Source organism: Mytilus edulis, chromosome 8, assembly GCF_963676685.1.
Source record: "Mytilus edulis chromosome 8, xbMytEdul2.2, whole genome shotgun sequence".
Classification (NCBI taxonomy): Eukaryota; Metazoa; Mollusca; class Bivalvia; order Mytilida; family Mytilidae; genus Mytilus; species Mytilus edulis.
In genome coordinates, this window is record NC_092351.1 from 13,058,452 (window position 1) to 13,119,399 (window position 60,948).

The 60,948-nt window shown below is 31.8% G+C and overlaps 2 protein-coding genes and 1 pseudogene across 3 annotated transcripts in view; 2 read left to right on the forward strand and 1 right to left on the reverse strand.

The window, feature by feature from the left end:
* LOC139484836 (uncharacterized) overlaps window positions 1–5,382 on the forward strand; it is a 9,291-nt gene extending 3,909 nt beyond the window's left edge. The window contains exons 4-6 of the mRNA XM_071268827.1: window positions 3,173–3,225; window positions 4,663–4,707; window positions 4,964–5,382. Of these exons, the coding sequence (XP_071124928.1) occupies window positions 3,173–3,225; window positions 4,663–4,707; window positions 4,964–5,235 (370 nt within the window). The 3' untranslated portion in view covers window positions 5,236–5,382. The remainder of the gene's footprint in view (window positions 1–3,172; window positions 3,226–4,662; window positions 4,708–4,963) is intronic.
* A 5,036-nt stretch (window positions 5,383–10,418) lies between these two features.
* On the reverse strand, window positions 10,419–46,259 carry LOC139484837 (uncharacterized). Of its 2 annotated transcripts, XM_071268828.1 has the most exons (15): window positions 46,160–46,259; window positions 39,525–39,574; window positions 34,695–34,714; window positions 32,838–32,900; window positions 31,054–31,170; window positions 28,722–28,808; window positions 27,872–27,925; window positions 26,553–26,639; window positions 25,473–25,535; window positions 23,535–23,657; window positions 21,711–21,920; window positions 20,059–20,269; window positions 13,784–13,876; window positions 11,684–11,779; window positions 10,419–10,820 (listed from the first exon to the last, which is right to left on the reverse strand). In XM_071268828.1, exons 2-15 carry the CDS (start codon window positions 39,546–39,548, stop codon window positions 10,503–10,505), a joined length of 1,566 nt encoding a protein of 521 aa, XP_071124929.1. In that variant the 5' UTR covers window positions 39,549–39,574; window positions 46,160–46,259; the 3' UTR covers window positions 10,419–10,502. The 2 variants fall into 2 exon arrangements, with proteins under 2 accessions (XP_071124929.1, XP_071124930.1); XM_071268829.1 differs by lacking the exon at window positions 21,711–21,920.
* On the forward strand, window positions 14,355–17,416 carry LOC139486629 (uncharacterized; annotated as a pseudogene).
* Window positions 46,260–60,948: the final 14,689 nt, after the last annotated feature.

A 60,948-nucleotide genomic window follows, 5' to 3' on the forward strand; every position in this document is an offset into this window, starting at 1 on the left:
GGACGCTGTGATTGGATGTAAGGGCACAATATATTTTTTCATTAAAAAGGGAAAAAACTGCAGTTTGTATATATTTTCAATATTATTTTTGGTTGACAAAACATTGAAATATTTTCCTAAATGTTCGAAAAAGACTTCCACATTTTCATTAGTTTGATTTAAAATGACATGTGGCATCGATACCATAAACAAGTTCCGTTCGAAATTATCATGATACCATTTGACTTCATTTTCTAAAACGGAATAATAAAGTACTTAGATCACACATAACTGTTTTGTACAGATTTTTATAATAAAAAAAGGGATACATTTAAAAAGAAATGTCAGAATTGTCGCCAATGGAAGAATATAAACAACTGATTTCCTTTATGGAGTAAGATAGAAAAAGACTGGTTGGCTCGAATAGTGTGTCGAGGTAGTGTTACAATGTACATGTTTTCGTCATTACTGTTATGTTTTAACTAGTGAATTAAAAATCCGACTCAGCGTATAGGTCAAGTACAGGACAGAGTTTAAGCTCATATCACATTGACATCTTCTTGCCCTGAACATGTGTTTGATTAACCACAGGACGTTAAACATCCATCCATCAATTAATGAACAATCAATCAATCAAATTTCTATTGTCTGCAAATTATCGGTTAAACATGTTATAAAACAAAGGCGTGTCGAAAATGTATAGTTACTGTCCGGTAAACCACAGGGAATCGGTTAGCAGATAAAATTTTTGTAAATCAATGTCTTTGATTTATTTTTTATTATTTCCTGTTTATTTGCATTACTTTATTAACGTATTTAACGTTGCCGTCACTATTTCTTTGTTTGCTGGCAATGTGCAGTTTACTATCCATATCCGTATACTAAAAAAACCTAAAGGGATCTAAGTCGCCATCTTGAATTGCCTTCCCTACTTTAAATAAAAAATAATTAAAAATATTAATAAATTACTATATACCTTACAACAGCCCTCTTTTTCTTCCGAAATTATTCTTCTATCACATGCATATTTTGATTTGTGGATTAACAGAACCCTTACGCAGCTTCAGTTGCATTCGTGTCAGAATATACAAATTTCCCGGCGAAAGCAACGTAACTGGCAAACATGTCGTTTTCAATATGATAGACGAAATGGGGGATAACTCTTGTCATTCGGAAACTTCCGGGTTGATGCGTTTACCACAACGATAACTCCTCATAAACAGACGAGTGTTGTCCCCTTACTTGATACCTACGCCACACCAAGATATCCTTCATATAAATTAAATATCAAACAAAATTGTCTTTGAACAGTCAGTGTTTCAATATCAGATTATCCTCCTATGATTGTCCCCAAACTTTCGGGTTTTATTTCCATAAAGGAATATGACTTTCTGACATCGTCCTGATATTTTTCAAATCATGGATTTATACAGTACAACACTTATATAATCAGAGACGTATTTATGGGGAAAAGGGGCCTTCTGATTGAACTTCATACATGCATGTATGATAAATTAATAGACTTTTTCAAAGTATCAATCTAAGTTGACCTACCAACCGGCCCTCCCCCTTTTTTTTAAATCCTGGTACTGTTAGTAAACCTTATCAATCCCATTGAACGTGTCAATATTTTAAGTAACTTCTTCATTTTATTGATGTGTCTACGATAAAGTCAATGATTTATGTTACCCCGTTTGAAGAAAGGTTCTATTCGTTAACATGGTTAATAATTTTGCGCTCGATATGTAATAATAAATTAGGGGACAGCACTCGTCTGTTTATGAGGAGTTATCGTTGTGGTAAAATCATCAACCCGGAAGTTTCCGAATGACAAGAGTTATCTCCCATTTCGTCTATCATGTTGAAAACGACATGTTTGCCAGTTACGTTGCTTTAGCCGGGAAATTTGAATATTCTGACACGAATGCAACTGAAGCTGCGTAAGGGTTCCGTTAATCCACAAATCAAAATATGCATGTGATAGAAGAATAATTTCGGAAGAAAATGAGGGCTGTTGTAAGGTATATAGTAATTTATTAATATTTTTAATTATTTTTTATCTGAAGAAGGGAAGGCAATTCAAGATGGCGACTTAGATCCCTTTAGGTTTTTTCAGTATACGGATATGGATAGTAAACTGCACATTGCCAGAAAACACAGAAATAGTGACGGCAACGTTAAACACGTTAATAAAGTAATGCAAATAGACAGGAAATAATAATAAAAAAAATCAAAAACATTGATTTACAAAATTTTTATCTGCTAACCGAGTCCCTGTGCGGTAAACTACCAGAAATGGAAACACAGAATACTCCCTTCTTTGCACAATTTCACATACTAACGTGAATTTGCATATATCAGATGAATGTAAACGGGGTTTGTTAAACCTTAATATTGGTTTTATAATTACATATGGATATACCACTTTTTATGATAACCTGACGATTTTTCCTTTCCGATTGTTAAAATTCCTTGCCTTTGCTTTGATGATAAAATTATGTTGGCTTCTTCATATGGCATGGGTTTTTTTTATTTGGTTGTGTCTTAATTACTAAACAACAATGGCAGTAGAAATATAAATATCATAATTTGATTATTCTTTGTTTAAAAGTTATCACAACTATGAAGTTTTATTAGGAAAGTATGATTCCTATTTCAAAATTTAATAACAAATGTTTTTTTGTTATTTTTCATCAAACTTTAAACGTTTATTTGCCTAACACATTTGGTAGTTGATTTTCATATCTGTCTCTTTGGTTAGGTAGGTAGACTCATTGATAAACGTTCTAAGTGTAGTATTGTTGTTTTATCGCGTTATCACAATTTTGATTAGATTAGCTAATTTATAGTTGGGGGGAATATATCAATGTTTCTTTTGGTTATTATTTGTTGTTGCATAATTTGTTTTAAGCATAGCAAAAGCCGTGCTTTTTTTATCTTGCCGTTCTCTTATGACATTGTTAAGAGCACGACTTCTAATAGACAGGAACAATGCTTTGAACATAATTGGAATATTTAGATTTGATTGAAGATGTAAATAAGTTCGTATGAGAATGACTCCAGAACATTTGATAAACTCATGAGCTGTCTATTATTAATGACTTTTGACTTGTATAATTTTGAATGATTTGAATTGCCTACGCTTAGCTTTCAACATTAAAAAAGTTTAAATTTTATATCTTTTCTTTAATAGCTGTGACCATGTACTTGGCTGTATTAATTCCACCACAAGTACTGAACAGTCGTGTAAGTACTTCTTGTTAGACAGCGCATTTAAAAAAAAGAACTACTTAAGATAAACAAACAAAATAGTTTGACAAAGATATGAAATAAACTAGAGCCCTGGTGATTTTTAAGAATTGCATTTCTGCGCTTCACAAAAGTGTGTGAACGTTAAACGTTTTAAGACTCTTTCATTAACAAAGTCAAAAGTTAAATCACAAAAATACAGAACTCCGAGGAAAATTCAAAAAGGAAAGTCCCTAATCAAATGACAAAATCAAAAACTCAAACGAATAAATAACAACTGTCATATGCCTGACTGGTTACAGGCAAACAAAATTCGTAAAATAATATTTTTATGCTACAACCATACAATCACAAATGAAATCATGCCTTTTTGCTGATTTTTCTTCTTCTATACATCGCTTTAATGCTGTTATGGATATATAGCACATGCATGCGGTCATATGTCGATTGTATACGTACATGAATAGATATTTCATATCCTTTCTTTTATATTAATAACCTTATCATCTGGAGGCCAAGACTGTTAAATGAATACTAGTAGTTGAATACGAAAAGAGTTTATTAAATACTTCAAGGAAAATAACGAACATAGCAAAATCCACCTAAGGCCAAACTGAAAAAACGAGTTTGAACCTATATATCATCATAGCTTCTAATTTTCACCAACTAAAGAGACCCCCCCCCCTAAAAAAAACCAATTTAAGACCAAAGACAGATCGAATCGACAAAAACGTCCATTAGTTAAACAAAAGCACACGCAGAAAACTGTCGTTCCCGTTTCAAAATATTTGTTAAACCGATTCATTAATCTGGAATGCTATGCAGTCCCTATTCCGTTAGTGCACTTGTCTTATTCTACACATACGAATATTAATTCAGTCCATTGACACATTGAGACAGATAGGATCTATATTTAAATTGTACATTAAAATGTCTAAAAACCCTATTGTTGGTTCCGGTATATCATAATAACGAGACATATATAAACATATATTTCCGCAAAATCCTCTTCAAAGTACTTTGTAAACAAGTGTCTGTCGAGGACTAGGAAGGGATCAAAAGTTCGTAGCCTTGTTCTCTACTTGGTCGGGGTTTAAGGTTACATGATAGTGTTATTAACGTTTCCGTTTTATTATTTTGTATGGTTTTTTTTTTTGTGTTTCTTACTTTTTTCAATTCCTGTGAATTTTTTTTTTAAATTTTGAGAATCTATAGCTGATAATTTGAGCACAATTTCTCTAAATGTATCGGGGAAAATCAATATGATTCCAGAAAATATATCATAAGAAATCAATCGTTCAAATAGCTTGTTTGTTGACTTTTTTCTTTTCTTAAAAATCATTGAATTTGCATTAATTTCTATGGTTTAAACAGACATGCCAAGCACGTATATATTGGTAGATATGCTTACTTTTATAAGTTCATATTTTACAGCACAGTTAACCATTGCACCAATGAAAGAGAGAGATCCCACAAACAGTAAGTTCGATATTTGTCAGTCGAATTACACATTTCATGAAAAGTTCAACTATTTTTTAATTTGAATCTGGAAAAAAAATAAGTTCAAGATTCTAATAATGTTGTTACTTGCAAGGTATAATTGTACACAACGTAAACCATAAAGCAAAATTTCAGTGCAATATATACACTAAATGCGGGCAATTTTTTTTGTAGTCTGAATGGACATAGTTTAATGCTATTATATTCACACAACTCTTTCTTTTTTCTCCTTTAGGCACGCCGCAAAGTAATTACGTAGTGATATACATGTCCTCTATTGCCACGGTTGGTGCAACTGTAATCATTGCAATAGCACTGTGGAGACAGAAGGATTGGATAAAGAAAAGACTAAACAGTCGGAACCTGAGGTTTCCAAGGTTACAAGGAAAGTCTAATGCTGATAAAGAATTCAAAGAAGTGGTTTTTTTCAGGAAAAGCGAAAACGTATATGAAGACATCAATGAAAGATACATGCTCAAGGATTTTGAAAAAATGGATTTTATCTAGAATGAAATCCAAAGAAGAATAGTACTTAACCATATTTATTTCCTTTTCACATTAAACATGAACTGCTGTTATTCAAAGAAAATATTTAAGAGAGACAGGTTCAACAGCATATTTCTAAATCTAAATTGATGCAAGCCCAAGCAAGATAAATTTATCTTACATGAAATTTCCTATGTGTTAACAACATTCAATTGATGGGGAAATACTTTACTATTCCTTTTCACATTAAACCTGAGTTTCAGAAATTTAAAGAAGACATTTAAAAGAAACAGGTTCAACAGCATATTTTAAAATCTAAAGTGACGAAAACCATAGCAAGATAAGAAATTGTCATTTTGTAAAAATGCGTGAAATTGTGAAAATTTGCATTTGTTTCTTTTCAGTCGTGTTTGGTATCAAAAGTCTATATTTATTATGAGTAATTAAGTTTTAATATTTTTTAATACAATAGTAGTGCATTTTGTTCGGGAAACAAAAGGAGTAGGTCCGGTAAGGGCCGATTTTGGTCTCACAATTCAGGTTCATCTGACGAAAGATTTTGGACAATTTTTAAATAATTAAGTGTCTATTTCAATTGATTCAATTAAGTTATGTGGAAGATTTTAACTGATTTAGTCATTAAAAATGCTCCGATTTAAGCTTAAATCTGACAAATCTATCAAATATGTCAAAAATGCCATTTTTCAGATGGTTTTTGTCAAAAATGAAAGTGGCCGCATCCGTGTTCATCCTCAACCTTTATATGTGTTATCATAAAATACAACTTACATTTAAATATTAAGAAATTAAGAATGAACACGAATGCGGCCACTTTCATTTAAGACGGAAACCGTCTAAACTTTAACTAAAATGATAAAATTGTGAAGATTTCAGTAATTTAGCATGACTTAATGATGCTAGTACCCGATATATGTGCATTGAATTGTCAAAAACAGAATAGTATTTGGTATATTTTATCAGTTCTTAATAGGCCAGAATATTATCCAAAATCCTCCTGCACCGTACATTTATTTAAAATAAAACGTTTAAAACTGAAACCATTTCGATGTAATAAGGGACAGATATAATAATGTTTATATTCTGTAAATGTTTAGAATGTTTCCTACATATAAGGGGAAAAAAATGGTTGTACCTAGTTAGGAATATGACAGTTTCTATCCATTCGTTTTATATTTTTGAGCAATGGTTTATCCATTTGGTGAGGGACTTTTCGTATTGAATTTTCCTCGGGAAACGGAATGTTCAATATTTTAGTTTTTATAACATAAAACGCAAAGATAATGTGTGTGTGTGTGGGGGGGGGGGGGGGGGGAGGGGGTATTAAAATGGGAAATGCCTGGCGATATTAGTGTTAAATACCATAAGATGCAATTTATTTACCACAGACAGAATATATTTACTAATATATAAAACAAATTGTAATGTTCCTATGTTCAGAGAACTTATGAATACATCTTATTATATAAACAATCTAAGGTTTAAACTTTGTGTAATAAAAAAAATAGCTATCCATACATATCACAAATTCAATACACACTCAAAACCCAAATTGACTGCGCTTTTATTGCTGTTCATCTGTTATTCACCTCAAAGTTACAGTGAGGTCCTCAGTTGGGTGTCATTGTAGTTCACTTTTTTTTTTATCAATTAACCTTCTCTCTGTAAAATTTTTACATCTCCATTGTATTTGTTGTTAATGACTCAACGTATGTACATAGAATTGAGAATGGAAATTGGGAATTTGTCTAAAAACAACAACCCGACCAAAGAGCAGACAACAGCCGCCAATAGGTCTACATTACACCTTATCGCTAATCCCGGATGACCCGGCCGCTTGAACTTTTGACGCAAACAACAATCACTTTTCCATTGTGGCGTCAGATATTTTGTTTTATGACGTCAAAATTGTACGGGAACCTGTGTGATAGCCAGCAATGGCGGACAAATACACTACAAACCATTAAAGTCTGAAATGGCCTATATCTGTACTCGACTGTACTGATTTTTACTCGACCAATCTGAATTGGTCTGACTTTTACTTGACATTACTCGACCCCAGTCTGAACCATACTTGACTGTACTGAATCGTACTTGACCCTTATCTTTGCCATTGAAAATAGTCTGAACTATTACTCGACCAGTCTGAAACAGTCTTAACCCAATCCCGACATGTACTCGACCTATTTTTCTAGTCTAAACCATACTTAACCAAAGGTCTAAACAATCCTCGACCAGTCTGAACCATACTAGACCAAAAAAACTCTACTTTTGTAACTGTTAAAATAAATTTCTTTTTAACTGATATATATAACAACGGTACAACAAAATTTATAAAAAAATTTAACCTTATAAAAGAAATATATCTCTGATTATATTTAGGATAAAAAAAAAAAATATTATATATAACTTATATAAAAAAGGGATAAAATTATAAAATAAATAAAATTTTGTTTTTCTGATTAGTGGTGAAATATAAAGTATAACCTCTGCTTGGGGGCAAACTCATAAATAAGATCACACTTGGCCAGAGGTATTAAATTCTAAATAACATTGATTCAAAATTGCAACATCCTGTTTGAATTAAATAACAAGGCCTTTCGAATATACATGTACAAAATGTATGTACTAGATAAGTAATACACAAATTTAAGAAAATAGGGCTTTCTTTTTACCTGTAAAACACACATGTACTGAGGTTATTAGAACATATTAAAGTGCTTTATGTATGCCATGTTAATTTGACAAAAAAATACTAAAATTAATTGATTTTTTTTTTATTGTTACTTTGGGATATATTTCCTTTTTTAAAAAGGTTATCAAGAATTGCTATAAAAATTCTATTATCATGATTATATTAAATTCTTGGTTTAATAAAACAAAACAGTTAAGCTCTCATTTTTTTTAAAATTTATTAAGTTTTTTTTATATACTATTTTATATATATCTTAATAAAAAACACTCACTGCATTATTCACTAAAGTCAACTGACAAGTTGAACATAAATCGATACTAGGCTTAAGTTAATGGTGAAAATAGTCCTGTTACCATAAAATACTTCCGAAATATTCATAAAATTTTGAATAATATTGAAAATAAAAACTCAATTTTTTAGATTATTTGATCAGCTTGTTTTATTTATATTTTAAAAGTTGATATACATTATTATGTAAGTGTTAAATAAATTGAGTTGAAGTTATATTATGGTTGATTATTGTGATATTTTAATTTCAATACTGTATTGAATACATTTTTAATTTCAAGTTGTTGTTCAAATTTCATTTTTATAAAAAAGAATTCCTAAATTGATAAAATTCAGTTGATAGATACAAAGAAAGGTCTAGGTTGGTTAAGACTTGATCGAGTATGGTTCAGACTGGGTCGAGTATGGTTCAGACTAGGTCGAGTACGGTTCAGACTAGGTTGAGTACGGTTAAGACTCGTATAAAATGGTTATGTACTGGTCAAGTACACATTCAGACTGTTAAGTATGATTCAGACTACAGTCGAGTATTATCAAGTAAATCTCAGACGAATTCAGACTGGTCGAGTAAAAATCAGTACAGTCGAGTACAGATATAGGCCATTTCAGACTTTTAATGGTTTGTAGTGATAGCGATAAGGTGTATACAGCGAGAAACTCCCGCACCCGAAGGCGTGTTCAGCTTGCCCCTAAACACAAATGTATACTAATTCAGTGATAATTGACGTAATACTAAACTCCGAAATATATACAAGGGAAAACGGTACTATTTATTCTGCCATAGGCGACAATACTAACATTTTCTAAATTTACCAGTTTTTATAATAAAAACCTGGATAAAACAGTTATGTGTGATGTTTGTACTTTATTAATCTATTTTAAAAATTGAAGCCAAATAGTATCATGACCAATTTCCAATGGAGCTTGTTTATGTTATCCATGCCCACCGTCATTTTGCACCAAATTTATGACATTTTGGAAGCCTTTTCGAATAATTCTCTAGAAAATATTTCAATAGGTTTTAAAATTTATATTGTAAATTTACACACTGTAGTTATTCATAGTTAATTAAAATATACATTGTACCCTTACATCCAATCACAGCCCTCCTACAATTATACGTTGATTGTTTCACATTTTTGCCAATCTACAACTAAAGCTAGTATCTATTTGTTGGTTTCCCCTCTAATTTCATAGTGATCAAGTTTGTGTATAAACAATTTGTGGATTACTTTATCGGAGGGTTTTGAAAAGTCAATAATAAAGCAGTCTTGTTTTTCCGTGCATCCATGTTTTTGGTTACACCAATCGGTTGTGTTTAGAAAAATAGGCTTCTCCTGGGTTCATGTTGTTGACATGGATAACGTTAACTAAGATTATCAGCATGGGTCCTCTATCGAATGGTAAACAACTCTCATATTCCTGAATTGAAAAAGACACTACCTTTGTGATCAACCAAACAACTTCAAAGGGAGGCTTTTTTTTATGAAAATCTGGATTCAGGAAGATCTGCGCCTTCAAACTAGTTTAACCCCGTAATATTATGTATGTTCCTATTCCAAATCAGGAGCTTTGTGTTAACTTGTTGTCGTTTCTTGCTGTATATCATGTATACAAATTATAAACTTCAATATTTTGTATATTAATCAGTTTGATTTTAAACATTGAACGTTTTTCATTTTGGGCCTTTTATAGAAGAGGGCCGAATAATACCAGTGGGACATTCATAAATCGAAAATAAAATGACAACGCCATGGCTTAAACAAAAGAATAACAGACAAACAATAGTACACAATACAAACACAGAAAACAAAAGAAATCAACACGACATTTAGGGTGATCTCTAATATAATGTGAAATTCAATGTTCTAGCTTAATTGATGTTTTTTTCCAGTGTCTTAAGGCGCTCCGAAAATAAAAAGAGAGCCATACAGTTAATATATAAATGCAAATCACTGTTAAAAATCTACCTCTAAATTTAGAAAATATGTTGTCAGTCAGAAAGTTCAGCATCTTGACATTTGTTTCCTCTATGCAGCATGCTTTTCGTTTTGTTCATTATTACGTACGTTGTAGGGAAAAAAAACTATCATATAATTTACATTTGGACATAGATACAAAACATTCATTCAAATGTAGGAATTATTATGAAAAAATAAATTAAAAAAAATAATGCATGATAAATTACAACAAAAACTACAAGTGAGATAATTCGTATTTATTGTCAGATTACAAAGCCAGATTCATGATGATATTTGACATTATCCATAATTTGTTTTCAAAATATTCAATTAACTTGCACAACACCTTTAGCCATCAAAGGACCTTTTTCATCATTGCAAAACAAGTATAATGCGGGCCATACGACGTATTTTATTTTGGTTCCAGATTTTGTATATTCTTTGTAATGTTCTTTATCTAGTAGTTTGCCTTCTAGTTTGGCCGTCTCAAGATACATTGGAGGATCCTGTATGACAAGATTCCAACAAATATCTATGCATTTTTTAAAATATGAGGTTGACAATAGAACATCAAACATATCAAGGTCAAGTTTAGGATAGCAATCGTTCATTTGCTGCAGAAAGACTTGATCATCTTTTAAAGTCTGAAAATAAAATTCAACTCAATGTAGATTTTTGCTCTGATGCAATACTGGTGTTTTTATACAAAAAGGTAAAATCACAATAAGACGCATGAAGGAAACCTGCTCTTTAAATAATCATCTGTATTTTTTATTTAGAATTTTAGTTGTTTTACATATGGTTTAATGTCGTTATGTTTTTGGAAAACATTATCATTGTTTATTCTATTTATAATAAGTCACGGAATTTCAAAGACTAAACAAACCTTATAATCATTAAAATGTAATATAAGTAATCAGCTTATTGAATGCGAATTTATGCAATGCATACCTAATGGAATAAAAAATCAATAACAATATTAAAATTTCACGAATAATACAGCGGTTATAGGACTAGTTTCTTTTTTCAATGGTCATATATTCAGTACACACACTATCCTTTAAGTTTATGATTATAATGATGAGCGTTACTGATGTAGTTGCAATTGTAAAAAGTGAATCAATTTATTTTTAAATAATTACATTAGATGTATGTTTCATTACAATACGTTATTCTGATTGGCTAACTGCACATCACGTGTTATTCCTTAAGCAATTGTATCACTCAATAAAACTCATCCATGATAACACGAGATCCCACAATAAAGTGCACAGTAGAATTAAAAAGAATAATTAAAAATTTCGTGTTTTCATTATCCTAGCTAAAAAAATGTAATTATAAGTATTAAATGCTTCTTTTTGTAACTTCATAGGGTTGTAAAAGCGTTGACCGTGTGCACATTTTTAGAATGAAGCGCTTGCGCGCTTCATAAAAAATGTACTTCGGTCAACGCTTTTACAACCCAATGAAGTTACAAAAAAGAAGCGTTCAATTCTTAAATAAATACCTCTTCAAGTTGCTTTATAACACCCATTGCGGTAATTTTTCTGCCGTCAATAATTTTTTTTCTCTCGGACGGATAATTCAGCCACCAACCTTTGATCTGCAGAATGACATAGCATAAACTATCATATATGAATATTACAATCTTAAGTTGAATTATACAAAACAATGTATGCAGTAATATGCATGACAATATAAGGAATTATACTATTTTGTTGCATATCTAAACTCTTTGGTTTCCTTTTTGGTAATGGTGTTGTCTGTATTTTATTTGCATATTGAGTTTTATTGTTTTCTGGCTTTTGAAATGAGTATTTCTGATTAAACTCCTTAAAAATAAAGTTGCGTGCATCTCATGTATATATTGAGCAGATGGACATTCACGCGTGAGATTACTGTACTAATACGTGCTTGCAACTTCATTGCGTAATATGTTATGTTCAAGGTCAGTCAATAATTGTAACAAATATTAAGCAGTTATAGTCAGGGAATACGAACAAAATTACGATAACTTAAATCATATTATTGCGAGTAACTATGTCACAATAGAACTTTATGGAATACCTCATGTTAAGAGAGGTTTGTCGTCGTTGCATTTGTCATCGGTATTTTGTGGTGGTTGTTGTCGGTTGTTGCTAGGAATTGTGTTTATGTTTAATTATAATATTTTCAAATAAGGCAGTCTGCTGTTTTTCCTTTTTAAACTGTATCACATTTTGTCATTTTAGAATTTTGTGATTACTTCTACATTGTTCTAAAAAATCTTTTTTTTTTTCAAATTATAATTGACGTTTGTATGTTGACAGGTAGTTTCTCGCAATCATGCGCTATTTGTGCTATTTTTGTCCTTTTGATAGGTCTTTATATTACTGGACATAATAGCACATACAGTCATCACAGCCTATAATAACTCGTTGAGCAGTTCAAATTCCTAGATCTTTCCAAGTTGAAAGATATAAATTCTTTCAGATATATATATATAAGTACATGTAGTCTCTTAGATTTTATCGTAATTGAATAATCAATATCATATGAAAACAAAAAAAAGAATTTAAACTAAATTCATGTCTGATAATAGTCCATACATATATATAGGTAATATCAAATAAAAAAAAAAAGAAATAGGACCCTAAAATAAACATTAGACAAACAAATTAAAAATTATTGAATTACATAGCTTTTAGTTTATTACGGCGACACGGCTTCTATCAAAAAAATATTTTAGTTTTAATTGAGTTAAACAGTCGGGGGACAAAACAAGTACAACATTGGAAAGCAAACTAATCCCAAACTTCACAATGTTGCCCCAAGTCTAGATATAGTTAACCAATTGCCATTGAAAACACCTTTAAAATAAATACTGTAAGAATTAATGTTTGCAACATACTAATTGCAATGTATGTCGGGTCGGGTTGAAATAATACTTTACGAGAAAAGAGATGATTTAAGTTTCCCAACTGTGAATTTCTATTTCTATGTATCAACATTCCAGTTGAAATCAGCCGTTCATAAATGTTACGATGTCATGAGTTACTTGGCCGTTATGGAATATCATGTTCAAATTGTCGTAACTGCTATCCGTCCTTTTACCCAAAAATTACCTACGAACTATACTTATCACGACGGGTTTCACATGTAGAGCCAGATCTGATTACCCTTCTGGAGCACCTGAGATCCCCTAGCTTTTCTTCAGTTTTATACATTGTGTTGTGAACATAAGATTGTCTGCTATTATTTTCATATTTACTATGGCGTTGTCAGTTAATGTCCGACGTATGAATTCGAATATCCCGTCAGAACCTTTCGCCTCTCTTTCAATAAATATGTGCTTAGTTAACCATTGCACATTACTAGTCGTTTCAATCGTTCTCAATCCAGGATACATCATCCATAATTTGGTGCATTGTATTTCTTATTCTTATAGGCTGTCTTTCTTATAGATGTGTTTCTATATTTATTGTCGATCATATAAGTATCGAGCGTCTGCAAGCTTAAGGGGACAAATTGTAATCATACACAATACTTGTAAAGAAATAATTAGTACATGTACCATGTATATAATAAATAATAAGAACCGTGTGGAATTGACTACTGTATGAATTACCTGGTCTAAAGAGGGACTATTTAAGAGAAAATAATGTTCTGTTATTCCTTGCAGCTGTACGTCTGCTTTCAACTTACATGTCTGGAAAATCACCTGCAAAGAAAAAAGATAAAATTTGCACAAAAAGAATACTTTTTTCATCTGATAAAATCTTCAGTGTGCCTTAATTAAGTTTATATAGACAATAATAGTGTATTGACTTGAAATATCAACGATATCTTTATACTGCATTATTATACTTCCTGTAAGAATGTCCTTCTATAGTTAAATTACTCTATTTTGCATACTTTTTAAAAGAAATATATAGCGTTAACTGCACTATGCGAAAATTGTATGTCTTGTTGTTGCAATAGACAATTGATTTTAACGTCAATCATTGTTTGATTTCACGCGAAAAGGCGGAGCTTAGTTGCATTGACAGACAAGTGGGCTGGACTTATTAGCCTGGTCATATGTGCGCTTGAAATAATGATGTTATAAACCACTAATTAAAGTTGTTTAATGACTATACTGTACACTAATTAAAGTCGCTTAATGACTATACTGTCGTCTGCAAAAAAAAACAAGCAAGATGTTGCGGTTTTGTCAAGACGACCCTACAACATTTAGAAAAGAGAACTTTAAGTCCAAGAAACCTGGTCAACAAACAAATTTTGCTGTTAAAGTTTTGTCAGATTTCATTGTTGAAAGAGGTATGGAAATTGACATTAAAATACTCTTCTAGCCATACGACAGAGCCTTAATAGATATCTGAATTCACCCGAGCGAACGACAATTTTACTTTCCTACTCAGGAAAACGAGAGAAGAGGGAAAAGGAACTGTCAGCCACCATGAGGCTATCTCACTGGAGGCTTTGAAAATGCTTTATGAACACCCACTAGTTTTTAACACGTCAACTCCTCAGGGCCTCCTAAATAAAACTATATTCGAGACAATCTTATATTTCTGCAGAAGGGGTCAAGAAAATCTCTCACTATTGAAGGTTGATGAATTTAAAGTTGACTCGGATCAAAAAAAGCAGATTTAGGTCCGTAAACTTACAACAGAACTAACAAAAAATCACTAAGGTACTACAAATGAGACAGAGGGTTCAGGGGGAATGATGTTCGCTACTGGCACAGATAGATGTCCTGTTAAGTCTTTTGTTAAATATCTGAAGAAACACAATAATGCAAGTAACAGATTATTCTTGCACCCAAAGAATTCATTCAGTGAACAAGATGATATGTGGTTCAGGAACGAACCCATTGGACAAAACACCATAAAAGTGTTTATGAAAAATTTGTCGAAGTCAGCAAAACTATCTAGAGAATACACCAACCACTGTATCTGGTCAACATGCATAACCTTGCTGGACTATAGTGGCTTCCAATTCCGTCACATTAAGACTATCAGTGGACACAGAAATGGAGCATCTTTATCAAGCTATTGTTGTGATACTTCAGATAAATGCTACACAAATATTTAATATTCATTGTGCAACTGCTCAAATTTTAATACAGTTAAAAGATATATCTATATATCTTACGCAGTACATCATTTGTACATATAATAACAAAAATATACATTGAATTACGACAATATTGTAAGAATATTTCAATATCATAATTGAGTTTATCCTAAATTTTATTGTAAAATCTCAAAAAGGTATTGGGTTAAATGTGTAAAATGACTGAGTACAGTATTTATATATTCTTTATTCTAATGACTATTGTACATTTCTTTATGTTATTGTGCATGTTTATAAAATAATTTTACTGAACTCATATAAATGTTGTCATTGTTTTTTTATAAACACATTTCAGATAAACAGAAAAAGAGTATGTCTGATGCATTAAGTAAATGTACCTCTGGAACATTACAACAGACAGAAAGTAGGAGTGTAACTAGTCAGTATTATCATGCAAACTACCAAATTAAACCCGAAAAAAACAAAGAAATGCAAAGAAAAAATAACCTAGGACTAGGAGAAATGCATGTATTAATTTGTTTTGTTGGTACCATACAATATAGCACACCACATTTTAGCATTGACTCCCATCAAATATTATAGCACAATAAAATCACATCAATAATTGTATTCTAATATATGCCACTAAACTTGGGTTGTACTGTTTCAAGATAAGACAACTGTTCATATGGCTCCTTTTGTACATATGTCGTACTGACTTTCTGTGCTGCGTCTGATGACTTTTAGCGCCTTGTAAAGCTCCATTGACCACAACCTATCTTCACTGGTTGGTCAATAATCAAGTCATGGGTGACAGGTGTTATTAACAATTTCCCACATGAGTAATAGGAAAAGGTTGTTTAACAAAAGCCTTAATTTACATGTAAGGTACATAATCCAAAGTCAATAATTTAGCGCTTACATGTAGCTTTGTTATCCGTCTTAATTACGTAATCTAAATAATCAAGTTGTAAGTTATTCTCTTTCATAAAAAAATCAACATTTCAAAAATAATGTAACTTATGTAAGAAGAAACTTTAGAAATAAAATAAAAATTTAAACTTCAAAATACTTTAACTCAAATTGCAAATTTTAATATAACACATATATAGTCTGTACATCTGTATATAATATATAAATAGTTCTCCTTACATGCAAGATAGTGTAAAAGCAAACTGAATTCTTTTTATTACAGTTAGTTTGTCCCAGGAAAAGACTGTTTCGTCCCCGAGGGTATTACCAGCCCAGTAGTCAACACTTCGGTGTTGACATGAATATCAATATTCTGGTCATTTTTATAAATTTCCAGTTTACAAAACTGAATTTTTCGAAAAACTAATGATGTTCTTATCCCAGGAATAGATTACCTTAGCCGTATATGGCACAACTTTTTGGAATTTTGGATCCTAAATGCTCTTCAACTTTGTACTTGTTTGGCTTTATAAATATTTTGATATGAGCGTCACTGATGAGTCTTATGTAGACGAAACGCGCGTCTGGCGTACAAAATTATAATCCTGGTACTTTGATAACTATTTACCTTCACGTCGGATAAGAATGAACAGCCAATGCCACTACCAGTAATAGAAACTGTTTCCGTTGTTAGAAATAGTAAGAGACAAGGTATTGTTTCCTTTTTATTTTTGTATTCAGGTACTATTGAAATAGTATTAACTATTCAACATATATTTTGGGTCAACAACATGAAATAAATGACAAAAGGTTTGTCACATAGTCTTCAACAATGAGATCTTCCTTAAAGTCACTTTCCTTTATGTCCCGTTACATATGATGGAGTTCATGAACAAAATGGCATTCAGGTGAATTAATTGCATATTTAACACATGTAAATTATACATTTATGTCTCAACATTCTTCAATACATCTAAAAATGAATTCGAAAGTACGCTTTTACTTGTTTTTGATAGTACAAATGATGTACCGCTATATGTGTAAATATGGCCAAGAACAGTAACTATTTGTGCAACTTTTTTTATGTTTAACTAGAATAATTTGTTATCTAATAGTATTAGTACTTTGTTCACACTCAAAAGCTGATTTTGTTGAAATTATTTCAGTTGAATCTGCACCATATGATCCAGTATCATTGAATTTCTGGGACTACCTGATGATGTTTTGGTGGACTATTGCCAATCAGCGGAGAATTCTGATCACCAAATAAGTGCCCCAGAGCAAATGAAGATGATGCCATTGATTAACATTTCAAATTGTACTGTTAATATCAACTATAACAATAATAAAATTTGCAACCATATTTTTACCTTTTTGCTCTTTATATTTTAAATAAGATGTGCTTTTTTTAATACTTTGGCCTCGGGCATCACTAAACAGACAGTGATTGTCGAAATGTGCATCTGGTGCAGAATAATGTGGTTCCATTTCTGTTATCGACAAGACATTTTAACAAAAATAAACTTTCTTACCGTTTGACCTACTTTTTTTTCAATGGATACCAAGATATTAAAAAAATCATTCACTTTCAGAATGTGAATATAAATTTAAAAATCGAATTAAATACAATTTGACGGACACTAAATTTCAAAATCATTCGATTAATATTAACCGGAAATGCAGGCCCATCCACAGAAATGGATTTATATACAGCTCAAGTTGATATTTTTTAAGAAAAAAAGAGGCTGAAGATATCATGTAAACTCATATGTCGAGTATTAACTGACAATGCCAATTAAGTTACAAAAGTAATTCAAACGAACCATATCCCGATACAAACATTGCATGTAAATACAAAATTAATGCAGATGAAGAAAATCGAAAATGCATTCACTAGTAATCAGAACTTAGATTGACTGCCCAACATGTATTAATCATATTTTTAAAAAGGTTATGAAAGTAGTGCCTATGCTGTAATATCTTGGCTGCATGTTGTGTGTTTTAATGTGGTGTACTTATGTTATTTCATATTCGGTTAAAAGCTCTTGAGAGGTTATGTGTGTATTGTTACATGTGTATGTGAACTAAATCAAAATATGACTTTTGTATTCGCATTCGTTATTGAATATTTAAATAAGATTGACAACAACAATTAAAACCGTTTTTCAATTCATGTCAATCAATTTTATGTTTCATTTATTCAAATCGGTACTTTCCTTTGAAAATAAAAGCGGACACTCCCTGTAAAGTTCAAAAGGCCTAAATAACAATTTTATTTCGTTTAACTGTGGCGTCGCGTAATAATATAATAAGATGGAATTATCTTAACCATATCTTGGATTAACTTAAATGACGAGAGAGCCGTAATGCATCGGACTACTAACAATAATGTTTCTGGTTCGATTCCTGTTTCGGGATGACAATTTCAGGGACTTGACACCATTTGCGAGAAACGATTATAGTCTGTCTGTCGGGAGGGGACGATAAATAGCTGACTCGGTTTAAGTGAGAGCCATATCTCTTGCACGTAAAAAAAACACCCTTGTAGACTTCGAAAAATAACAGGCTAATACCTGAAAGGCAGCAATAGCACCCGCAAAGTGGAAAGGGATTAATATTAGTTGCAAAAGCTTGTTTCCCAATCCACTATAAATACATATGTTTAAACTAACTTAAATTACCACAAGGGAATCTATTTGACTGGTATTAAAATGAATTGAAAAAATTGTTTTAATTTATTGTCAATCTTATTTGAATATTCAGTTATATTTTTTATATACAAATAGAGTAAACACTCTTCGGGGATCAATCTTAATTTGGTTACTAATGATGATTAAAGTCAAACTAGAGGCTCTAAAGAGCCTGTGTCGCTCACATTGGTCTATGTGCAACAAAGGACACAGATGGATTCATTACAAAATTGTGTTGTGTGGTAGATCTTACTTTACTGAACATTCCTGCTGCTAACAATTATCTCTTTCTATAATGAACTTGACCCAGTAGTTACAGTTGAAAATATTTTGTGAAAATTGTTAAAAATTGACTGTAAAAAGCAATAACTCCTTTTGACTGTTTTGGTTATGTTGACTTGTTTTGAGGAATTACTTTGCGGTAAATTATTGCTGTTTACAGTTTATCTCTATCTATAATAAGACTCAAGATAATGACCAGAAGCTGCAGAATTTTCTTAATTTTAGCTGTCAGCGATCTTGGTTTGCAGGCAGGGTCATCGGACACAATTTTAAAACTAGATACCCTATTGATGATTGTTGACCAAATTGGTTAAATTTTTTTAGTAGTAAAATATTTGTAACCTTTTACAAAAATCTTCTCCTCTTAACGACGACGAACGACGGACGACAGACGACGGACGCACGTGATGTCACCTTCGGGCCAGGTGAGCTAAAAAGACCGTTCCTAAAAATTGTAAGAAATAGAAAAGTAAATCGGTAAATGGATAACATTTTCATATCTTATATACATAAAATTATATCCTCTATTTGTAAAGACACAACTTTTAAATTGTTTTATAAACTTTGAGAGCCATAAATTGGATATTGAATTTTACATGAAAGAGAAGATCGGTGTACTTAAGATTATATATGTACATGTTTTATTCCCATTTAGTTTATTATTATGCAGCATAGATTGAATTTTTTAAACTTCTGTTTTCCATCATAAAATGCCGTGTTAACAAATGATAACTTCTAAAAATCAATGTATAGCTTCTTGTTGTTTTCAGGTAAAAGACGCATACATTGATTTGATAATACGCTTAGATGCATTGTATTTAAAATTTAAAATATCAATTGAGTTTAATCATTAGCTTTATGCAAATATAGATAATGACGGTACCAGTCTTCGTATACATTGTATATTGCTCAGTGATTGCTCCTCAATATTTTCCCTTACCTTTATAACACAATATAAATGATGGGCACATTTTTCCTTATTCTCTTCTGTATTTGGTAGACTCTGTTCTAACATTTCCATCGCATCAGTCCAATCATTATCATAGATACTGCCTAGTTGTTCGGCTAGTTTGGTAGGTCGTTTAGGGTCGTTTAAGTCAGTTATATTTGGATTATCATCAGATAGCATTGCTCCTGCAAAACTACTTAATCTGAAAGTTTAAAAAAGAATATATATATATATATATATATAACTACATACATCAAAAATGATACCCCTGTTAGATAAAATATCACTGAAATTATCAGCCTTTTCATGGATGTAAATATATCATGTCTTACGATTTACGTCTTACTATGTTATGTTTTATCAGTACAACCACATGCAATATTACATGTATTCTGTTTAAAGTGTACGTGCGTGCTGTTTTGATTTTGTCTCTTTAGGTCTCAAAAAGTACATGTTACTTGCATGTATACTATTTTTGAACACATTATTCTGACTTATTTTCAAAAAATAATGTATTTATTTATGCAACGAACATATGAAATCGGATTACCATTCTTATTCTCGATAAAATTACCCAAAAGATTCATAAATAAGCATTATTGAGCAAGTGTGCTTTCATTTTATGATTTGTAATAATTATCTTTCATTAGTCTTTGTATACTTGAAACTTTGGCTGTTTGTGACCGTAGTTGGTAATTTCTGTATCATTTGGTCTCTTTTGAAGAGTTGTCTCATTGGATATCGTCACCAAATCTTCTTTTTCATACTAGTTTTATACCTCGGTATTTACACATCCCGCCATTGTATTATTGTGCTATAGTCATCTTTGTTATTGTTATTGTTGATTTTCATACACGTTGACTATAGTGTGTATGCATGCCATTTTGTTTTTCTTTGTTGACATAGTACTAGGTCGTACATATAATCTACATTTTAATCATAATGAAAATGGAATATATTTACTCGTTTAATGCATGTACAGTTGGATGCAGACCTAGCATTATTCAAAGTAAACACACGTTAACATGAAAATACGAATTTTTTGTGTTATTAAATTTGCTGTTACAAAATGTTAAAAAATATTATAAATTAAGGAATGTATCTCCCTCATGCAAAGCTCTGATTCCTTTCACGCACCATCATTTACGTTAACGTGGAAGTAAACGCGAAAGTAAACGCCTGTTTACTCTCTAGAAAATAATTGTTCCTGTGTTGATTTAAAGCAGTCGTAGATAACTAATGTAATACATGATGTACATGTACAAATAACCTCAGACATCTCGTCTTTAAAATGGATAACTACCATAGTCTATAGACAAAAAGTTTAACATACCTTCAACAAAAGCTTTATCATAATCAGAGGGCCACTAAATCTTCCTCAAACCATGATTGAGGCCTATAGTAATACATATATTGTTTACAGTTCACACCAATATCAATATGTGTTAGTCTTACCACAACTTACAGCTGGTAATTACTAATCGAAAAGTGCACCGCATACTACGGGGTTGACATAAAAACGAATATACGGACTTTAAGACAGGAGAACATGATTCTCTGTCTGTTGTTAATCAAATATTTCACATAAATATACGATTAAGGGTCAGACTATATAATTTCACTATCTGTAGAGGATTACTGACCTATTCAAGTAACTTTGCTTTTCTTTTTCCAACAGGTCTAGCTTATTGTTTTGGTTGACAATATGCTTTTTGACATAACATATACTTTGCAAATAGTCTTTTGGACAAATGTTGTCATTGTCAAAAGAACCATTTTCGGAATCACCTTCACAAACTTTGGCAAGCCTTTCTGCTTTTATTTTCATTACTTTTATCTGGAAGTCAGCTTCTCTACCAAAAGAATATCAACCAATTTTGATATGAGATTAAAGTGTACATTTGCATAGCACGTTTAAAAGAAACCACACATTTAATCAAAGCGAATTGAAAATGTCACAATGACCTTCAAATGAAATTTATTTTGTAAGAGTATTTGAAATTACAGAGCGCAATTTTAGATTATAATGAAGACAACTGGCGAATCGATCTTTCCAGTGTGACTAATGACTAAAAGATATTTGCTTTCCAGCTTTCTTTTCTTCAGAAATATAATAACAAGTATTGATTACCGGGATTTTTTTATGCTATGGATTGTGCAAAATTGTCAGATTATGTATTAGATAATGCACGAAAAATTCCTTTTTTTTGTGATAAAAAAGAAAACTACACAATAGAATTTAAAGATAAAATATGAGAAGATAGCTCTTTGAATATGCTTTCAGATAAGGAAAAAGAAAAAAAGGGTCACCGATCTCGTATTCCTGCTCTTGTTGCTATAGAATAAAAAAAAAGTTAAATTCACAACACATTCTATTTACAAAATAACTTTATGTGAGTTATCTCCCCTTTGATCTAAGTTACATACCCTTATACATACCCTTATGTGGCAAAGTTGAAAAAAATGAATCAAACAAAACATTCAGTTGTTTTTGTTAAATACTAATGTAAAAATGATAAAACACATAATTTTCTAAATTAACATGAAAAGTCTTATACATTAATGACATCCTCCTCTCGAACTTTACTCATTTCAAAAAAGATCTCCACCGACTTTTATCTTTTTTATCAAAATTCAAGATGGGAAAACGCATCTTAATGTCTTTTAAAAAAAATCTTTTAGTTACATTCAATCTGTTATTCCACTAAATACTTTGATATCATTATTTATTTCTCATTAAAAAGTAATTACAACGTATCTTCATAATCTTTATAAATTATTTAACGATGCTTTGGGAGCGGCGCGTCTTATCCGGTATAACTCTATAGTATACTATTCGCAAATTAAACCAAACTGTGTTAAAGTGTGTGGTTTTTGGAATTGACGGACATTTTTACAGCAGGTTTAATGAAAGGCGACGGTAAACTATACTTAGTCTAGTAACTGCCTAAATAACGTTTGAATTGGTCTACAAAAACATCGACAGTTAAAGAGAACAATAGAATGGATATTCATTCACGATATCATATATACGGAATGTAGATTTAACAAAATTTGATTTTTTTTACAAAAAATGTCACTTTTATAATATTTCTAAAGATAGACTGAAAACAGCAAACCCATAACATGAAGTGATATTGCACGGTTACTTTTTAAAGAACGTGATAATGCACGATATTATTAAAATATCTGACACAATCGATACAAGGATTTAAAAAAGTTTGTGCTCTACTTACTGCTAATTGGCATCAATAATATAAAAAGTGTTGCATTTGTATGGGGTAAATACGAGCTCCAGGATATATCGACGAAGAGAATTCGAAAGATATCGACCTAGGACTTCGTCCACAGTCAATAAACTTCTTTCCGATCGATATATCCTCGTATCGACCGCATACAAATGCTATCATTGAGAATAAAATTCCTGGCAATTGGGATATAAAAAAGAAACGAGAAAACACACATACCTCTTTGCAGTCGCTACTGAAGCCAGTTGTTTTCTAACATCTGTAAGGTCAAAATCTTCCATTTGATGTGTACATTCTGATATATCATGTTCTTCATGTTCTTCAGCAGAATGCTCACTTTTTCTGAAAGACGAAATTTAAATCAATTAACAGAGGACTATTATTTATAGTTTCCCCGACTTTCTAATATTATACATTCATTCAGAAGATATCAATAAAGATAAAAAAAAAAAAAAAAAACTATAAGAGAGGGAATCACATGAACATGATCTTGAAAAGGAGCGAAACATGGTGTATTATTGACAATGGACATAATTCTGTCTACGCGTGAGCATGGTAAAATAAATAATTTGGTATATTTCCACTCCAGGCATTTGTGGTTTCAAAATACCATTAGAATGCAGAAACATACTGCTAATGAGTTGAGACGCCCACAAGGTGACTATAAACTGAGAAGCAGTTGTTTATGTCAAGAGTCACGTTTGAATAGTATGAAGATGCATAAACGTTATGTATTATTTCAAATATGTAAATGTTATTCAGAAGGGCAAGGGTATGTTAGTGCACGAAAGTAGGACGTTGTAAAATCATTTCTCTAATTCGTACCCGATTTATACTTTTCCTGACCCTTTGATTATTTTTGTTTAATTAACGTGTGGTTCGTTTGATCTCAGTTAATCATCTGTCAAAACTCGATTATGACGTTAAATTTTCTTGATTTCTCTAAATGGCATATAAGAAAAAGGATAACATAACAAAAAAAAAAACTGAACACCGAGAAAATCTCAAAAAAAAGGAAAGTCACATATAAGTCGTTTTTTAAATTTGAAAATAAAACTGTCTCGAGTGCATAAATATCGTATCACACTAGATGCAGAGGTTGAATCTGTATCAATTTGTCATTGACTCTGGTTTGAAGTTTTTATGTGTATTCAAGATCAATTATAAATTCACATCTGCTCGATACGTGTAGTTTGGTATTCTTACGAGCATATGAAAAAGTCTGAAAATTCGCTATCCTTATGCGCACGTTACTGCGATGAAAATTAAGTAATTGTTTATTGCCTTGCGTAAAAATGCATATATTTCATGTATGTTCAATACGAGAACATAATTTCTTGCGAAAGGTCACCTGCGGACCCTTAAAGATTTGAGGCATTGTATTTACTGTACTTAGTATGATTGGAGATGACTGCTTTCTTGCCTTAAAAAAATGAAAAAAAAGTGCACACAAAAAAAAAAACATCATTTGATTTTGTCTTTTGATTTGGAACCTTCCGTTTGAATTTTCCTCGGTGTTCAGTATTTTTGTGAGTATACTTTTTTTTTCATCGATACAGGTTTGCAATTTAGAATTGATTCTTGAAGAGTCAAAATAAGATATAATACCAGCCCAAACGACCAACGAATGTTTATAAACCCTGCTGACTACCGTGGCGATTGCCAAAACAACGGATCAGCAGATTAACACTTCTACCACTGGGTCGATGCCTCTGCTGGTGGACTATTAGTCCCCGAGGGTATCACCACCCCAGTAGCCAGTACTTCGGTACTGGCATGAAAATACGGATTTTTTGTGTTATTAAAATTTACTGTTACAAAATGATAGAAATTATTATAAATTAAGGAATGTATCTCCCTCATGAAAAGCTCTGATTCCTTTCACGGATTTGGCTATACTGTTTGGACTTTATGGATTATAGCTCTTCATCTTTTATATAAGCTTTGGATTTCAAATATTTTGGCCACGAGCATCACTGAAGAGACATGTATTGTCGAAATGCGCATCTGGTGTAAGAAAATTGGTACCGTTAATGTTATTAACAAAATGGATCTGATTTATTAATTTAATACCATACAGAAAAACTACAATAAACTTGGGAATATAATTCATTCATTTTTGGTAAGTTCTTTTGATTAAAAGGATATTATATGCACCTTGGTGAACTGTTCTTTTTATCTGCCCATGAATCAGGTACTGTCTGTGGTTCAACTGCTTTCCTGTAATTAAAAATCGTTTCTATTCTTTCTGTTATGTTGCGTTTTGTTCTTGAAATTGGTTTAAACATTTTCATTATTTTTTAAATCAACATATCAATCATGTCAATTAAACATTTTCATTATTTTTAAATCAACATTAACATAAACATGTTCATCGACATATGCAAAATATTCCCAGTCATTTATTTTGAAGTAATGTTGAGCGATCACTGAACCCTTTTCATTCTATAGAAATTTGTCATGATACTATCATGTTTAAGCTTACACAGTTTATGTGGTCTTTTATGAAGACAAAACAATCACCACGACGAATTATTCACTGAAAGAACAGTCTCAGACTGCGAAAAATATAACAAGGTATGTTCTTACAGAAATACCGACCGTTTATTGTTGAAAAAGTCCTAGGTTCACACAATCCGAAAGGCATTTAAAGGTGTTAGCTCCTTAAACAATACATAACCAAACCAATGTTACAAGACACAACGACCGAACTCAACTCCGATAAAGTATCAAAGTCACCATGATAATAATACCTGTTTTGTCATATGATTTGGAAACAAAATACATTAGCATGAATGGACAAAGTGTTTGTAAGAATCAGTATTAAGCACTCATCTTTCACATTCTTATTTCACAGTTAATCTCCACAACCGCTACAGATATATGTTGTTTTAAGTGTAATTTAATTGCGGTTACATCTAAAAAATTGTTAAAAAAATATATATGTTGTTGTCCGCATTTTTTTATCTGTAACAAATAGAGTTGAATAAAACTAAACATGAGTAATATTATATATTTCACACTGTTCATGGCAAATGCAAAGCTGCAAAAGTTACAAATGACGTGAACAATCGGATATAAGAAATATACATCCACTGGTTTCGCATATCACACCATTGTTCATAGATTTTTAAAAAGTAATGTAAATTATTTTGCTGTACGAAATCTTCCTTAAGATTCCTTAAGTTGGACAACTGTTTCTTGAACTATATTCAAAATGCGTAACTTATATTTTACCTTAAGTGCTTTTTTTTCTTTTTCTTTTTTCTTTTGGTTTCAATTGTCTTTTCACAACCGGAGTTTTCAGCAGTATTTTTCAGTAATCTTTAAAACAAAGACTGATTCATTTAAGAGTGAGTCCATGTAAGTATCGATAGTAAATAGAAGGGATATTTATCGTTTAATATTCTGATAGTGTAATCATACACTAATAGAGACTTAATCAATAAAATGAAATAACAAAAAAGATAATTGCCAATGAGACAAGTATTTACCAAATTCCAAATGAGTTAGGTGAAAGTAGTTAAGAAGTTCATGAATGTGACCTACCGAATTAGAGTATTTACCGGATTTGATATCACTTAAGCAACACGACGGGTGCAACATGTGGAGCAGGATCTGCTTACCCTTCCGGAGCACCTGAGATCACCCCTAGTTTTTTGGTGGGGTTCGTGTTGTTTATTCTTTAGTTTTCTATGTTGTGTCGTGTATGCTGTTGTTTGTTTGTCTTTTTCATTTTTAGCCATGGCGTTGTCAGTTTGTTGTACATTTATGAGTGTGACTGTCCCTTTGGTATCTTTCGTCCCCCTTTTAGTTAATTGTTACCGTATGACATTAAACAAGACGCAAAACGTCATGGTATTGTAGCCTTGTGTCGCACTGCAATGCCAAACATTCAAACAACTCAACAACAACAAAAAGCGATAAAGTGTATGCAAAAATAAACTGCCTCATACGACCGCAGATCAGAACAAGATTAGAAGCCCCAAAATTTAAAACCTTTAAATTAATCCCACTGAAATCGTTTAACAGATTTGTATTTATTTTCAATTGAAGATTTCTTGTAATTGCGCAATACTGTGCTACTTGTCAATACCCTGTTTTGTTGCTGTTTTTTGTATATAAATCAGAAATAAAAAAATAAATAAATTTAAAAAAAAGCAATCAGTTATTTGTCTCCCTTTAAATAATACATTTTTGATGTTAAGCATTGTCCTTTTTATTTGATCAGACTACACGGAGTTGTTGGTTTTGCTACAAATTAACCAATTTATACTTTGAAATGTTGGGCGAATATAAAACATGGTGTCGGTAAACACACTTTAGGTAAGGTAATATAAGAACTAAGAACTAATTAAGATGTGAGAAACATTACATATCAAGCACAGAATCTATGCAAATTTCTTGTAGCTCGCTTCCTTAAAGAGTTAGAAAAACTGGAAATTAATTTGATGTGGCCTTTCGATTGTTATCACCACTTGCTATTCGGTAACTCAATCATTAATCGACGATCGTTTATATTTCTCTTTATTAGAAACACATCAATATATAACTACCTTTTTGATTCTGAAACATTGTCATGTCCGCTATCTAACTGATCGTATTCAAACCTGAAAGATAACAGATAGTATAGGAAATTAGCATTACGTTACAGTGGCGGAATGTATGATAATTTTAACATAGATAAATATAAGAAGATGTGGTATGTGTGCCAAATGAGACATCTCTCCATCCAAGTCAAAATTTGTAAAATGTACACCATGGATCCTTGGCTCATACCAAACAGAAAGCTATTAAATATTATATATATATATGTATATAACTAGTATACAACTCGTCTAAACATCAACCCAACAATGTAAGATCTGTAAATTTGCTTTCGCAAATTTTTGTTCTTCCCTCGCCCGGGTTTGAACTGATGCGACTGAGATATCGTGACACCAAATCGCCTGCGTTAGACCACTCGACCACCTGGGAATATAACCTTTCCTCGTCAGTTTTAATCTAGCGTCGTAATACAGTAAATGGTCATGAAGATTGAATAGTTACAGATCAGCTAAATTATCTATATTAAAGGTTTCTAAAAATTAATGTAAGACAAGTCAAAGAATTAATTATATTTATAAGTACGTCTGAACCAGTGACAACTCTACAACAGATTTAACCTTCGGATCACCAGCAGTGATGGTGATACATGGCTGTGTACATTCTGTATATACAACTCGTCTAAACATCAACCCAACAATGTAAGATCTGTAAATTTGCTTTCGCAAATATTTTTTTCTTCCCTCCCCGGGATTCGAACTCATGCTACTGAGATATCGTGACACCAAATCACCTTCACTATATATAGATAACTAGAATACAGTTAAATTTGACACTATGTGAATAAAATATATGTATTACCTTTGGTTTCCTACAAATGAAAAGGAGGATGTCTGCGATTTGACTGACAACTGTGATATGGATCTTTGTGGTCGTTGCTGATCTCTTCTAGATTGAAAAAAATATGGGTTATATAAAAGATGTTTTATGCATAGACTGAAAGAATCAAAATAATCAAGAAGCATTTCTTTTTACTTCACGTTCTGCTATGTAGAATCTGTTGAACAAATCTATTTATTAGAGTTCAAATTATGTTAAATATTGTACCCCATATGCTATATGACAACGAGGGGTCACTAGTAAATGAAACCTAGCACTGATCGGTATTTTTTTTTTTATCTTAAAATCATTGAAAAGATCTAAACTAAACACTTTAATTCTGTTAAGAGTTTAAGTTAATTTCTATATACTTTCGAGTTTTCAGACAGAACTGTTTAAATTTGCTTGCAGTCTAAACAGTACTTGTTCGTACCTTTTCAGACAATTCCATATGTTGTTGTTGTATACATGCAGATAACATTCTAAATATACTAGACTTAACAGATCTTCCGTTTCTTATCAAACTTTGGTTATTATAGGGCGACTAAAAGGGGTGATTGCATCATGGTATTCCCCAGTTTTTGTTAAATTTGAACTTTTAAAATAAAACAAATGCAGAATTTATTATTGATTCAAATAAAGAAATATTTGATTCATCTTGTCCAGTACTATGGACAAAATTTCACATACCATTTCATTGTATTCAAGATAATATCCGTTACTAGAAATGAACCAATCAAAGTTTCACCCTTTTTGACCTGTGCACAAGCTTTTTTAACCATGTAACCTAAATTTTGCAAAATATTCTATAGAAACATCACAAAAAAATGATGGTGCTTTGAAACATCCAACATATATTTTTATAACCCAGGTTTTTTTTTTCCTGTAATGAAATGTATAATTAATTTCTTACAACTGTCAAATTCAAGGGAATATTTTTTCGATTCTTTTTCGTTGGTTCTTTTTTTTTTTTTTTTTTTACAAACTATCATGTCTTTTTCTTTTGAACATCTGAAAGACGTCATTTAGAAAATAAATAATACTTTTATTTTTCATATTAAAATGGCCACATAGTGTTGTGAATGACGTGCAGAGGCTTTCAAAGATGTTCTTATATCATCAACTTTTAATAATAGGAACGTTAACGAATAGCAAAAGGCAACGCATTTCCGTTTGATGTCTTTTAATTTAATGTAAAATCATAAATAAAAGAACCTACTAATGAAGTCAGAATAGAAACAAAATCACTCAATACCATAACTAACAAAACGAACATGAATTTATAGTTGATATGTGCCTGCTTTACGTCGCCTCAGTTCAAAACGGTTATACGGCAGCGGGTCAAAATTCAAACATTTTAACCATACGTGTGGGTAATGTTTTGGTATCCTTCAATAAACTAGGAAAAGACTACGTGATGATAATTAAAATCATTTCAAGCTATTACCACATACTTATTAGTTTCAAATACATTTAAATTTATTTAAAAAAAAAATTAATATCAGATACACTGTATCTACGTCTATATTATATTTATAAATTAACTGTCTACAAAATTTAAAAGAATTTTTTTAAATACTAAGGCTTTTCTACCTCAGGCGTAGATTAACTTAGTTGTATTTAGCAAAACTCTTAGGAATTTTGGTCCTTAATGCTCTTTAACTTCGTACTTTATTTGGCCTTTTTCATTTTTTTCGATTCGAGCGTTACTGATGAGTCTTTTGTAGACGAAATCCGCGTCTGGCGTATATACAAAATTTAGTCCTGATATCTATGATGAGTTAATTTAGCAGAACAGTTAGTAAATAGTTATCAAAGGTACCAGGATTATAATTTATTACGCCAGACACGCGTTATGTCTACATAAGTGACGCTCATATTAAACTTTTTATAAAGCCAAACAAGTACAAAGTTGAAGAGGATTGAGGATAAAAAAGTAAATGACAAACAATGTTCATATTCATTCAATAACATCGGTTTTTATTTACACTGTCAACCTCCAGCTTATATTGACTTTACTTTGGTATATTTTATGTTATATGTTTATAAGACATAGATATAATATACTCATATCCATGACTGTTATACTAATAATGAGGCAAAAATGTTCAATCAGTCTTTTTTTCAAGAAGAGTGCATGTGGATAAGATACTGTTTCAAATTGTTGTAGTTCGTGTTTCGTTAATTTTTAATTATTTGAACATTTTAAATAATAAGTATATGTATTTATTGTGTAATCTCTTTTTTCTGTTATCATATGAATTATGCACAGTGAAAGCGGAACATTTGTTTTTAAATTTAGTACTAAACATGCCTCTTTTCATACATATGACCTTGCACATTATAAGGAGGTTCGTTCAGTGGCAAAACATTTCCAAATCTCTGTACATCACCAGCTGGTGACGAGAATTGTGATGTGTTCCCTGTCGACCTGAAATACAAAAAAATGTATAACATAATTTAATAAGTTGATATAAAATAAATGGTAAAACTGACAGTGTTATTGGTCCAAGGACACAGTTATCGTCCTTTGGTGCCGAATTCAAAGTTTGAAAAGCTATTACGTTGATAAATGCCCTATTCGCCCTTCTACAGCACTTGAAAACATCCGTGCTTTGTCTGTGGTTCTTATTGCTCACGCTATGGTATTCAGTAACATTATTTTTTTTTGTCTTTTCATTGGTTTTCGTCTTTTGCAATGTCGTTGTCGATGAGTTTAAAATGTTCACCTCTTACCTTCCTTCTCGTTTTATTTAGGTGTGTTAGATACATGTAATATACTAAAAAAAAATACCTTAATCAAAAATGAGTTTCGGTAAATAATTTCAGTAATTTGAATAACACAAGGTTCGTATTTTCATGTCAGTTCAGAAGTACTGAGCTACTGAGTCAGCCGAGGTAACTAATCAGTGGAAGTTACAAACTGTACCAATTTTACTATTCTTTTATCTGTATTTATCAAATTGAATATTTTTTTCAATGTTTAGTCTGTTTTTATTGATATATGCTATTGACGTGGGTCGGTACTTGAACATCCCGTCATTGTGTTATTGTTCTATGATAATTCTCGTATTCTTGTCTTTGTGCTTCTTTATTGCTTCTTTGTTTTTATTTCTCAATGATTAACATTATAACAAAATGTTGACTGCTATACCCCTATTTTTGACAGTTTTACCTATTATGTCTGTTTGTTTTGTTCACACAGCATTGTCAATATAATAGAATTTGATGCGACTGCCATACACGTGATAGGTTTAGCTAGCTTTTAAACCAGGTTTAATCTATCATTTTCTACATACGAAAATGTCTCTACCAAGTCTGGAATATGACAGTTGCTATCCAATCGTTTGAAACATGTGTAATGTGATTGGGCTTTTGTTTTTGTCGTTTGATTAGGAACTTTCATTCTTAAATTTTTCTCGGAGTTCAGTATTTTTGTGATTTAATTTTTGACATATATAAAGGCAACAGTAGTATACTGCTGTTCGAACCAAAGTTATTTATATTTAAATGGCCTGTTTAAGTCATTAACGTAAGCTTAGCCTTATTTGCAACATGTTATTATGCTATGCGAAACAGGTATGTAAGAAAAATTCAAGGAGGGAAGGGTTATCAATGCCTGATGTTTTAGTTTGACGCCGAAACAGGACATACGACTTCATACTGTTATTTGCAAAAACATAAATAAACGAGTCGCTAGCTTTTCTATTTTACATACAGATAAGGTTTACCATAATAGAAATAGGATAAGCAATTCCCTCGAATTGAATATTGCTTGATATAAACTCTCGTTATTTAAATCCATCCTATGATCATGATGGATTATTAAATTGAAATTAAATAAATCGCGATGATATTAATAGATATCCAATTTTTAATCATTTTGGAATCTATGAATATGACATGAATATCTTAAAAGAACGATTAGTTACTTTGAGTTCAATGTTATATTATGGTTGAAACATATAAAGAAATGATGTTCTTAATTGGTCAGATCAAAAGCATAAAATTACGAATTAGTGGTGTATCAATACATATAATAATCTACATAATTAAAAAGCTCTTTTTAAGCATTAAACCTACGACCAATCAACTTACACTATACTAAGTGAGTCCCTTTTATCGGATTGGTTCTGTTCTTTAAGAGGATTTATTTTCTTGCTGTAAAATACAAACATAGTCCAATATAGCATATAAATATATATATATATATATATAGAAATTTTCTGTGATTTTGAAAAAAAAAAGGCGTTGTTTACCGTAACTATAAACTGCAATAAGACGTAAATGAAACCTTAGTACCCAAACAATATTTAAAATTCATTGTTTGTACTATATTAAGTTAATGAGAAGGTATGTTAAGAACTATGCTACGGTCTTCCAAATATTTTTTTTTAAAAAGAACAAACAGTTGAAATCTCCAATTCTTCTTAAACTTGTGCTAGTTAGGTTTTTCGTGATAATAAGATTAGGGTATATCGCAATACTAGGAACCCGCATTCAAATACCCGATACATTTATCAGTATATATAGATTTAATCGTACTAATTCATCTCGTTAATTTGTGCATTTGTCAAACATCGCAGTAACATATGCACGCAATGATTGTGGTGTTCACAGTGTCATAATATTGGTTTGCAGGTATTCCTTAAACAGAATACCTTAACTTACTGTGGTCCAGTTTGATAAAATTTGGCAGTTATATGGATTTTTTTTTATTAATGTTAACGGACAATGATAACGACGAACACGAAGACTGACATTAAGTAATGAGAAGAAAATCCCTAAGCCCTTCGACCGGCTGGATGGACTAAAAGGAAATTAAGTAACAGCATGTTATTTGTGATTTTACAGTGGTAAGATCATAACTTGTTGGCATTGACATAATGGTATAAAGTTGTCATATAACACTCAGTTGTGAACGATGAATAAAACAAATGCATGAAGACATAATTTACTTTAATCCTAACAGCCTGTAGCAAAATATGTATTTAACTTTCCTTTTTTTGATGATGATGTTCCTTTGGCACCATCCTACGGTGTTTATATTCTAAACTCGTTTGCTATCCGTGTCTGTTGTAACGTTTTGGATTTTAATGAACGTAATCTATGTATTAATGGTAATTTATTTAGTCTGGGATTTCGTAAACACAAATGACTTAAAACCTTTACTAAATTCTTCCATAGATTTAAAGATTTGGTTTTGAAATTTGGTTGTACCTGCAGAATACTTATTTCAAACGGGATACATTTTTACAGAGATATTCTTTACCGTGCCCAGAAATTTAGAAACGATCCTGGTAAACTTATCGATTTTGTTATCGGTAAATTTAAAGCAAACTAAATATTATTGTTATATACATATGCCCTTTTATGGATCTACAAATTGTCGGTACCTGTATCTTGACATTGCACAAGGTCGTATTTTTTATAAAAATGAGAATGGAATGACTGTTTATGACGTCTAGATTCATTGGATGTTGGATGTGTATTTTTATTTGAATTCATCTGATGAGTTAATTTTTTCAACTTATTTTTTATAGTTGGTTCTTATGATGTACTGATACACCACTGTCCAACAATAGGGGAGGGTTTGGTATTCTGCTAACATGTTAAACCCCGACACATTTTGTATGTAATACATACATATGTGTCTGTCCAAAGTCAGGAGTCTCTCATTCAGCGGTTGTTGTTTGATTCTGGGTTTCTTTTCGCTCATTTTTTGTACATAAATTTGGCCGTTAGTTTTCTTGATTGAATTGTTTTACATATGTCAAATCGGGGCTTCTTATAGCTGACTATGCGGTATGGGCTTTGCTCATTGGTGATGTCCGTACAGTTGCCTATAGTTATTAATTTCTGTGTCATATGGTCTCTTGTGAAAATTTTGTTGTCTCATTGGCAATCATACCCCATCTTCTTTTTCTATATCATACTAAGATAGTTTATACTCACAGATTCACCTGTTTTACATTCTAAAATTAAAATGGAAAAAGCATTATGGTCAGACGTCAAGAATTGTTTCGTAAAACGCATTTGAATTGACGATATTCTAAAGATTTTGTTAATTGAAATGTTGATTTCTAATGTACTTTATGTCGATTTTGTGACTGCCAAACACAAATAAATGGACAATTCTCCTTCAAATCAAATCGCAATAAGTACTCCTTTTCACACAAGCGCATTGGTACCACGAACAGTTATGCCTCAAGCAAAAAATAAAAGATAAATTGGCTGAACAATTTTATATAGTTTATCTCTATCTATAATAATATTCAAAATAATAACAAACAAGAATGTGTTAATAGTACACGGATGCCCCATCCGCACTATAATTTTCTATGTTCAGTAAAAATGGGGTAAAAACTCTAATTTGGCATAAATTTGTAAAGACCATATCATAGTGAACATGTATACTAAGTGTCACGATAATTGAACTTCATCAAAAACTACCTTGACTAAACAATTTATTGTAACCTGAAGCGGGACAGACGGACGACTGAGCGCCAAGTCATGAGAAAAGCTCACTTAGCACTTTTGAGTCAGGTGAGCTAAAAGGCTTAAATTTTTGGTTTAAATATCTAAATTGACAGCAATAAACCAAATTATCAAATAACCTGGTATTTTGTAAGATGAATAGATACTGGAGATAGCTGTAGATTTTGTTGATATTCAAGTTGCTGTGAAATATATATATATTTATAAAAAAGATTAATGATGGTTATCTGAATTTATTCCGAACTGAAAATTCTAGCTTTTTTTACCTTAATTAATCAAATCCTTAGAATTGACAGCAATATGCCAAACAACATAACAACCTTGGATTCAGCAAGATTAATATACAACTGATATTGCAGTATAGATTTATAAAAATACAAATTAATTTGAAAGAGTAATTAACAAATTTAAAGGTGACTATCTAAATTCAGGCTGAACTGAAAATTCAAGCTTATTTCATTACCTATCACTCAAATTCTTTAATTTAACAGCAATAAACCAAAGTACCAAACAACCTGGCATTCTATAAGATCAATATATAATTGATATAGATGTATAGTTTGATGAAAATCCTGGTTGATTTGAAAAAGTAATATAAACATTTAAAGATTAGATACTCCTACGGCACGCAGTAAAACGGGAATTTATTGTCTGCTCGGTAGCGTATGATTTTTTGGTGCAAAAAATTGTAGTGGTAAATATATAGCTATATGAGTACCACTTCTAGCCTTGCGTTCGTACTGTGTACATCAAGAATGCAGCCATTCGGCAACAAAAAGAGCGTTCAGAGGCACAGATGTGTAAACTTCAAAGTGACATTTCAACGGCAGATACCTACAAATTCCAGAAAAACAGCTGTGAAGACCAGTTCAAGTTCAACATGAAGATAAACGCGACACTCTCAAGGAAGCAGAATCCTGTTTGCATTCCTCAGATGACAAGTCAGCTCACGCTAAACAGAGAATAAGTGAAGGTATAGAACTAATCGTAAAAAAAATAGTTAAAATGGCGAATTTGTCAGAACATAGTTGGAGAGTAGTCCTAGAATACACTTCAAACCCACTGGCCGATGATTCGAAAGACAAGAGGAAGATCATGAGGGCAACATTGCGTGCAGAGAAAAAGGCGAAGGAAGAACAATCCAGAAAGAAGCGTTCAACTCCTTATTCTAAACCTTCAACTTCAGCTGATAATGGAAACAACAGTGGTGGCGCTCAGTCAGCTACCAAGCAAGGAGTCATGTGTATTATAACTGTTATAAACCAGGCCATTGGCAGTTTGAATGCCCAGAAAAGAATAAAAAGTTAAGTGCATATAGTAATTTATTGTCATATAATGATGCTTAGGCAGCAACCATTTGATTTTCGGGGGGGGAGGGGGGGGGGGCCTATGTTTTTTTTTTGGAAAAAAAAGTTTGTTTCCAGTTTTTGGAGAAAAAAATAATTTGTTTCTGATTCTGAGAAAAAAAAATTGTTTGTTTCACCCTCAGCTGCCACTATATGTAATGCTAAAATTGAAAGAAAAAAATTGTTTTCGACTTGTCGCGAAAAAAATAGATTGTTTTTCGCCGCAGGCGAAAAAAAAAATTTGTCCAGAAAAAAAAAACCATAGCCCCCCCCCCCCCCCCCCCCCCAGAAAATCAAATGGTTGCTGCCTTATAGAAATAGTAATAATTGACGTTATTTCAAAAGCCTTCGAATGACGTATAATGTATATCTGTAATTAGGGGCTGAAGGGTCACAACAATCCATTCCATTATTCAAAATATCCATTTCATTATTCAAAATTGCCTTTTCTTAATTTTCACGCGTACTTTGGCATTAAAGTCCTCTGTACATTGTAACCCTTCTGATGGTCATTGCTGCACAATCGACTTGTTATAATTATCTATATTCAGAGGATGAAGAATAGCAAAGGTCCAGTGAAATAGTCCGAGATTACTCTGACGTCCAACAGCTGTTTTGCCAGACAAGCTGGGGCCGTGGGACGTCAGAGCTCGTCCCATATCAAAAAGTGGATATTTGCCCACCCAAAATAGATGCGCTGCTTCGTCGCTTCTGGTGCCGACTGACGGCCTCGGAATTATATAATTCGAGCATCAATCTGTTCATTTTTCATTTATCTCTTCATTTATGTAAGTTTCACCTACCTGCCAACCTTTATTTTCTCATCATTAGACAGTTTTCACACTGACCCATCGATTTCGGCATTTTGCCTTTCATTTTCAAAGATTATCACATGACCACGAGAAAACAGTGATGATTTATGCAAATGACCATAATGTAACACCTTGTTCATTTACGATGCAAGATATCTAAATGTCCGAGAGCTTCCGATTGTAACGTGGTCGGAACTAAATGCGTCATACCGATTTCCTGTAAAGGAGGTGAAAAATCATGGTTTGCTACTAAATGTTAATCATCGATCTCCTATAAAGGAGGTGAAAAAATATAAATATTTGCATATTTTGAGTCTCGAGACCACGAACTCTCTCGTAACTTGACGTCCATTTGAAAGTGAAAGTCAAAATGCCGAAATCGATGGGTCACTGTGAAAACTGTCTAATAATGAGAAAATAAAGTTTGGCAGGTAAGGTAAACTTACATAAATGAAGAGATAAATGAAAAATGAACAGATTGATGCCCGAATTATATAATTCCAAGGCCGTCAGTCGGCACCAGAAGCGACGAAGCAGCGCATCTATTTTAGGTGGGGCAATATCCACTTTTTGATATGGGACGAGCTCTGACGTCCCACGGCCCCAGGCTTGTCTGGCAAAACAGCCGTTGGACGTCACAGTAATCTCGGACTACAGTGAAAATAAAATAAAAACAACGTAGAGAATTTTAATTTGCATATATATGTTTTGGTATTCTGGAACCAAGGAATTTTGGTTAAAAATAGTTTGGAAAACCCACCAGTTTATCCTCCGAAACTAAATAAATAAATGAAATTTAAAATTTAAAGTGTATTTATATTTTGTCTCTGATATTAATTTGAAGATTTGTTAGATAACACCAAAATGACGAATTTAGAAATACGGGATAAAGTTATAATGTCACAGTCATTTTTTATTATTTTTATTTCACTATTCACCGCTTCAACTTGAATAATGAAACATAAACTATTTCATAATTCATTATTCATCACTTAACTTTAAATAATGAATAGTGAACTATTTCATTATTCATTATGAAATTTTTAATAATTAAAAAATGAATTAATGGACGTACTTCAGCGCGGTGTGACATCACTGGTGAAAGTTCCCGTAATAAAGTGTCAGCTGATTTTATATATAAAGTTAATTAATACTATCTTGAGAGATTTTTAAGTTTGCCATTTTTTGCAATTTCAGGAACAAATTAATGGCCTGATGGGTGCCACATGTGGATCAGGATCTGCTTACCCTTCCGAAGTACCTGAGATCACCCTCGGTTGTTGGTGGGGTTCGTGTTGCTAAGTCCCTTTTTTCTATGTTGTGTTTTCTGTACTATTATTTGTCTGTTTGTATTTTTATTTTGAGCCATGTCGTTGTCAAATTTTTCTATGAGTTCAACTCACCCTCTGGTATCATTCGTCTCTTTTTTTCAAAATACAATGGCGTCTAGTCGATGGTACATAATTATGTACCTATCAATCCAAAATGTTCGATAAAGACGAGCATGCATGCAGGTTCTGTATTTTACGGATGGTGTTTTAATTCGCATTGCGGGTGATGTATGCATTTAAATAGACACTTACTCTGTCGACGCATCCGGTCAAGCCCCTTCGGGATTTTATGCGATTCATTTGATTTATGTTTTACCCTTGATTTAAAATAAAGAATGAAAATGGGGAATGTGTCAAAGAGACAACAACTCGACCAAAGAGTTAAAAACAGCCGAAGGCCACCAATGGATCTTCAACACTACAAGAACATCCGGAAACCTGAGGAGGACTTCAGCTGCTCCTAAAAAAATGTGTACTAGGTCAGTGAAAATGGACATCATACTAAACTCCTGAACATATAAATTATCTTAAATTTTAAAAAGAGGTCAGAGCTTCCGGACTTCATATAGGCACAAACCTGTGGTGGGGTTGTAACAGTTTTAGTAAGATCTCAACCCTCCATCTATACCTCTAGCCCATGTAATTTAAACAGACACACATCAATACGCACATTAAAACTAAGTTTAAAAGAAATCGCTTTCGTTAATCTATTTACAAGATGATGTTGCTATGAATTCATCGCGGTAAACTTTTAACTACAAGTGTACTTTTTTTAATGATGAAAATAAATTTACTTACATTTTTGGATGATGAATTTCCCATTTTTATTTACATCGTATATACAAGGTCTGAAATAATACAAAAAGTATAAAAGTCACTGGTAATGCGAAAAATCCAGAAAATGTTTCATCTTTTATTTGCCTGAAAACTGACAAAATAGTCGTCATATATGTCCAAATGAAGAAATAGTATGTGGCGGGGTTAAACATATTTGAAGACGCCAAACCACCTCTAACATAGGACAGTGGTGTAATAGTCCAACATAAGAACACTATTAATTATACATATATGCTTGTCTTCAAAAATAGATTCTATAACATTGTGTCTTAATCATATTGAATAACTTGTAATCATAAGAATGAAATTAATATTGACTATTCTGCTCCCTGTCGGCACTATGATTAGCAATTAAATATTTGTTTGTTTGTCCGAGTACCATCGTAACTTTCTTGTGAAGCGTTCGTAAGTTTACCCTTAAATGAAGACTAGAACACACCCGCGAAATCGCGGGCATATACAGCTTGTGAACTGTTGTAGGATGATGTTTGTAAAAGATAATTATGTATGGAGAATTTCATAAAAGGTATCAAAAGCCCTCTCCCTTTTTCCAAAGTTCGAAATTTGTTTCCTTTTTGTTAAATTCAACTATTTTCGTGTTTCTGGCCTCAGACCATAATTATTCTTCTCCTTTGCTACAATGCATGTTTTGGTAAAAGTACAATTAAATTAAAATTTTGCACCGTTCAAACATGAAATAAATGTAACTACTTATATATAGACCATTATTAGCCTAATAAAATATGCTTCTAGGACAATAGGATCCATCAGTGCTTTTTCTTTTGAGAGCCTTATTAACACGCAAATGGTAGGATATGAACCTTGTATAAATGACTAAGACCGACAAAGGCTAATTTGAGGGGGGTCGGAGGGGTCCTGATGCCGAAATCCCGGTCTTAAAAACATGAAATCCCGAGATGCAGAATTTAAAGAAATTCATATCCCGAAATACCGAAATCGAAAAATATATTCCCGATCCCGTATTGATCAATCCCCAAATCCCGAGCTTAAAAACACCCGATCCCGAAGTCCCGAAAAAGGTCCTGCTTCCCTTTAGTCTCTACCCTACTTTCATTTTTGCAAAATCAATACTTTCACTTTCAACAATAAATTTTTATGCCCCATTTATGTGCATTATGTTTTCTAGTCTGTACATCCGTGCGTTCGTTTTTTCGTTCGTGACGTCCGTCCGTCTGTCCCGCTTCAGGTTAAAGTTTTTGGTCGAGGTAGTTTTTGATGAAGTTGAAGTCCAATCAACTCCAAACTTAGTAAATATATTGCCGAGGTGGCATCTGTGTACTATGGACACATTCTTGTTTCCACATATTTTATTTTATTTTTATATATATATGCAACTGGTATGACCCCTTGAATAGTACAAATTTCAAAGAAAACTGTAGACAGAATACAGAGAGGATCTATATATATAAAAGTAGCATAATCGTAGTTTACATGTAGATAAAACGCGTAAAATAATTGTCCTCTCTATGGAGGTATAATAGTTGTGTTTCTTGCAATCTAAACACCATGATAATGGAGAACGCTCTGATTGGCTTCATACGATTGGTTGTTTTAAACCGGAAGTCTTATCCATGACTAAAAGTCAGTCTGATGACGGAGTCAATATCCGGACTCCTTATTTGTCGTTTTTCTCCAAAAATAACTCAATCTGAATAATCATAAGAATTAATGGATGACAAATGCGACTATGCAAGTTACCTATAGAACACAGAGGCATGGTGATTTATCAATCGTGGAAGGAAGAGAAGCGACACACAAAATGAGGTCTTCTCGTTTAATAGTATAGATTACGATAGGGTTTCATGATACAAGCCCCAGGGCCGGACATTCGTCGCTTCATGTAATTGATTGAGGTTGCTTGTATACTGAGGCATAAACAACCATTTCATTGCATTGCAGGTAAGTTAACTTTGACAAAACATTTACTCGTACAAAAAGGGTTGTAAAAACTCGGCATACAGGTAATGGCTGCACTGTGGATATTAAAAATTGCTTACTCGCTACATACAAATATTATCAAGCTGCAGATCAAATATTAAACCAACCATTTCCTTTCAAAGAACCTAATCAAATTGTAACGAAAATTTCATTCAACAATGAATATTGACTTGTAAAAATTCCAACTATCGGCAAACAGGATATTACTGCACATTGGATCTGAGATAATGGCCTACTCACTACAACCCAACATTATCCAGCTGTAGACAAATCATAAAAGCAAAGGAAACTTTAATGAAAAATTTCCACCTACAGTGATCGGTAAAAATTTCCACCTATCGACAGACAAGAAGTGGCTACACGACGGATAATAAATTGCTTAATCGCTTCTACTCAACACTACCCGGCTTCGCCTTTTAAAAATAAAATTGATGCAAGCTATACTTTATTGTAGTTTTAACATGGATAGGCATTATATTAGTGATTATTTTTGCTCGAGCGATATTGAGGGCTAAAATAACATGAATATAATGCCTACCCATGATAAAACTACAATAAAGTATAGCTTACATCAATTATTTCGATTCTGAGTAGGACAATTAAGGTAATTTATATGTCCGATATGTATAAGGGTTAAGCGATTATGTAGGCTCTTTCAAGAACCTCCCTTTTTTGTTTGTAAAGAAGCAAACAGCTGGCACTGTGATTATTCAGAGGGGGAGGATGTTTTGAACACCCAGCGTGAAAGGTTGTCGTATCTAGGTCAAATATGTCAATTTCGAAATGCAGCACATTAGTCATAATAAATTAATTAGTAACAACATGTACATCATTTAAGAGTTTGGAAGTGCTTTAAGTTAATGAAATATGATAAATGAATGCCAATTTGATAAAATTCATTATTCTGCAGTAGTCAATATACGCATGTGGATTTTTTTTTTATTGGATTTAAAGCATGGGTTTATTCATAAAGCGAAAGAAGCACGTCGTATTAGAATTTCTGATATATACAGCTGTATGTGTATAATTCTGGATTATTTTAGATCTAAATTTTTTTACTAAATTTAGATCTAAAATAACAAAGGAGTAGATCCGGTAATACCCCCTTTTTGGTCCTAAAATATAGCGTTTTTACAAAATTGTTAAATTGTCAACTTGTACTTATTTATTGGAAAGTAGCATGCTTTTGTTACATAGATATGGGACGTTTTTGATAATACAATTGACATGCATCTCGTACTAGCATCATTATTTCATGCCAAAATAAATGTTATCTTCACAATTTAAACATTTGTGCTAATTCTAGGACTTTTTGTTTTAAAAATAAAATGGAAGTGGCCGCACTATTGTTCATTCTTAATATTTAAATGTATGTTTCATGAGAATTCATATTATATATAAATGTTGAGAATGAACACGAATGCGGCCACTTCAATTTTAGACAAAAACCGTCATAAGAGTGACGTTAAATGGCATATTTGATCGATTTTTCATATTTAAGCTTGAACTTGTGTATTTAATGACCAAGTCAGCAAAATCTTTTACAATAACCAATTGAATCGAATGAAGTAGATACTTAGTTAAGTGTTAAAAAAATGTTTAAAATCTTTCATTAGATGTGTTTAGAATTATAGTTCAAAATTAGCCCTTACTAGACCTTCTCCTTTCCGAAAGACAATTCCTTTTTTTTATATTGTGGCCATTGATTATCATATACTGTATGTTTTACCAGAAACCATAAATACTGAATAATTTATACTCCAAGAGTTGTTGCGAGTGTTTTTTATCGGGCATTGCAGAGAGCGTGACATTCAACTTTTATGAGATATTGGACATATCGTCTTCATTACGACCAGAAGCGGCTAAGTATTTATACATCTTGTAGACTCAAACGGAGACTAAACTTTTAGCAATAACGTTACTATCGGTATCAGAAAGCTAGGAATCACTATAGTCCATACCTAAGTCAACCTTTTGGCAGCAACACTTTATCCTATAAGATACCTTATCAATATATTTTATATTTCTGTCAAATCTAATTGAAAATTGATTTATATAAATACCAGTTCTTTATAAAAGTAAGAAGGTGTAGTTTGCCTGCAAAAAGAAAAATCAAATGACGGGTAAGCAATCATATGTCACCACACGGCTTCAACAACAAACACACCCTCTAGCGTACAGTAAGCTTTAAATGATAAGTATGCCACAATAGAATTTAATGAACTGCAGACAAAAGACTTTCAATGTGATAATGTAACATCATTAAAACAATGTGATGTTATATGCTACTGTTAAGTTTCCTCCGACAATGTAATAAAATGTAATAAAATTTAATGAGAATGAGGAATATGTAAGAGACAACAATCCCACACCCGGAGGTGGTCCTCTGCTGGTCCCTAAATTAAATCATGTACAGTCTAGTTCAGTGAAAAACGTCATACTAAACTCCAAAACATATAAATGAGCTAAAATCAAGAATTATACAAGAGTCACAAAGACCAGAGGCTCCTGTCTTAGGAGAAGCGCAAAAAATGAGGTGGTACCAGAGTTAAACACGTTTTTTGAGATCTCAGCCCCCCCCCTATGTCTCTAGCCAATGTAGAATAAAGAAACACATACTATTACGCACAGTATTACTCAGTTTAAAAGAAGTCCGAGTCCCATGTCAGAATAGTTAACAAATGGAAACTAAGCAAAATGACAATAACACATCTTCAAGCAGTTACTGACATGCCAGCTCAAAACCTCAATTAAACTGATTGAAAGAGTATGTCTTCATCATATGAAAATCGAGTACTATCCCTACTGTTATGTGTTAAGTATCATACCATCATAAAATATATGAGAATAACATACTAGTAACCTGTATCATGCCAATAACTGGTTTTTGAATAAATATGTTTATTTCCGATGCAAAGACCCTATGAGTGAATCAATATTAATACCAAAATGACTTGACGACAGTATCGTAACTATATATCTTTTCCTAATAAGTCTGTTTAAAGGTTTGGTTAGCTTTTAAGGTGAATGCCAACATTTTTGTGCCTTGTAAAGAATGTTTCCAGTATTAGTAAATGTTAAATTAGGAAATAAATACAAGTGTCGGTCAAGAAAAACATAGAGACATATATATGCAAAAGTGAACCGGGATTTTTGAGACTTTTTTTAACCGTTTATAAGATAAAAATTTAACAATTAAGTCAAACCACCTGTTTTAAGAGACCACTTAAGGGAGAGCAAAATAAGTGGTCTCTTAAAAAATGTGGTCTTTTAATACAGGTTTAATTTATATGAAATGCATTACAGAGGGGTCTAAAATTAATGGTCTTATAAAAAAGGTTTTGGTTAATAAAGGTGTTCTCTTTAGCAGGTTTGACTGTACTTGTATTTTTTCCTATTTTCTTCTTTGGATTTTTCGGTCATGTTGGTACATGTACATGTATGCTGATGGGATCACTGGACAGTTTTTTTTTATTTGTTTTGATACCCTGATTATGATTATGGTCATTGATTTGAATTGGCCCGATAGTTAAACAGTATAATTTTCAAATCGAAGAATCCTGGTGACTGGCATAAAAATAGTCTTTCTTTTAAATGCTTAACTTACTAACACAGGTTAGGATGAAGTTAAAAAATGACGTTTTTATCGGTTTTAACATTGATTGAACATTTTGTTATTGAAATATTAAAACGAAACTAAATCTAGATATATATATATACAGTTTAATAGAGGTATCCATGATCATACGTCCTGTCGATAAAGTTTACCTTAGTTTAACAATGCACAAGGTTATGCATTTTTCGGACTTTTAACGACGACAAACAATATTTGTCTGAAGTGTAGTAATTGAAACTTAAGTAACTTGGAGTAAAATGATTTATTTATTATTTGTAAAATAATTTGCATTGAAATGGCTTTCAGTAACTGTCCCAGAGTTCAGCGTCTATAGCAGGTCCTTGTCTGTCATTTTTGTCTTAATTTTGTTCGTTGTATTGTTCAAAATTAAGCCGTTAATTTTTCTCAATTGATTGTTTTCATGTCGGGGACTTTTATAGCCGACAATGCGGTATGAGGTTTTCATTGTTGACGGCCACCCTGTTGCCTCGACTTGACTTGTCATTTGATTTAGTAAAGAGTTGTTCCATTGACAATCATATCACATCTCCTTACTTTAATATGACAAGAGAGATCGGGGGAAAAGACAAAAATGCAAATTTTGTCATTTCCTCGATATCCGAGCTTTTAATATTATGATAACGTTTCCACTTGAATATTCATAAATACTTTTTTATATGAGTGAGTTGATCTTTTATTCGACCTTCTATGCCACTTTTGAACAATATGTGCCATTATTCGGTGTTAAGATATTGACAGGACCGGAGACTTTGATTACATTTGTTGTTAAGGGTTGAAATGATGGCATAATGTCGTAGCTTCTTCTTTGTGCAAAATATTATCATTATTTTTTTACAAGAAGAGTTTTATTATTTATTAACCATAAACGAAAGGGTATACACAAACTACATATAAATCCATTCGTGTATAGAAAACAATAAACATGCACCTTACAAAGGTACTTTCGACGTTAAATACGACATTTTCATTTGATTTACACATTTTTTGAATGATTACTTACGCATTTTTCTGTAATAATAGCTCCCCTAGTTACAAAGCTTTGTAAACATTTTTACTGAACATTTTACTTCCCTGTTCTACGACATTTAAAATGCCTTGGTTGAATTGATCTTAATACTATTTATAGCTCATTTGTAAATTCATACGGCTATTATCGATCATAGTTTATCAATGACAACTCCTACAAGGTCTCGGATCCGGCAAACCTGGTATATTTTGTTCCCATTCTCAATTTACAAAAAAATCATTTATATTGACACCAAGACTTTAGTGATCGCATTTCTGGTGCGTGTAACTTATACAGCGAGAGAATAATTTAGCATAGGAGGATCTAGGAGCGTAACTGTCCGCGTGAAAAAGGTGACATTATACATTTTTACATCGCGATGACCTTGAGATCATTCCAATGTTTTGTTATCGCCTAGTTTTCCATTAGTTTATTAAAAACGCCTTTTGGGGAGATAATTGCTAAAAATAGCATTGCCGGCCGGTAATGGGGCCCCCATTAGTACTTTACATTCATATAAACACATCTCTTCAACATGTTCAATGAACACTGCTAAAAATATTTTTGTTTACATCATAAGTTAATAATATGAAAATGTTTTGTAGTTAGATATATATATATATATGTCGTGTACAAGTTGCAATTTTGTACAGGTTATAACATGTACAAAAATATTGTACATGTTATAACTTGTATAATGAAAAAATACAAGTTATAACATGTACAAAAGTACATCATACATGTTATAACCTGTACAAAATATTGCTTAAAAATGGTTTTAACTTGTACAAAATTTAAAATTAATCTTAATGAAGTAAAATATACATTTAAATTCACCAATGCATAAAGAACAACAATAAATAGGCCAGAAAGTGTCTTTTTCTGTAGAGGACAATGGTCACAAAGTTTCAGAAATATATGGTTCATGACTTATGTTGGCAAAATGTGTTTTCATGTAATTGTATGTTTTATGCAGTCCATCATGGCTAAGATAAGTGTGAAACTTATCAAGAACCTCATCAACCCAAACAGGCAATATGTATTGCCTGACCAAACATAGCCCTTAAACCAACCACCACTTGGATATTGAAAGAATCAGGATGTATCACATGGAATTCCGCCAAAGATATCAACCAATGAGGTTATACACATATCCTCAGTGATTGATATAATCTTGCATCCAGTTCATGTTAAGTTATGGGCATAGAAAACTCTATAGTCCATACAGCATATTTGGAGGCCAATCTCAAAATATACCACTAGCAAGGCTTTCCCTTAAGGAATAGTATTCCCAATACTCAAAACAAATTCAACACTTTTATTAAATATTATTCCTTTTAAAACACTTCTAAACATTTAAAGATGCATGTAAACAGTTCTTTATAAATCGTTCATAATTCAATAAATTCTCATGAATTTGACCACATACAGACTTTTAAAAGTTGAGTTAAGGCAATGAACTCATATCAAAATGAACATTGTCATTAATCTAATAACATTTTCAGCATGTGGAAAGCTTGTAAGCAAAGGGACTTAACCTCCAAGTGTAAACTATGCTGGCTTGTCTCTTTCTTTACTGTTGTTGAATCAAACACACTCTTTACTTCATAATCAGGAACATTGACACTCGATTCTTCACATGTCTACTGAAAATATATTAACCAATAACAAATTGTGTATTTGTACTAAAGACAGCATTAGTCACACTTTGAAAAGGAAAAATCCCTTTGCCTACAATCCACGTGGAAAACCACTAGGGAATCAGTGTCCCTCGAACTGTAGACAAAGAAATTTAAATTAAAAAATTTAACCATACATTAAATTTAAGTATACATTTGTACTAGTATACAAAATCATTCAACATTATATTTTTCATTAATTTAGATAAAACAAAACAAAACAAAAAATATTGCAACCATTATTTAATCTCCCATGACAAAAAGATTTTTGTGACATTTCAACACATCAATGACATTAATTACACATCCAATAGAAAACATCATGAAATTACGGAAAAATTATTAGCATTACTTTTAAATAGGTTCATTTGAACATAAAGCTGCTCCCATCACAGATTTTTTTTTTTTTTTTTTTTTTTTTTTTTTTTTAGTACCGTGCCATATTGGCATTTCTCAACACAGACATACATAATTTAGTGTAGTATCAATATTTTCCCCATGCATTATTTTTCTATTTTCAGAAATCAAAACATTGCTTCAATTGCAATTTGTTCTCACCATATTCTGATTAGAAAAAATCCTTTCCTTTTAAAAAGGTTGCTCAAACTCATTGACATGAATCATCGTGCAAGGTCATATTACTTCTCCTTCATTCGTCACCCTGTCAAAGCTGTAGGTAACCATCTGAAAACAAAAACATTCTATTCAATTCTATATACATGTCAAATGTATTAGACTATAAAGTGACTAATCAAGAAATATTTAAAGCAATTACCAACTTAAAACCTGGAAAGGCATGTGGTCTGGACCTGATACTAAACGACATGCTTAAAGCTGGACAAACAGCCCTTATAGGCTGCATTAATAAACTTTTTAATTTAATATTTGCTCATAGTACATATCCAAAGCTATGGTGTGAAGGATACTGTATACCTATACATAAATCAGGAGATATAAATAACCCTGAAAATTACAGAGGTATAGCTATAAATTCTTGTATTGGAAAGTTATTTAATGTTGTGTTAAATACAAGACTTTCTAAACATTTAGATGAGAGAAATATTTTGACTGATTGCCAAGCTGGCTTCAGAAATAAATCAAGGACAACAGATCACATGTTTATCCTCAAATGCTTAATTGATAAATATACTAACTGTAAGGGAAGTAAATTTTATGCTTGTTTTATTGACTTTAAAAGAGCTTTTGATACTGTGATACACCCAGGTATTCTTATCAAAATGCTCAAGTCAGACATTGGGGGAAAATTTTACCAGTTAATTAAACACATGTATACACTTAATAATTTAAGAGTAAAAGTTGATAACAAACTAGGTCCATGTTTTAACTCTTATATTGGGGTTAGACAAGGGGATGTTTTAAGCCCTGCCCTTTTTAATCTATTCATAAATGATCTACCTAACTGTTTACTAAATTGTCCTGATAGTGTAAAACTCAGCACTAGTCGCATAGACTGTCTTATGTATGCAGATGATGTCATTGTATTTTCTGATTCTGCAGATGGACTTCAAAAGCGCTTGAAGGCATTGGAATCATACTGTGATACCTGGTGCCTTAATGTAAACTTAAAAAAAACTAAAGTCTTAATCTTTAATAAAAGTGGACGCCACATAAAAGAACCATTTTATTTTAAAAGTGAATTAATTGAAACTGTTTTCAAATATAAATACCTTGGAGTTATATTCCAGTCAAGTGGCCTATTTAATTATGCAAAAGAAGACTTATTTAATAAATCTTTAAAAGCTTCATATAAACTTAATAGATGTTTATCTGGCTCAGATGCTAGTATTAAAACAAATTTACATCTGTTTGACCATACCATTAAACCTATTATTTTGTATGGCTCAGAGATATGGGGAATGTTTAAAACCAACTCTGCTTCCTGTAAAAAAGATGCTACAAATGTGCTTGAAAAAATATACCAGAATAATGTTGCTGATAAAATGAACTTAAAGTTCTGTAAGCATATTCTAGGCTTAAATAATAAAAGTACAAATGTTGCTGTACAATCAGAATTAGGTAGATTTCCTATATATTTTAATATTGTTATATCTATGATAAGCTATCTGCATAGATTACATCATTGTAACTCAAATTTATTGAAAGAAGCGTTTTTATGTAACAAAGATATGCATGAAAATAACACTATAACATGGTATTCCTCTGTTAAATTTATTTTACAAAAGCTTGAATTGAAAGAAACATATTGTATTGATTATTCAATTAATAGATTAAAACAACTTATTATGAAAAAGTTAAAGACATTATTTTTAAAAGCATGGTTCAATGATAAAGATAATGTTAATGGAAAGCTAGATACATATTTTTCTCATAAAAGTAATTTCCAAATGGAAAAATATCTTGATATTCAAAGTTTTCAATCAAGACAAATTTTATGTAAATTTCGCATAAGTGCTCACCAATTAAGAGTAGAAAAAGAGCGACATAAGAACAAACCTATAGAAAGGTCACAGAGGACTTGTAATTTTTGTTCTCATAATGATATTGAAGATGAGTTTCATTTTTTAATTAACTGTCCATTGTATAATCAATGTAGAGAATCACTGTTTGCACAAGCTCATGAACACTGTCAAAATTTCAATAACTTGGACTGCAAATCAAAATTTTTATGGTTAATGACCACTGAAGATCAACATATACTGAAAAAGTTATGCATTTTTCTTATCCAGAGTTTTCAATTGAGATCCACAAATTCTGTTAATGGCTAAATCTCTTTTAGTTTATCTATATATATATATTTTAAATTCAAAAATTTAATTTAAGTGCACATTTCTCTATGTGTATGCATATTTCTTCTATTATTATGTAAATGCTTATAAACAAACTGCAGTAAAACTCTAAGGTGCTTATCATATTCCTGCAATTGTCAAAAAATATAATTATATACATAAATATCTAGTAATTGGTTGCTGTGTGTACATGGGAGAAAAATACCCTTATATCTAATCAGTTGAGGCTGCATATCATTTGTATGCAACTCAAAACACCATATCTGTTTAAAGGGGAATAATCCTTACAGAAATTGATTGATTGTCTCCCATATTACTTTCTATTCCATGTGCATGCAATAACTGTTCAGAGTTCTATTGTCATGTATTTCATTTTATTATTTCATTGTTATAACAAATCATTGTAATCATTGTATGAAATTTAAAACCCGCAAGGGTCCATAATTGGATTAATAAAGTATTCTTATTCTTATTCTTATTCTTCTTATACAATCAAACAGACCGCTGAACGCGGACCTCGACGAAGACACCTTATAATTCAATACACATCACTCCGATAAAAAACATGAATATCAAGTGACATGTCACACTAAATTATTCCATTTTCTCAATAATTCTATTCTTTTCTAACAAAGTCTTTAAATAGCATTTCTATCAGTATGTACGATGTAAAAATAAATGAAAAGTCCACAACACAGTCAAAAGTAACAAAAGAAACTATTTACCCTATAAACAATTTATTATTCTCCTTTCAACTACAATTTTCCAGAGCCCCCACTTCCACATATATTTTATATAGCGATAGCACTTTGCCCTGCGTTTAACCGGCGCACGGCATAACAAATATCTGACCACCTGGGTTGATAATAACTACCTAAGGTCTAAATCCCAAAACATCAGTTTGCCACCAAGGTCAAACATTACCATCTAGTTCTATCAAGAATCCGCCTAGGCGAATATAAATGAACACCAAGGTATTGACGTCCCCAAGGCTAGTATTTTTAATTCATTGTTGCCATCAAGGCAAATGTAAAAAATCATAAAAATGACCACCTAGGTCTATTGCCACCAAGGCATATAAAAATGACCACCTAGGTCTATTGCCACCAAGGCATATATAAATGACCACCTAGGTCTTTTGCCACCAAGGCATATATAAATGACCACCAAGGTCTTAAAGCCACCAAGGCTATATTGCCACCAAGGCAAATGTAAGTAAAAGTTAAAGAATATAGTTACTTTGCCGACAACACGTGGAGCACGACCTTCCCACAGCTTGGATATTGAAAGCTTGCATTTCTCAATGACAATTACATTATATACTAGTAACTAAATTCTTCCAAAAAAATTAAGAACGATTCCTAATAATTTTGGGAAATACTCCTCCCTCTCGACTTTATAGCATGCAAAGACTAAAACAAAGTCTTATATGCTTACTCTGTAAAAGCAATAGATCTAGGTGTAATACCACCATTGATTTTTCCCTATTAGTCTTTGTTAAATTGGCACTTTTAAAAAAATTGTACAGTATGTACCTTTATTACAACCAAAGAAATACTTTGCATGTGTAAAGTTTAATCCTTTCCAGTGATACAGTGAAAATTTCACACTACATTTCATTGCATATAAGAAAATAATCATCGCCGGAAGTAAACAACCCAATTTTTACACTGTTATTTACATGTTACCTGCTTTGGTAACTACGTAACCTTAACGTTCCAAAATATTTTATAAGACCATCAAATAAAAAAAGAATGATGCTTTCAGACATCCAACATACATATTTACGACTCAGAAAAATTTAAGTGCATTGAAATGCAGGGTTAATTTTCTACAACTGTCAAATTCAAGGGAATATTTTTTTAGGCCTACTTTCGTATGCAACCGGATGTGACGTACCATGATTTGGTGGTATTACACCTAAAGAACACCTAAATGTCAAATAAACTTAATGTAATTTTTTCCCCTCCAATTGCAAGTTATTTCAAGCATAACTGTCAAGTTTTGTCTCAGTCAGAGCTATAGTTTCAGAGAAAATCACTATAATGTAAGGCCATATCCTACGGCAATTTCAGTCTAATTTCTTCGAAAAATCCTAATTTCAGTGTATTATTATAAAATGCAGTGTTGACTAATATCTGATCATAAACTCATGATCTATGCATTCAAACAATTATATAGAATACAAAAGACAACTTTAAGATGATAAACAATTTTATTGCACCTTTTAGAGTTCATTTGAAGGTCTGTTTTGGTCTGTTTTGGTCCATTTTTCCTCCTTCCTTCCTTTTTCATCAAAACTTGATATCTTTTGTCTAAAAATTAAAACAAATGTGATGATTTCCCCACAAAAATGAAATAAATGTAATGTTAAATCAATAATTAAAGTGTTTTAGCTGAAAGAACTGTCTCTATAAATGTTAACAGTCTACACGGAAGTTTCTATAAGCCCTTATGTGTAACTCAAGTTTTTGGTCTGTTCGCCTAGTGTGACAAATAACGGTTCCCTTTTAGTCAATCATTTATTGTTACTGGTATCAAAGTCTTTTTATTTACTCATAACAGTATATTTCTTTGAATTGCAGGGTTAATTTTCTACAACTGTCAAATTCAAGGGAATATTTTTTTAGGCCTACTTTCGTATGCAACCGGATGTGACGTACCATGATTTGGTGGTATTACACCTAGAGCTGAAATAGTCTTCATTACCGATATCTTTGGATCTACTCTTCAACATTTTTGGCCTTCAGCATGACTTATGTAAATTTATAACTCAATTTTTGTTTATTAACTATAAGATCATTGCATGAGGCGAATTTCATTTTGATGTTTTAAATATATATCCTCTACTATGAAAGCATGAATTTGTGGCCTTTGGATGGTGTCTGCTCCATGAGCGGATTGTTGTCTTTTAGACACATACCCCATTTCCAAAAATAGTTGTAGACATATCTATCCTGGCTATCCTCTTATGTCTTTTAGTGTCAACTAGAATGAATTTAAAGTATTTTACTATTGCCTTCAATGTGGACACTCACAATTATATTTCATCAAATAAAGATATGTCCATAGATAGTCATAAGAGGTTCATAAGACATGTCCTACGATATATCTTATGACAGGTTTTAGGTAATGATTCGTAATACCTACCCCTGGACATTAACTGTATCAAAAAAGGACAAAACACACTAACATGAAAGAATAATAAAAAAGTTATGAAAATGTTATTGAGGTCAATATCATCTGTTGCGGTAATAGAAAAATATCCTTTTTCGATTTTGTACAAGTTAAAACCATTTTTAAGCAATATTTTGTACAGGTTATAACATGTATGAGGTACTTTTGTACATGTTATAACTTGTATTTTTGCATTATACAAGTTATATCATGTATAATATTTTTGTACATGTTACAACCTGTACAAAATCGCAACTTGTACACGACATATATATAATGACTGAATAAATAGCCAACGATTAATCTTACAGGGCGATGGATCATGTTATCATACTGTATAACAAAATATAATACAGTCGACTCTCGTTATGTCGAAGTCAGCCGGACCAGAGAAATATTTCGAGATACACGTAGTTCGACTCAAACGAACACCGGAAGTTCGACAATCTAAGGGACACAACTCTTGCTTAGCTTGGTAAAGTTAAAATAAATCCGGGTGAATATGGCAAGGGGATCAATATTCTAGTATCAGATCGATGTATTTGTATGTCACAGTCTTTTATTATTATAATGACATTATTTTTACTTATTCAATTGTTTCAATTAAAAAAAATGCTATGGCTTTTCCAAGAGAGTATAACAAGATCAAAGACGCCGTTTGAGTAGTTTTTAGGTGATCATCAACGGAAGCCATAATCCTCACTTTATACACACCCAAGCTCATTAGTGTAAATCATAAATTAATTGTTTTGTAAACATTTTAAATACTTTTTCATGAACATTAACAATGCATCCCTAATTATTTATCAAAATTCTATAAAAGATAATCTTAGGTAAATATATAAACACTCACACTGTATATAACAAGTCAAAAAAGGGAACAACATCGCCATATAATAACTATAAAATGAACAAATATTAGATATTTCGGATAACAGATATCCTTCTTCAATAATAGCACGATGTCAAATGAATCATGTCAATATATTCAAACTGAGACACTATCAAAATCTTCAAATTTATACAATTTAAGCGAACATCACAGACGCTGGTACAATTTTAAAAGTTCCAAACACGGCGCATTGACTACAAAGATATGCCAAAATAAAAATAGTTATTTGCGATGTGAACTGACACAACTCAGAACTTCCAAAGGTGGTGGCAGTTGAGATGCTAGAAAACTAGTTGATGCACTAGATTGTCTTCAAAAATCAGCAACACGGTATCCTGGCTTATCTGAGAGCAAATATACAAAACGTTCAAATGAGGAACGATGTATTAAGTGCAATAAGAACTGAAAATCTAGGGCAGTATTGTGTCATAACAGTCATTGCGTTCATTATAAATGTGGCAAGTCTGTGGAAGATATAAAATGTACTAGTCCTGAAACACAGCTAAAAACATACGGAAATAACAGCCGGTCAGACGAAATACACATTACCAGTGCAAGATCCCTACTTATAGAAAAGAATCTACTTCAATGCTCTGTCTGTGATAAAGCTCTAAATGATACAGAAAATAATTTTCCTGAGTGCAATTTAGTACTCATGATAGCTGCCTTGATAACAATACACATTCCTGTTACACTTGTCTCGGCTTGTTAGATCAGATATCTAGTTCAAACACAATGGAAACAAATAACAAACTCCATACCTATACAAATTCTATCTTGGTACATGACATTATTGATCAGTCTCTAGATGAATATCCAATATCTACAAATTCATTAAACCATTCTGAATGTCTCAACACACAGCTACCAAATCTCAATACTAATAACTTCTCAACATCTTTATCAGATCTGGAAATTGCTGATCAAACCACATGCAAATCTACTGAATCTAATGGCCCTGTGGCCAAAAGTTAACACATCAACATTGAATTAGCATGTACCAAAAAGACCGCAGTACCAAAAACTGCCACCATACAGATGGACACAGATCATTCCAATCTGGAAATTGCTATGCTTCACAACCATCATGTTATAAATTCAAAAGAAAAAATTAAAAAAGATCAGGGTAAAGAAATTTCAGCCAAAGACTTTAAACTTCTAGAGCAAAAGTTAAAGAAAAAAGAAGAACAACTAAAGATTAAAGAAGCTATACTAAATGACAACTCAAATGACAAGACAAGAATTTTAGATAGCCTATTCAAAGCAACATTAAAGAGTAACCGAGTACGTCCTAATAAAGTTGATCGGGAACTTAGCCTACTTCAGTCCTTGTATGATGATAGTCATCAACAAGAGAAATCTACATATGGCAATAGAGCTCCAACTAGCTCCGTCCAACACAATGTTGACTATACAATTCCACATTCTCAGAGTTACCCATACAACACTCACTATTCCAGAGATAACAATGTTCCATTTACCAATTTTAATGATACACCACCTTATCAGTGGGGCAATGGTGGGACTTACCACAACGTCCCTACTGATAGTCGTGATCCCTACTACCCATACTTTCACAATTGGAATAATTATCAAGACAATATAGCCACATGAGTTACCATCCGAACACAAGAACTCAAGATTACTATACACATGGTAACTGGTGGGACCTACCACAACGTCCTCCCAGAAACCTTCGTCATTCTTATAATCGGCATTCTGCAGAAGATCAAGTTTGCTTCTCTAATTTAATCTCACTTATACTCCGACTCAACATTCTGAAAATTCTGTTAGTAATACGGAGGAAAATTGTAGAGAAAAAGCATTTACTCTAAAGATATCATAATCCATAGACTTACTCTACAGGTACTACTAATCACACTCCAAAAGAGAAAGAAAGTTCTTAACTTTATGGAAATGACTTATCCATGTATACCCATGATGATAAAGCTCCACCAATGCTTCACATTTCAAGAATAGGTCAACCTTTATATTATTCACAAGACAAATCAGAGCAGGGTTTTTCATACAAGGAACTGTTTCAATTTGAAAGGCACAACATGATGTCCTAAACCTTAACACGATTATTGCTGAACAAATGAATACATGTAGTGATGTAATTTCTGAACATGATGTTTTAGATTTTAAAAATGACTGTATAAATGTACATTGTGCAAATAAGATATAGAAGCAAGTAGCACCTCTACCCTGAGGATTTTTGATTTCGTGTCTGACCATAATTTGTCTAGCACAGAAGTTGGAATTACCTATACCCATACCTGTGGCATATCATCTTCTGCAATTGATTATATACTTTTCCAAGAGAAATTTAGAGACTGCACAATAAATATTGAAAAACCTGACATTATTTCAAACGTCTCGGATCATCTTCCAATTCTACTACAACTAAAATATGAACTTCCCAGCAGTAATTCCGAAATTCAAACGCAGGCGACTATATATAGCTATCAATCATAAGGTCAAATAGAACAAAATAGATAAAGATAAATATAAAAATCTAGTTGAAGAGGGCATCGCATTATTTTTGTTTTGATAAGTATAATTATCACAGTAACATTTCAGTCTCCTAGTACATATTTGTTTAAGTCCTAAAACTTTTGTTCTTCTGGAGAAAATTCCAACCATAATGAAATAAGGAGGTGCGGTAAAATTGCCAATTAATCAACTTTCTACCAAATACAAAATGACGGAAATGTTAGCTTGCTTACACTGCTACTTCATTTTATATTTCAAAATTACCATTCCATTATATGAACTGCATATTCAAAAATATGTTTTGTCACCAATATCCTAATAGAGCACGTATCATTATACTGTTTCACCCGTGTCCGTTCTACCGTCAATCGCGCACTTGGTGTATACATATAGGGTTTATACGGCTTATTATTAAGGACTGAGTGCTGTCTTTTTGCTTCAGGTTTAAATTATGTACCTGGTGTTACTAAAATGTACTCATATTAAAGGTGCGCATATCGTCTTGGTTTCCTTTATTTTTTGTTCATGACAGGTTGCTGGATTAGACGTTTTGATAAAATATAAAAGGCACGCAAGACTCCGGCTTACATCTCCTACATGTGGAATTTCAAGCTGGACCTTTTATATTTCGCATTTGCAGTTTGTTTTACTTACAGAATGCATGTATGATCTCAAGATTTGTTTCTTAAATAATTTTCCACAAATGACACTGTTGAACTTTGTAAAATTTTGCATACAATTTGCAATGTTTGTCCGACTTGCTGAGCTTGTATTGTATTGTCCCGAACATGCATGAACTATTTGCCACTGAACGTAAAACAACCATCAAAAAACCGAGCAATTATATAAAACTGTTTACTGAATCATATTTTTAAAGTACTCTATTTCTGCATGGATGAAGCAACGACACCACCATTGCCTTAAATGATGGAGAAAAAACTCAGTAATTCAAATGAATCACACGTGAAATTTTTCATGTTATTTTTACGTGAACTTTGCAAAAATATGAAGGTATTTTTCATGATTTTAATTAAATTTTAGAAAAAAGATATTATTTTAATAATGTTATTTTTAAAAATAACGTACATTTAACGTGTACCAAATTCCGGTTATTTATGCATGAACTATTATCATAAGATTCACGTGGAACCAACCAGTATAAGCAAGTTTCAAGTATTTCAAATGACAATTAACACTAAGACTATAGCCATACAGTAGGACTGTAAATAAACAAAAGACAAGTAAATCAGAAACATGCATGGATCACGCAAAAACATGCAGGGGCGACACCGGAGTAATGGGAGTTTGCTTCTTGCAAGACATTAGCCGTGAAAACAATTTGATATGAAGACAAGCCTTTGTTTCAACTTTGTTTTAAAATTTCCAACATAAGGCTGTTACGGCCCAGGTCAATGTTCTTAAGCATCACACATATTTTTCTTTCATTTTATTGTTAGCTTTCTTTAATAAATATTTACATATTATAAACTATATTTTTTTATAATTTCTTTTTTGTTCAATTTCAGTTAAACACTATTTCTGATTTGCTTTTTTATAAATTTTAAATGTCTTTTTCTTTTTCTTCAACTTTTTGAAACCCTGGTTTTGTATTACTTTGAATTTGAAGAATATTTAGACTTATTACGTTATAAAGATAAGATAACGTTATGTAGGTTTAGAACTGGAAATCATCGATTACCTATAGAAACCGGTAGATGGCGTAGAATTATGAGACAGGAAAGGTACTTTGTACTTTGTAACGCTCAAGAGATAGGTTGATGTAGTTCACTATATTCTAAACTGCACAGCTCTAACAGATAGTAGAAGACCTTTTCTTAAACTTAACTATGTAAGCCGAGTAAATGTTTCGAAATTGGGCACTTTATTTATTTAAAAAAAAATTGTGTTTTGAAAAATTTGTGTAAATTAATTTGAATTATATATACATAAAAGTATGTTCTCCAGGCTGATCACCAATCTCTTATTCTTGTTACTCGTTTTGTGCAAACTTGTTATACGCAAAATCTGTATGTTAATATTATATGTAAAAATATCTTTCTTTTTACCGTTAACTTGGTTTTATAAGAAATAAAGAATCTAAATTAAATAATACAATTAATTTTATTTAGTTTTTTGGATGTAATTACCTTAAATTAAAGGATGCGAAAAGATATATTAATGTAACTTTTTCAAAGTTCAAGTTGATCAATTATTGATTTAAGTGAATAAATCAAATTTATTTTCTCGAAAAATAAATCAAATCAGGAACATATATATTGTTAGGTATACTGTTCCCAGATTGAATAGTATACAAATCCTAGTTCTTATATTATAGTAATAATTATTCATCGGCGAAAAGGATAGTATCTTTATTGTGTTGGACGAATCGTAAAAGTGTTTTATTTTCTTAATTCTATTTATTTACTCGGACATCGTAGAGTTTAAAATTCTTTTTTTTTTTACCATATTGGACTTCATATTGGGTATTGAATTGAAACACGAACGCGGACCCCGATGAGAAAACCTGGATTAAAAGTTTGCAAATGTTCCGACCAATGAAATTTATTTTACTATGTAACGCGAACTTCAACGAAAGCACCTTGATAAAATATTGTGTATTGAATTGAAACATGAACGCGGACCTCGATGAGAACACCTGGATTGAAAGTTTGCAAACGGTCTAACCAATGAAATTCATTTTGATATGTAAAGCGAATTTCAACGAAAGCACCTAGATGAAATATTTTATGTATACGACAATTAGTTTTCATTAGACATAACCGCTAAAATATAGTTAATAAAAATTATATCAGAGCAACAATGCATAATTGTTTCTTTTCCATTCTTGTTTAATTTTAATAATGTTTATGTTGATTTTAATTTGGTAGGTAGACTCATATTAAATGCCCTAAACGTAAATATACGGGTTTTTTAAATGCATTAGACGTAAGATAATGTCGACATAGAGCAAGTCAAGGTCGTAAAACTTAAATCAACCAACCCATCGTTATCGCAGACTAAAATTTATCTCATATAAACAGAATATATGTTCATTTATAGCAAGACTTTTTGTACGTCACGGTGTATGACAGCACACTAATCCCTTTACAGAATCGGAACCATAATTCACAATTTTCGTATTGTGCTGCTTTTCCACAATTAACGCCCGTTTCGCGTCAGTGACCGATATTACAATTTGATACAGTTTTAAAAGTTTATTGAGCTGTTCCTCAAGTTCATTTACAATGTTGTGCAAGACTTAACTGTTTATTAAATTCAACAAATGTCAGCATTATCTTCATTAATTTTATTATTTAACACAACATTGTTTTTATTACAAGCTATTTCATATATCAATATACAGCTAGGAAATATTTGTTGTTGACCGAAAATATAAGATACATCGATTTAAACTATGTGAAAAATAAATATTTTTTGTTTCTTTAATTTCCGTGTCTATATTCAATTTACGAGTACACTATGGTAAGACAGAAAAAGAGAAACGGAAATATACATAAATACCCAAAGTTTCGTAAGTCATTGCAATGGACCATACATTACTTATGTCACAAGTTTTCATAGCATGCACTCAGCAAAGTTTTGAAACGAATATGTGAGATAAAGATCTACTGCATTTGGGCAAATTAAAAATATGTTAAACATCCAACTATTTTATTTTTAACAGATTCACAAGTTTTGTATTGATCATTCATTTGTTTAAATTGTGAAGTATATGACTTTAATAAGAATACACATTTATATATATAAGTC

What these genes read in the sequence shown, in the direction of transcription:
- LOC139484837 (XM_071268828.1), bottom strand. Translation starts at nt 39,548, where the DNA reads ATGGGAAATTCATCATCCAAAAAT. An exon ending in AGGGACTCACTTAGTATAGT is followed by an intron (nt 31,171 to 32,837) that starts GTAAGTTGATTG and finishes TTTGTATTTCAG; the next exon opens with GTCGACAGGGAACACATCAC. An exon ending in AATGTTTCAGAATCAAAAAG is followed by an intron (nt 26,640 to 27,871) that starts GTAGTTATATAT and finishes TTTGTTTTAAAG; the next exon opens with ATTACTGAAAAATACTGCTG.